A 60948-nucleotide genomic window follows, 5' to 3' on the forward strand; every position below is an offset into this window, starting at 1 on the left:
AAGACAGAGGTCAAGTTCTGTATGAGCATGGGAAAGGGCTTGGTATGTAGCAGGTGAGGGTGAGTTCTTCATCCGGGACTCCAAAACTAATACCTTGCTCTCTAATTCAGCTACCCTTGCACATCTGTCTTTTTTCTTATGAGAGGTCTCTTGAATACAGAAGCCTCTTAGCACTGCCTTATGAGCTTCTCATAGGGAAATTGGTGAGGAAGCTGATTGTTGATTCAAAGAAAAATAATCATCGAGGTGATTTTTCAGTCTTTGAGCGATTTCAGGGTAAGAGACCAATAAATCATTTAGAGTTCAGTTGAATGAGCGGGGTCGTGGGTGAAGCATAGAGCATGCAAATTGGATTGCAGAGTGATCCGACCAGGGAGTAGATTGAATAGAAATATTTGACACATTTGGAATAAAGGGTGGATGAACAAAAATGTGGTCAATTCTGATGTACACTAAATGGCGTGGGGAGAAATAAGTATAGTCTCTGTCTGAGGGGTGTAGGTCCCTCCATAGGTCCACCCAATGATGTTGGGAGGAGCTTGTTAAGGGCAGCTGAGTCCGCAGAAGGATATGATGTCAAGGGAGTAGGGGATTGAGGGCTTGTAGACTTATCAAGGCTAGCTTTAAGTATGCAAATGGAGTCACCACATAATAGCGTATTCCCTTGGGCATGTTCGGAGACTAGATCCAATAATCGTAGTAGCGGAAGGCCTTAGTGCGTTTGTGCGGAGAATTAAGGCCCCGCACATTGTGTGACATGATTGTTAGTGGCACGATAAAAAAATGTTAGACATGCCTCTGATAGCTCCTAATTGTGGTTTGAGAAGATATTGTATTTTTATTCTCACACTCTTTCAACCTCAAATCAGGTCATTTAAAAGTGTTTCTATAAATTTAAAAATTATGTCATTTATTAATACCAAGCAGACACTTTGTACGCATAGAACTAGAAACTGGTATGCACCTATTCACACTAGTTTGGATGTGCCAGTCGTTTTTCTGTCATTTCTATGTTAGCTTACTGACTGAGCACTCCTAACTTCACCATGTGGTTTTTAATTACCGTATTTTCCGGCGTATAAGACGACTTTTTAACCCCTGAAAATCTTCTTAAAAGTCGGGGGTCGTCTTATACGCCGGGTATCGTCTTGTATGCCGGGTGTATATGGTGGGGGGGGGGGGGGGAGTGGTCCTGATGACGACGAGGGGGCGTCTCACAGGAAAGTGCATGGAGTATCCCCCATTACCTCATCGTAGCGCTGCAGCGTGGGGTCTCTGTGCTGGGAGCGGCGGCTGCTGCTCCTCTTTGTGCCGCGTGGGTGCTGTGCTGTGGGGCGGCAGCTCCTCTTCTGCAGTGTGGGGCCTCTGTGCTGTGGGGCGGCGGCGGCGTATTTTCATGCAGTCAGTTGGGGCTCCTCCGGCATCTCCTTAAAGCCCGGAGGCCCCGCTGGCAGCTCCATTGCTATGATGCGGTGGCCTCCGGGAAAATGGCCGCTGCTCAGATTCAGATCTCGTCTCCCGAGATTTCGGGACGAGATCTGAATCTGAGCATGCGCCGCCCCCAGCGGCCATTTTCCCGGAGGCCACCGCATCGCAGCAATGGAGCTGCCTCCGGGAAAATGGCCGCTGCTCAGATTCAGATCTCGTCTCCCGAGATCTCGGGACGAGATCTGAATCTGAGCATGCGCCGCCCCTAGCGGCCATTTTCCCGGAGGCCACCGCATCGTAGCAATGGAGCTGCCGGCGGGGCCTCCGGGCTTTAAGAAGATGCCGGAGGAGCCCCGACTGACCGCATGAAAATACGCTGCCGCCGCCCCACAGCACAGAGGCCCCACACTGCAGAAGAGGAGCCGCCACCCCACAGCACCCACGCGGCACAAAGAGGTGCCGCCGCTCCCAGCAGAGACCCCACGCTTCAGCGCTACGATGAGGTAATGGGGGATAGTCCACTCACACTTTCCTGTGAGACGCCCCCTCGTCATCATCGGGACCACTCCCACCCAAAAGGCACATTAGTCACCGGCCCTATAAGACGACATACGGCGTATAAGAAGACCCCCGACTTTTAAGAAGATTTTATATTTTAACTGGAAAAGTTGGGGGGTCGTCTTATACGCCCAGTCGTCTTATACGCCGGAAAATACGGTACATCTAATCACACTTGGTTCCGGCCAACCCATATATGTAGGCTTTACTGAGAGAGGTGTCCACATTCACCCATGCATACAGAAATTAGCCTTTGGTAAGTGTTCACATTTGGGCAGGGAGGTCAGGCACCCATCAGAATAATGAGACCACCTTGACGATGGTTGATGGGCTCACACTATTTGGCCAAATTCTGTGCAAAGGGTCTCAAATATTTTTCCTAATGTTCAAAAAGCAATTTTGCTATTCATATTTCATGTATTTCATATTCGACATGCTTTGGCACGATAGAGTGCAACCTTTTTTTGTAGTTGAAGGTGTGTCAGAGGCCTATTATACGGTTTCTACTCCGTAGAAATTGATGCCACTTTAGCGGTGTATGACAATTACTTTTTTCAAATGTGGAGACTCCAAGTTGGGTCTCCATCTGGTGGGTTGCCTGTGGTAGAAGATATGTCAGAGGCCTATTATCCTGTTTCTACTCCGTGGAAAATGATGCCACTTTTGTGCTGTGTGACAATTATTTTTTGAAATGTGGAGACTCCAAGTTGGGTCTTCATCTGGTGGGTTGCCTGTTGTATAAGGAGTGTCAGCGTCCTATAATATTTCAACTCTGTGGAAATTGACGCTACTTTTGTGGTGTGTGACCATTATTTTTTGAAATATGAAGACTCCAAGTTGGGTCTCCATCTGGTGGGTTGTCTGTAGTGGAAGGTGTGTCAGAGGCCTATTATACTGTTCCTACTCTGTGGAAATTGATGCCACTTTAGTGGTGTGTGACAGCTATTTTTTTAAATCTGGAGACTCCAATTTGGTTCTTCTTCTGCTGGTTTACCTGTGGTGGAAGGTGTTTCAGAGGCCCATTATAATATTTCTTTGGAAACTGATGCCACATTAGTGGTGTATGACAATAATTTTTTGAAATGTGGAGACTCCAATTTCGGTCTCCTAGTGGATTGCCTGTGGTGGAAGGTGTTTCAGAGGCCCATTATAATATTTATTTTCTTTGGAAATTGATGCCATTTTAGTGGTGTATGACATTTTTTGAATTGTGGAGACTCCAAGGCTCCATCTGGTGGGTTTCCTATAGTAGAAGGTGTGTCAGAGGCCTATTATTCTATTTCTATTCTGACGAAATTGATGCCACATTAGTGGTGTGTGACAATTATTTTTTGAAATGTGGAGACTACAAGTTGGGTCTCCATCTGGTGGGTTTCCTATAGTAGAAAGTGTGTCAGAGGTCTATTATACTATTTCTATTCTGGGAAAATTGATGCCACTTTAGTGGTGTCTGACATTTATTTTTTGAAATGAGGAGACTCCAAGTTTGGTCTCCATCTGGTGGGTTGCTTGTAGTAGAAGGTGTGTCAGGAGTATTTCTACTCTGTGGAAAGTGATACCAGTATTGTTGTGTGTGACTATAAATTTTTTTGGTTTTAAATCTGGAGACTGTAATTTTTTCTCCATCTGGTGGGTTGTAGTGTAAGGTGTTTCAGAGTTCTATTACACTGTTTCTACTCTGGGTAAATTGATGCCACTTTAGTGGTGTGTGACTATAATTTTATGAAATGTGGAGACTCCAATTTGCGTCTCCTTCTGGTGGGTTGTCTATAGTGGAAGGTATTTCAGAGGCCTATTATAATATTCCTACTATATGGAAATTGATGCCACTTTTGTGGTGTGTGACAATAATTTTTTGAACTATGGCAACTTCAAGTTGAGTCTCCATCTGGTGGGTTGCCTATAGTAGAAAGTGTCAGATGCCTACTGTACTGTTTCTATGCCGTTGAAATTAATGCCACTTTAGTGTTATGTGACAATTCTTTTTTGAAATGTGGAGACAAAAAGTTGGGTCTCAATCTGGTGGGTTTTCTATAGTAGAAAGTGTGTCAGAGGCCTATTATATTGTTTCTATTCTGGGGAAATTGATGCCACTTTAGTGGTGTGTGACAATAATTTTTTGAAATGTAGAGACTCCAATTTTGGTCTCCTTCTGGTGGGTTTCCTATAGTAGTAGTTGTGTCAGAGGCCTATTATACTGTTTTAACTCTGGGGAACTTGATGCCACTCTAGTGGTGTGTGATAATTAATTTTTGAACTGTGGAAACTCCAAGTTTTAATTTCAATGACACCAGTCAGGTTTAGAGGTGGTGCACAACGCAATATATAAACCATGTGTAACCCTCCTTCATTATCTACAAATGAATATACATTTTATCAGACTGTGTAATCTTAAGGTTTAGGAGCTATACATTAATGTTCCCCCTAATATCACTAATACACGGTCTCTCTGTATATCTTTTAGGAGAAAGTGCAATTTGTGTGGATTTTTCTATTCAGGATTCAATCCTCGAGTATATGTGGTCCGTGTTGAAGGGGGCAAAATAATAAAAAATAACATAATTAGGGTTAAGTGCAATTAATATCTATGCACTCCTGACCCCCTGGGATTGATCCTGGTGGTCTTAGTGTGGAAATTCTATACAAGGTAGAATACTGGGTTTTCCCACCCGACAGCTCGGTGTTGAGTTGTATTATACTCTATTAGTGTCCCTTGCCTTAGCAATCCTCTATGGTGATGTACAGACTGCTATGAATAATGGTGGACCAGTTTAATTATTTAGCGGGATTATATAAGTACTAGATTGTGGCCCGATTCTAATGCATCGGGTATTCTAGAATATGCATGTCCCCGTAGTATATGGACAATGATGATTCCAGAATTCACGGCAGACTGTGCCCGTCGCTGATTGGTCGAGGCAACCTTTATGACATCATCGTCGCCATGGCAACCATTATGACATCTACGTCGATACTGTGCACGTCGCTGATTGGTCGAGGCGAATTCACGGCAGACTGTGCCCCTCACTGATTGGTCGAGGCAACCTTTATGACATCATCGTCGCCATGCTGTGCCCGTCTCTGATTGGTCGAGGCCTGGCGGCCTCGACCAATCAGAGACGCGGGATTTCCAGGACAGACAGACAGACGGAAAAACCCTTAGACAATTATATATATAGATTGTTATTCGTTCCACCTGTCCGTGGCCTATTATACTGTTTCTATTCTAGGGGATTTGATGCCACTTTAGTGCTGTGGGACAATTCTTTTTTTAAATGTGGAGATGCCATGTTGGGTCTCCATCTGGTGGGCTGCCTGTAGCAGTGGGGATCCCAGACAGGCAGGCCTGCACTCACTTTTCCTCAACCTGTTACTAGCCTGACGTTTTTCTAACACTGTAGTACTGTAGGAAGCTGATGTTTGTGGCACGCGAGTGTGAGGCATCAGGGCTGTTAGCTCCTAACTAGTAATGAGGCCACAAAGATGGAGTCTAGGAGGATCCTGGAGCCACCACGACTCCAGTCCCGGCAGTGCTGAGCCGCCTATAGCGCAGGCTTCGGCGAGTCTCACTCCAACCAACGCCGCCATTCCAGTCCTGGCACTAGTAGTGAGCCGTCTAGTGGAGCTGCGGGAGGCGCCTCACAAGAGCCACGGCAATCATTCTAGACGCAGCCGTACTGACAGGTCGTGTACAAGAGCAGGAAGTCAGAGATGAGTCACCTGACTGTCCTGCATCACGTGGCTTGTACGTCATCACAACTAACTCGCAGACTACTCCTAGCTAGACCCGACAGTAGGAGGTGGGTTATCGACTTGCATTTTCTTACCACTAGGTGGAGCGTCAGCTGTAGAGTGAGCAGAGCGGCGCTGTACTGAGGGACTGCATGTGCAGGATACAGATAGCATTGAGGGGGATGGGCAGAGAAGAGAGGTGGGTATATGGGGGTGCAGGGACAGTGCAGGTAGGAGTAGTATTGGCACAGTGCAGGATACAGATAGCATTGAGGGGGATGGGCAGAGAAGAGAGGTGGGTATATGGGGGTGCAGGTAGGAGTAGTATTGGCACAGTGCTGGGTGGGCAGAAAAGAGAGGTGGGTATATGGGGGGGTGCAGTAACAGTGCAGGTAGGAGTAGTATTGGCACAGTGCAGGATGGGCAGAGAAGAGAGGTGGGTATAAGGGGGTGCGGTGACAGTGCAGGTAGGAGTAGTATTGGCACAGTGCAGGATGGGCAGAGAAGAGAGGTGGGTATAAGGGGGTGCGGTGACAGTGCAGGTAGGAGTAGTATTGGCACAGTGCAGGATGGGCAGAGAAGAGAGGTGGGTATATGGGGGTGCAGGGACAGTGCAGGTAGGAGTAGTATTGGCACAGTGCAGGATGGGCAGAGAAGAGAGGTGGGTATAAGGGGGTGCGGTGACAGTGCAGGTAGGAATAGTATTGGCACAGTGCAGGATGGGCAGAGAAGAGAGGTGGGTATATGGGGGTGCAGTGACAGTGCAGGTAGGAGTAGTATTGGCACAGTGCAGGATGGGCAGAGAAGAGAGGTGGGTATATGGGGGTGCAGTAACAGTGCAGGTAGGAGTAGTATTGGCACAGTGCAGGATGGGCAGAGAAGAGAGGTGGGTATATGGGGGTGCAGTGACAGTGCAGGTAGGAGTAGTATTGGCACAGTGCAGGATGGGCAGAGAAGAGAGGTGGGTATATGGGGGGTGCAGTGACAGTGCAGGTAGGAATAGTATTGGCACAGTGCAGGATGGACAGAGAAGAGAGGTGGGTATATGGGGGTGCAGTGACAGTGCAGGTAGGAGTAGTATTGGCACAGTGCTGGGTGGGCAGAGAAGAGAGGTGGGTATATGGGGGTGCAGTAACAGTGCAGGTAGGAGTAGTATTGGCACAGTAAAGGATGGGCAGAGAAGAGAGGGGTATATGGGGGTGCAGTAACAGTGCAGGTAGGAGTAGTATTGGCACAGTGCAGGATGGGCAGAGAAGAGAGGTGGGTATATGGGGGGGGGTGCAGTAACAGTGCAGGTAGGAGTAGTATTGGCACAGTGCAGGATGGGCAGAGAAGAGAGGTTGGTATATGGGGGGGTGCAGTAACAGTGCAGGTAGGAGTAGTATTGGCACAGTGCAGGATGGGCAGAGAAGAGAGGTGGGTATATGGGGGTGCAGTGACAGTGCAGGTAGGAGTAGTATTGGCACAGTGCAGGATGGGCAGAGAAGAGAGGTGGGTATAAGGGGGTGCAGTGACAGTGCAGGTAGGAGTAGTATTGGCACAGTGCAGGATGGGCAGAGAAGAGAGGTGGGTATATGGGGGTGCAGTGACAGTGCAGGTAGGAATAGTATTGGTACAGTGCAGGATGGGCAGAGAAGAGAGGTGGGTATAAGGGGGTGCAGTGACAGTGCAGGTAGGAGTAGTATTGGCACAGTGCAGGATGGGCAGAGAAGAGAGGTGGGTATATGGGGGTGCAGTGACAGTGCAGGTAGGAATAGTATTGGTACAGTGCAGGATGGGCAGAGAAGAGAGGTGGGTATAAGGGGGTGCAGTGACAGTGCAGGTAGGAGTAGTATTGGCACAGTGCAGGATGGGCAGAGAAGAGAGGTGGGTATAAGGGGGTGCGGTGACAGTGCAGGTAGGAGTAGTATTGGCACAGTGCAGGATGGGCAGAGAAGAGAGGTGGGTATATGGGGGTGCGGTGACAGTGCAGGTAGGAGTAGTATTGGCACAGTGCAGGATGGGCAGAGAAGAGAGGTGGGTATATGGGGGGGTGCGGTGACAGTGCAGGTAGGAGTAGTATTGGCACAGTGCAGGATGGGCAGAGAAGAGAGGTGGGTATATGGGGGTGCAGTGACAGTGCAGGTAGGAGTAGTATTGGCACAGTGCAGGATGGGCAGAGAAGAGAGGTGGGTATAAGGGGGTGCAGTGACAGTGCAGGTAGGAGTAGTATTGGCACAGTGCAGGATGGGCAGAGAAGAGAGGTGGGTATATGGGGGTGCAGGGACAGTGCAGGTAGGAGTAGTATTGGCACAGTGCAGGATGGGCAGAGAAGAGAGGTGGGTATATGGGGGTGCAGTGACAGTGCAGGTAGGAGTAGTATTGGCACAGTGCAGGATGGGCAGAGAAGAGAGGTGGGTATATGGGGGTGCAGTGACAGTGCAGGTAGGAGTAGTATTGGCACAGTGCAGGATGGGCAGAGAAGAGAGGTGGGTATATGGGGGTGCAGTGACAGTGCAGGTAGGAATAGTATTGGTACAGTGCAGGATGGGCAGAGAAGAGAGGTGGGTATAAGGGGGTGCAGTGACAGTGCAGGTAGGAGTAGTATTGGCACAGTGCAGGATGGGCAGAGAAGAGAGGTGGGTATAAGGGGGTGCGGTGACAGTGCAGGTAGGAGTAGTATTGGCACAGTGCAGGATGGGCAGAGAAGAGAGGTGGGTATATGGGGGTGCGGTGACAGTGCAGGTAGGAGTAGTATTGGCACAGTGCAGGATGGGCAGAGAAGAGAGGTTGGTATATGGGGGTGCAGTGACAGTGCAGGTAGGAGTAGTATTGGCACAGTGCAGGATGGGCAGAGAAGAGAGGTGGGTATAAGGGGGTGCAGTGACAGTGCAGGTAGGAGTAGTATTGGCACAGTGCAGGATGGGCAGAGAAGAGAGGTTGGTATATGGGGGGGTGCAGTAACAGTGCAGGTAGGAGTAGTATTGGCACAGTGCAGGATGGGCAGAGAAGAGAGGTGGGTATATGGGGGTGCAGTAACAGTGCAGGTAGGAGTAGTATTGGCACAGTGCAGGATGGGCAGAGAAGAGAGGTGGGTATATGGGGGTGCAGTGACAGTGCAGGTAGGAGTAGTATTGGCACAGTGCAGGATGGGCAGAGAAGAGAGGTGGGTATAAGGGGGTGCAGTGACAGTGCAGGTAGGAGTAGTATTGGCACAGTGCAGGATGGGCAGAGAAGAGAGGTGGGTATATGGGGGTGCAGTGACAGTGCAGGTAGGAATAGTATTGGTACAGTGCAGGATGGGCAGAGAAGAGAGGTGGGTATAAGGGGGTGCAGTGACAGTGCAGGTAGGAGTAGTATTGGCACAGTGCAGGATGGGCAGAGAAGAGAGGTGGGTATAAGGGGGTGCGGTGACAGTGCAGGTAGGAGTAGTATTGGCACAGTGCAGGATGGGCAGAGAAGAGAGGTGGGTATATGGGGGTGCGGTGACAGTGCAGGTAGGAGTAGTATTGGCACAGTGCAGGATGGGCAGAGAAGAGAGGTGGGTATATGGGGGGGTGCGGTGACAGTGCAGGTAGGAGTAGTATTGGCACAGTGCAGGATGGGCAGAGAAGAGAGGTGGCTATATGGGGGTGCAGTGACAGTGCAGGTAGGAGTAGTATTGGCACAGTGCAGGATGGGCAGAGAAGAGAGGTGGGTATAAGGGGGTGCAGTGACAGTGCAGGTAGGAGTAGTATTGGCACAGTGCAGGATGGGCAGAGAAGAGAGGTGGGTATATGGGGGTGCAGGGACAGTGCAGGTAGGAGTAGTATTGGCACAGTGCAGGATGGGCAGAGAAGAGAGGTGGGTATATGGGGGTGCAGTGACAGTGCAGGTAGGAGTAGTATTGGCACAGTGCAGGATGGGCAGAGAAGAGAGGTGGGTATATGGGGGTGCAGTGACAGTGCAGGTAGGAGTAGTGTTGGCACAGTGCAGGATGGGCAGAGAAGAGAGGTGGGTATATGGGGGTGCAGTGACAGTGCAGGTAGGAATAGTATTGGCACAGTGCAGGATGGGCAGAGAAGAGAGGTGGGTATATGGGGGTGCAGTGACAGTGCAGGTAGGAGTAGTGTTGGCACAGTGCAGGATGGGCAGAGAAGAGAGGTGGGTATATGGGGGTGCAGTGACAGTGCAGGTAGGAGTAGTATTGGCACAGTGCAGGATGGGCAGAGAAGAGAGGTGGGTATAAGGGGGTGCAGTGACAGTGCAGGTAGGAGTAGTATTGGCACAGTGCAGGATGGGCAGAGAAGAGAGGTGGGTATAAGGGGGTGCGGTGACAGTGCAGGTAGGAGTAGTATTGGCACAGTGCAGGATGGGCAGAGAAGAGAGGTGGGTATATGGGGGTGCGGTGACAGTGCAGGTAGGAGTAGTATTGGCACAGTGCAGGATGGGCAGAGAAGAGAGGTTGGTATATGGGGGTGCAGTGACAGTGCAGGTAGGAGTAGTATTGGCACAGTGCAGGATGGGCAGAGAAGAGAGGTGGGTATAAGGGGGTGCAGTGACAGTGCAGGTAGGAGTAGTATTGGCACAGTGCAGGATGGGCAGAGAAGAGAGGTGGGTATATGGGGGTGCAGGGACAGTGCAGGTAGGAGTAGTATTGGCACAGTGCAGGATGGGCAGAGAAGAGAGGTGGGTATATGGGGGTGCAGTGACAGTGCAGGTAGGAGTAGTATTGGCACAGTGCAGGATGGGCAGAGAAGAGAGGTGGGTATAAGGGGGTGCAGTGACAGTGCAGGTAGGAGTAGTATTGGCACAGTGCAGGATGGGCAGAGAAGAGAGGTGGGTATATGGGGGTGCAGGGACAGTGCAGGTAGGAGTAGTATTGGCACAGTGCAGGATGGGCAGAGAAGAGAGGTGGGTATAAGGGGGTGCAGTGACAGTGCAGGTAGGAGTAGTATTGGCACAGTGCAGGATGGGCAGAGAAGAGAGGTGGGTATATGGGGGGTGCAGTGACAGTGCAGGTAGGAATAGTATTGGCACAGTGCAGGATGGGCAGAGAAGAGAGGTGGGTATATGGGGGTGCAGTGACAGTGCAGGTAGGAGTAGTATTGGCACAGTGCAGGATGGGCAGAGAAGAGAGGTGGGTATATGGGGGTGCAGGGACAGTGCAGGTAGGAGTAGTATTGGCACAGTGCCGGATGGGCAGAGAAGAGAGGTCGGTATATGGGGGTGCAGTGACAGTGCAGGTAGGAGTAGTATTGGCACAGTGCAGGATGGGCAGAGAAGAGAGGTGGCTATATGGGGGGGTGCAGTAACAGTGCAGGTAGGAGTAGTATTGGCACAGTGCAGGATGGGCAGAGAAGAGAGGTTGGTATATGGGGGGGTGCAGTAACAGTGCAGGTAGGAGTAGTATTGGCACAGTGCAGGATGGGCAGAGAAGAGAGGTGGGTATATGGGGGTGCAGGGACAGTGCAGGTAGGAGTAGTATTGGCACAGTGCAGGATGGGCAGAGAAGAGAGGTGGGTATATGGGGGGTGCAGTGACAGTGCAGGTAGGAATATTATTGGCACAGTGCAGGATGGGCAGAGAAGAGAGGTGGGTATATGGGGTGCAGGGACAGTGCAGGTAGGAGTAGTATTGGCACAGTGCAGGATGGGCAGAGAAGAGAGGTGGGTATATGGGGGTGCAGTAACAGTGCAGGTAGGAGTAGTATTGGCACAGTGCAGGATGGGCAGAGAAGAGAGGGGTATATGGGGGTGCAGGGACAGTGCAGGTAGGAGTAGTATTGGCACAGTGCAGGATGGGCAGAGAAGAGAGGTGGGTATATGGGGGGTGCAGTGACAGTGCAGGTAGGAGTAGTATTGGCACAGTGCAGGATGGGCAGAGAAGAGAGGTGGGTATAAGGGGGTGCAGTGACAGTGCAGGTAGGAGTAGTATTGGCACAGTGCAGGATGGGCAGAGAAGAGAGGTGGGTATATGGGGGGGTGCAGTGACAGTGCAGGTAGGAATAGTATTGGCACAGTGCAGGATGGGCAGAGAAGAGAGGTGGGTATATGGGGGTGCAGTGACAGTGCAGGTAGGAGTAGTATTGGCACAGTGCAGGATGGGCAGAGAAGAGAGGTGGGTATAAGGGGGTGCAGTGACAGTGCAGGTAGGAGTAGTATTGGCACAGTGCAGGATGGGCAGAGAAGAGAGGTGGGTATATGGGGGGTGCAGTGACAGTGCAGGTAGGAATAGTATTGGCACAGTGCAGGATGGGCAGAAAAAAGAGGTGGGTATATGGGGGTGCAGTGACAGTGCAGGTAGGAGTAGTATTGGCACAGTGCAGGATGGGCAGAGAAGAGAGTTGGGTATATGGGGGTGCAGGGACAGTGCAGGTAGGAGTAGTATTGGCACAGTGCAGGATGGGCAGAGAAGAGAGTTGGGTATATGGGGGTGCAGTGACAGTGCAGGTAGGAGTAGTATTGGCACAGTGCAGGATGGGCAGAGAAGAGAGGTGGCTATATGGGGGGGTGCAGGTAGGAGTAGTATTGGCACAGTGCAGGATGGGCAGAGAAGAGAGGGGTATATGGGGGTGCAGTAACAGTGCAGGTAGGAGTAGTATTGGCACAGTGCAGGATGGGCAGAGAAGAGAGGTGGGTATATGGGGGTGCAGTAACAGTGCAGGTAGGAGTAGTATTGGCACAGTGCAGGATGGGCAGAGAAGAGAGGTGGGTATAAGGGGGGGTGCAGTAACAGTGCAGGTAGGAGTAGTATTGGCACAGTGCAGGATGGGCAGAGAAGAGAGGTGGGTATATGGGGGTGCAGTAACAGTGCAGGTAGGAGTAGTATTGGCACAGTGCAGGATGGGCAGAGAAGAGAGGTGGGTATAAGGGGGTGCAGTGACAGTGCAGGTAGGAGTAGTATTGGCACAGTGCAGGATGGAGTATTACATTACTGGTAGGTGATTTGGTACATGGTGATTGGTTGACTCAGCGCTGGTTACCATACTAATACCACTGTGCACGATAGCCTGTACCTTTCGTCAGCAGTGTATATCGGTAATAAGACTGTACAACCTGCACCTCTGATGGAAGGATCCCATGTGTGGCAATGAAAACACTGGCATACACCAATCTTCCAGTCACTTTCTAAAGTAGGAAACAACCAAGTGTTTGCTGTAGAGGTGACGTGCTTGCTGAGATGGCATGCAGCCTGACAGACTAAAGGGGTTTTCCAGAATTAAGAAATAATAACCTGAAATTTACTCACTTTCTCCAGGTCCCCAGCGCTGCCTGTCCCCCACTGCTCCTGATGTTTTTAGACAGGCTGCAGCGATGACCACAGCACACGTGACCTCTGCAGACAGCCAGGGTCTAGTAATAGTAGTGGCAATGCACATGGCACAAGACGTGGAGCGGAGTGATTAGCTGCAGCGCTGTTGATGTGATGTCACCACTGCTGTTTGTGTAAGCAATCAGCAAGCAGTGGTGGAGACACAGTACTAAACCTGGGGGAGGAGAATAACACATAACTTTATTGGTTTTAATATGGAAACAAGGATTTTGTGTACAAAGTTGAAAGCAGAAAAGCCCTTTAAAGATTATGATATTGCAGGGTACCAGGTTTTGGGTCGCAGGACATTGACCTTACCTTGGAAAAATACTGAACCCAACAAACTGATCTGTAACAGAGGGATCCTCCTATTGGTGTCTGGCCTCCACTAGGCAGGACAGTGTGCCGGTCTACATGGAACGGGCCATCAATTTGTGTTTTTGTCTTCAGTTACAGAACGCCTGTATAGTTGTGTGTGGTCTGTCGGTGGTACAGTATTGGACATTGTCATGCTGCACCGTTACTGCTCAGTGTGAATGTGACACTACCTGTAACTACCAGAGACAGTTGTCCCAGAACTCACAGATGGTGGAATCCAATCTATGATGTCCTAATGTACTAGAAAGGGCACATGGAAGCAGGCCTCACTTGTTACAGTGTGTGTATATATCCATGTACATTGGCTCCTATTTTTTATGGTAATCTATGATGTTTTTGCGACTTCAATTATGAATTCTATCTGATGTAATTTCTGGAAATAAATTAATCAATCCCCACGCTTTCCATCTACATTAGGTGACCATGGTCAGACTGTCCCTCCGGACTCTCCAGCACGTCTGAGAATGGACAAGGACAAGGGTTATGTGGCTGAGCGGATACTAAATCTTACCTTGCAGATCCTCTACCTGTTGACTGGAGAGGTGAGGGGTTCTTAGATAGACTTTCTAAAATGACAATTTGGATTTCAAGTTCCAAAAGGGATTTACCATAATAATAAAAATGTATCTTATCTAAAAGATCTTGGAGAAATAATACAGTTCTCAAATACAATTCAATACCAGAAATTCCCCCTTGTCCTACATTGGGCATACCTATGTTCATGGGGACTGGTCTTCTAATTTGCTTCAAAACACGTAGTCCGTCCACCAGCTGCTTCTTCTGCTGTGGCCGAGCATGTCCAATAATATCTGTAGTATTCCTTCACATGGCCGGAGGTCTCACAGCAGGTCAGTGACCGGTATAACTATATGAGGCAGGCACACAGCGATGCTTTATGCAGCTGTCTGCCTGTAGGATGGCTATGAGCGTGCAGTGATCTCTACGCAGTGTAACTGAAAACGCAAGTTCTTGGCTATAGTGCACACAGACGTCTGCATAGAACACTGTGTCTGCATCATATGAAAGCTCTGACTGGCACATAGTCATCAGCACTGGTTACACCGATGTGTCAGAGCTTTCATATGATGCAGACACGGCATTGTTCTACACCGCTGTCTGCCTACAATATGGAATAAATAACTGCAATCAATCGCTTCCTATAATCATCAACAAGCTTCTTACACCTCACTATTGGAATTTTGGACCACTCTTCTCCCAACATCAATTTTAAGATCTCTCCACAGGTGTTCAATGGTATTTAGCTCCGGACTCATTCCCGGTCACTTCAGACCTATCCAGCACTTTGTTTCCATCCTTTTCTGGGTGCTTCTTTTTTTTTTTTTAATCAAATAATTTTTATCTGAGAAAATGAAGAGAATGATATTACATACATAAGTATGCACAAATATATAAACAATATTGCTTTTCTTTCTCTTATAAGGATACTAAAAAAAAAAAGAATCTCCCCCAAAAAAGCAAACCTCGTAATGATTCATTTGGCCTCTTTTCATGTATACGCTCTGCTCCACAAGAGCCACAAAGTTAACTCTGCTCACAAATTCCTTTCTAGTAGGAGGATTTTCATCTAGCTAGTGCAATGTAATAGTCTTCCTTGCAACATACAGTATAACGTTTTGGCTATTGCTAGCCTGCCCCATTCATCCGTCGCCACCTCTTCCACATATCCTAAAATACATGTTAGTGAATTCCGAGAGATATTTATTTCCGTCACTCTCTCTATTAAATTTAAGACCACTATCCAGAATGCTTGCAGTCGTGGACAGGACCACAACATATGAAGAATATCAGCCTCATCCATCACACACCTCGGGCATCTGGAATCCATTCTTAGACCAGCCTTTCTCATCCACACTAGAGTCCTGTATACTCTATGTATGGTGAATAACTGTGACACCCTCCCAGATTCACTTATAGATATTCTAGGGACATATTGTAGAATCGACTCCCATTGGGCATCCGATATATCTCCCAAATCCTCTGTCCATCTACCTTTGGCCATCAGTGGATGTCTATCCAAAAACATGTCTAACAATCCCCTGTAGATTAGCAATATAAAACCTTTGGTACTCCTCTGTGGACCAATTATATTCAGCATACTATCCCTCTGTATCAGTATCGGTGACCTTCTCCACTGTCTATTAAATGCATGCCGCAGCTGCAGATACTGATAGAACATAGTATGTTCCAGAGGGAATTCTTTCCCAAGTCCCTCAAATGTTTTGAACGTCTCACCATCCAGCAGCTGCGACACTTACCATATACCTATTCTCCACTGTCCAAAATTTCTTAAATTTAACATTTCGGTCAGCCGAGGATCATGCCAGATGGATGTGTATCTCGTGTATTCTTTTATTCCCCTCCACTGCCTAATTTTTTCCAGTTTCTCAAGTAAAGCCAGTGTTGGAAAACTTGTAGGACTCTGCCGAAATCTACCCGCCTCCAAAGCAGCCAACAGTGGGCCTTTCCCCACCATATGAGAAATAACCTTCCCCACTGAGCTAGTGAAATCGTGGTCCCCCATCCCACCATATGCTGACATGGAGACCCAATGTAGTCCAACCAAGGGTTGGGAATAGCCAGACCCCCCACCATCCTCTGGACGTTGCAACAATTCTAACTTCATACACGCTCGGTCTCCCTTCCATATCAAGTCACGAAAGATGGCATTCATTCTGTAGAATCTATTCTGAGGTAGCCAGACTGGTGCATTGTATAGCACGTACAAGAGCTGGGGCATGAGTATCATCTTTATTAAGTTAGCACGCCCAACCATTGTCAAGTTCAGCTTCCTCCATGCCGTGATCTTTTGTTTAAATTTGCCCAGTAATGGAGTCAGATTGAGCCTCTCATAGTCTTCAAGATTGTTTGACACCCTAATGCCTAGGTAGGTAATCTCTTTGACCATCTGAATTTGAGATGGCTGGTCTCCCACAGCCGAGGTCCTATGATCCAGCGGCAGCAGCACAGATTTGTCCCAATTAATACAGATCTCGGATATAACGGCATACTCGTCAAGGACCGTCATCATTGCCCCAAGGAGCCCCCTGCATCTCCCAAAAATAGCAACATATCGTCAGCATAGAGTGGCACTTTCCTCGTGTTCCACATTTAAATCCTACAATATTTTGCTCCCGTCTTATCACCGCCGCCAGTGGTTCAATTGCTATAGCAAACAAAAGAGGGGACAAAGGACACCCCTGCCACGTACCTCTAAACAAGGAAAATTCCTCAGACAACCGACCATTAACTACTGCACTCTGGCCCTGGGAGCAGTATACAATAGCTGAACCCACTTGATAAACACCTCCCCAAAGCCCATATGACGCAGCGTGGCCCACAAATATCTTCATTCTACGCTATCAAATGCATCCAATGACAAGATAGCTCTATACCCTACATTGTCCGCTTTCGCCTGCATGTTGATAAAGTCTCCTCAAATTCGTTGCTGTGGATTTATTAGGGAGGAATCCCACCTGATCCTGATGTATTATAGATGTTATGACTTTACTAAGATGATAAGCCATCATTTTAGCCAGCAGTTTTACATCTGTCATTAGTAATGAGATCGGACGATACGAGGCCGATGCAGTGGGATCTTTGCCCTTTTTGGGGAGCACAACAATAATTGCTTCCCGCATGGACCGTGCTTTATACCTACACCTGCCTTAATACACTTCCAACAAGACGGGCAGCAGAAGTTCTCTATATATTTTACAGGAAAGATATATATCTTGGTACCGTGTTAGCCAGTGGATAGAAAAATATTTAGAATTGAGAATCCTCAGTAGTTGATACCTTTTAATGGCTAACTACAAAGATGGTAACAAATTACAAGCTTTCGAGACTACTCAGGTCTCTTCATCAGGCATAGACTAAGAGAAATTCTGGAGAATCACATATGTATGCACAACATATCACAGAAAAAAAACAGAAAAAAACATGGATAAGACAGGTGACATGAAGCAGAATTACCACGAGTGATACACAGTTATGTCCATAAATATTGGATCAGTTCTTAGATAAGGAGTGTTTTATTGTCATCTGATTGGGGTCTGGTTCTGTTGTGATGACCCCACATGGTCTGAGGGGCAAATTCCTTGTTCCTTAGTTGATGTAAAAAGACATAAATCCATGCAACACATTCATTCCTGCACTGAGTGTCAAAGGTCATCATCAGTTTATATTCCCATATTCTTCTGTCTCTTTGAGATTTGAAGTTACCTTTTAATACAAGTAATTTCATCTCCATAATGTTATGATCCAGGAGACCGAAATGTATTGCCATAGGTAGATCCATTCTTTTTTCTCTTATTGTATGACGTTGAGAGTTCATTCTTGTTCTCAGTTTCTGCCCTGTCTCCCCCACATACAGACCCCCAGTTGGACATTTAGTACAAATAATTAAGTACACCACATTAGAAGTGACGCAGCTGAAAGTACCTGGTATCTTGTAGTTCTGATGTGAATTGGGGATCTTTATCTTGTCCATAGTCATTATAAATGGACAGGTTTTACATTTTTTCTGATTGCAAGGAAAGGTACCTGCAGCTGTTGGAAAGGACAGGGAGCTTTTGACAATGATGCTTCTTATATTTGGGGGCTGCCTAAAACACAGTAGTGGGGGGGCTGTAAAAATGGATTGTAAGCGGGAATCCTTTTGTAGTAAAGGTTGTAATTTCCGCGCAGCTCCACTTAGCACCTCCAGATTTGGATTGCAGTTGACCACTAGAGGCACCCGGTTGTTTCCTTCTTTAGCTTTCTAATGTAGCAGGTGATTCCTTGATATTCTGGTGGCTCTTGTAATCTGTTTTTCAATTGTTCTTGGATGGTAGCCCTGATTCAGGTACCTTTCCTTGCAATCAGAAAGTTCAGGTACCTTTCCTTGCAATATCATACCTCCGCAATGTGCATATATCTCCTCCATCTCCGGTCTGAATCCGAGACTCCCCTGTGCTCCTGGCAAAACGCTGTAGTTTGCTCACAGCATCCATCTGCCTGCTCTCTCCCTTAGCCGGCCCCTCCTCCGCATCCATCCTGCTGGCGGCATGGGAGCCATCTTGGGCCTTCTTGTCGGGGTCTCCGGTGTTCTTTCTGGAGCCTCTTTTGCCGGTCATGGATGGTATATGTTCTGGGCGATCCTGTAAAGTCACTACACCTTGATCCTCACGGTAGGGAGGTGGAGCGCCTCCAGTCGCAGGGCCGCGGGGTACTCGGTACCGGGCTTCTCTGTCTCAGTTCTGGGGTTGTCACGGTGGCTAGACCCGGTCCGTGACCCTGCTAAGGGGCGTCCAATGAAAGGTGTAGGTGGTGGTGCGTGGTGCAGGTCGCGGTGAATAACGAGGACACAGGGTTGCAGTCTCTTTACCTCTTTACTGAAGGCTTCAAGATCCTCAATCCAGAGTACGGTTAACAGGGCTGGCTGAGACCGGCCGGTCCGATGGCACCTCCAGAATTCCCTTTGCAGGTGGAAATCTGTGCCTACCTTCTAGCGCCTGTGTGTTGTAGTACTTCCCTGCTGAGCACCACGGGATAGTCCTCACAACTGTTGTGTCTGTTTCTGATGTTCTTTCCCACAACTTATATCTGTTCTGATGTTCTTCTCCGTCCCCCAGATGATATGGCTAGGACGCACCCGTATGACGGGTAGGCCTGGAGTTCTTCCGGGACCCTAGTGACACCCCTCTCCCACAGTTGCCCCCTATGTCTGCTTAGGTGATTTAGGTGAGACAGCCAACCTATAATTAACTGTCCTGCCGTTGGTTTGAAGTAATGCTTGGAGCCCAATACTTCCTCGGCGTTCTGGCCACCGGCTACGCGCCTCAGTAGGATGTTGCCTCGTTCTTACAGCACGACTCCTACTGGTGTTATCTCCTTTTTGCTATGATCTCGTTTCTCACTCTTCACAATAAACCTCGCTTGTCCTTTCTTGAGATACCGCCGCGATGTAGTGCAGGCGCGGTTCCTTAACGTTCTGTCTTGTTCGCTAGGCCTCTGTCAGGATCCCACCCCTGACAGGGACCCCCCTGAATCTTCCCCTGCAACACCCTCTGCCGCAGGATGTTGCGTGGTTCCAACCCAGTCAGCTTCTGTCTAACTTTCTATCCAATCACCAGTTTTACCAGATTGTGAGGAGTGGCCTAATACATAGTGCCCTTTGCTCCCCCTGGAGGCCAGACTATGAAGTGTATTGGTGTCTGTGATACCTGGTCAGGTGAACTCCTTAAGTGCCATCAGACGTACCATCACTCCCCTTAGCGGCGGAGCATCAGTACTGCAACGACCAGGACTCTGGGGCGCTGCAGAGGCACAAAGGTCATTGCCCTGTTGGAAGTCCCATGTCCTAGGATTCAAACACAGCTTTCTTATACTGACCACTACATTGCAACCCAAAATCCGTTGGTAATCTTCAGATTTCATAATGCCTTGCACACAGTCAAGGCACCGAGTCCATAGGCAGAAAACCAACCAAAATATCTTTGAGCTTTAACTATATTTGACTGTAGGTGCCGTGTTCTTTTCTTTGTAGGCATCATTACGGTTTCGGTCAACAGTACAATTATGTGCTTTACCAAAAAGCTCTATCTTGGTCTTATCTGTCCACAAGATGCTTTCCCAGAAGGATTTTGGCTTACATGTGTACATTTTGGCAAACCGCAGTCTAGCATTTTTATGTCTCTGTCAGTAGTGGTGTCCTCCTGTGTCTTCTGCCATAGTGTTTCATTTAATTCATATGTTGACGGACAGTTTGCGCTGACACTGATGCACCCTGAGCCTGCAGGACAGCTTGAATTTATTTGAAACTTGATTGGGGCCGCTTATCCACCATCCAGACTATTCTCTGCCATCCACATCCAGGGAAATTAACTACAATGCCATGGCTTGTAAACTTCTTGATTATGTTGCGCACCGTGTACCAAGGAGCATCAAGATCTCTGGAACTCTAACCTTGAGATTGTTGACATTTTTCAACAATTTTGGATCTTTTTTTTTTTTTTTCAATAATGTTTTTATTAAACTTTTTTAACAATACAAATATAAAATTTAGACAAAAAAGGGGGGGGGGGGTCAAGGAAAAACTGAAACAAGATATCATTTGCACATTGTCGTATCAATCAGTCAATGTTACGTCACATCTCGAGCAATACGGTGTGAGTAAATAAAATAATTTGCATAAACATGACAAATAAGCAAAATGACTAATTTTGAAAGGTCTGTTCTTGGGGGGGGGGGGGGGGGAGGAGAACACCTGGGGGAAATGGGAGTAGGGGGAGGGGGGGAGGGGGAAGGGGGGAGAGCACACGGCTTCCACCTCTACATCCTCAGGTTTGCATGCCCCAATCCGCGAATCATCCTCACAGAGGCGGACGACCTGCTATTGTCTGTTCCAAGAACCAAGTAGTCATCTTAAAATAATCTCTGATTCCTTGCTTAGTGTGAGCCGGAAGAATCGCTATAAATGGTTCCCATGTGTCAAAGAATGTCTGAGTCCGTCTCTCTTTCTGAAGAGAAGCATCTATCCAGTCCATTCTAAACAGAAAAGCAAGTTTCTCTAGGAAAAGTCGCAATGTGGGCACTTTAGGCGCCAACCAGTTTTGTAGAATTGTTTTACGAGCTGCAGCTGAGATAATAAAAAGGAATTTTTTACCATGGTATGGAATATGGACGTCGTTATCTGTAACATGACCAAAGAGAGCCCAGGCTGAAGTAAGTGTGATGTTATATGAGGTGTGCGTCAACACAAAGGTATGTATACGCTGCCAGAACAATTGAATTTGTGGACAAGCCCAGAAGCAGTGAAAGTGATCCGCTTCAGGTTCCCCACATCTAGAGCAGGCCGGACTCGCCAGATTCCCCATCAGATAGCTACGTTTTGGTGAAACATAGGTCTTGTGTAGGATCTGTAATGCCATTTCCCAATAAGAGACAGAAGGTATATATTTAAGTGCTTTCTGTAATGCCCGCAAGATAAGAGATGGCGCAAAGGAGACATCATCCACCTGCCATTTTGTAATTCCTACCCCCACGGTATCATACTGTAGCAAAGGACGAAGGAATGTATAGTACTCCGAGACCAGGCCCCTATTCTGAGTGCATGTATTCAATTTGTTCAGTAATTTGTCCTGCCAGTCATTGTCATTGAAAGTGTGTATGACACTATGTGCGTAGCTTTGCAGCTGCATGTAGTGGAAAGGGTGTGCGCGTATATAATCAAACAAAGTGCATGCCTGAGCAAATGAAATGACGGTCTTTGTCTGTATGTCAACTATGTCTCCAATGGACCGCAAACCCTCTCTCTGCCATCTAGAGAAGATGGGGTGTGCCTTTCCATCATGGAAACCAGGATTATTGGAAAATGATTGTGCAAGTGAAACACCACTGGATAAATGCAGCCTCCTACGCACCACCACCCACGTTCTCCACATTGACATGAATAAGGGGTTATTTTTGTGGTCTGATGTTAGCGAGGGATAAGGGGAATGTAATAAGCTTACCAGGGACCCATTACCTATCAGAGGTGATTCTACGGCATTGGATGAATAAGTGGATGTACCGTTCAGCCAGTCTCTAAGGATCCGCATATTGGCTGCCAGATTATATAATTTAACATCTGGGAAATTGATTCCCCCATTAGTCTTAGGCTGTTGAAGGATGTACAGTCCAATTCTAGGTCTCCTTCCCTGCCATATGAAATTGCGGAATAGTCGATTGATGCTGCGTTCATCTACGGGTCTTAGATAGAACGGTAAGACATTAAACAGGTATAGCAGCCGCGGGAAGGAGATCATTTTTATTAGGTTTGCCCGACCTATAAAAGAGAGGGTGAATTTGCTCCACGCATTTAAGTCGTCCTGTAATGATTTGATAAATGCCTGCAGGTTAGTCCGCTGCAGTTCTGTTGGAGATCTAGTAATTTGAACACCCAAGTATGTAATAGATTGGGTTTTCCACTGGATAGGGTAACCTTGAGTCCACGTAGGTTTTGCAGGTCCCGTGAGCATCAGAGCTTCAGATTTTGTCACATTTATTGAGAAACCTATTATTGCTCCCTTTTGCTCTACTATTGAAAGCAAAGGGCCCAAATTGACCCGAGGTCTTGACATAAAGATTAAAAGGTCATCTGCGAAAGCCATCGTTTTAATTTCAGTATTCCCAAATTGTAATCCCTGAAGACTTGGCCACTTCTGCAAGTACCTTAATAGTGGGTCCAGTGCCAGATTAAAAAGTATCGGTGAGATTGGGCATCCCTGTCTTGCTCCCCTTTCCAAAGTGATTGGAGGAGATAGTAAATTATTTATGGATAGTTTAGTGGTTGCGTTATGTTGTATGATGTGGAGAAATCTAAGAAAAATATCGCCAAAGCCTCTGTGCCTTAAAACCGTGCTCAGAAAGCTCCATGATATTGAGTCAAATGCCTTCTCAGCATCAAGGCTGAGTAGCAGTGAGGGAGGACAGTTTTGTTGTTTAGCAAGAACTGTTGCGGCCACAGCCGTCCTAACTCCCAGGGCAGAGTGGCGGCCCCTTGTAAAACCCAGTTGTGAGGGTATGAGTAAACCTGGTAAAAACTCTTGCAAGCGATCCGCCAGGATTTTAGTGAGTATTTTGTAGTCTACATTTAGTAGGGATATCGGGCGATATGAGCCTACCTCAAGAGGGTCTTTATTTGGTTTGGGTAGAAGAATTGTATGGGCTTCATGAAAACCTTCCACCTGTTCCCCCTGTGTGTATATGGTATTAAGTAAGTCCACCATCATGGGGATGATATTTGGCTGCAGCATCTTGTAATACTCAGCAGTTAGACCATCAGGTCCTGGTGACTTGTTATTGTGTAGGGACTTGATCGTCGACTGCACCTCCTCAATAGTTATTGGAGCTGACAACTGTTCCCTTTGGTCTCCCGTTATTTTTGGTAGTGCAGTCGAGGATATAAGATCCCACGTGTCCTGCGAGCTATATGGTCGTTCTCTGTATAGTTCAGTATAGTACTTTAGGAAGGCCTGTTGTTTGTCTCCTTCTGATGTGACCACTTGATGGTTCTCTGGGTGTCTCACTTGTATAATTGTGCGTCTAGAGTGGAACGGCCTAGTCAGGCGTGCCAGTAAGCTGCCCGTCTTTCCGCCCCATCTATAATAATGGTTCTTTGTGAAATCTATACTTCTTGTAGCTTGGGCAATAGTGAAAGTATCAATGAGTCGTTTGGCTTCTAGGTAATTTTGTTTTTTAAGTGTGTCTGTGGGATCAGTCAGAAAGGCCTGGTGGGTAGTCAATAGGTCCGTATGCAAAAGTTGGTATTTTGCCCTTTTTTCCCTCTTTTGATGTATCAGGTAGGAAGTAATATGGCCTCTCATCACTGCCTTAGAGGTGCGCCACAATAAGGACGTGTCTGAGGAGGATGACATGTTATCGTCTAGGAAGTTGTTCCAGTGTGTCTGAAGGAATCCCCTAAAATCCTCTGAATTAAACAAATATGATGGAAATCTCCAATGCCTCAAGGGATATCTTGGCGGGTTCAGAAAGAGCCGTAATGTAATTGGCGCATGATCCGACACCTCAATGGTTTCTATTGTTGTGTTTTCCACCTTTTCAAACAGGGTATCAGTAAGTAGAAAATAATCTATTCTTGAATGCACATCATGCACCCGTGAATAGAACGTATAGTCTTTCTCCGTGGTGTGGAGCACGCGCCAAGGATCGCACAAACCAGTGTGCTGCATCATTTTTACAATAATTTGAGCAGTCTGATTGTCATGGGGCGAGTTGGAAGACCTGTCCAGATGTGGGGAAAGAGCAGCATTAAAATCTCCACCCAGAATAAGGTTGTCAATACGTTTGGATAATAAAAACTGATATAAATTAGAGAAAAAAGTGCTGTTAGGGCTGTTTGGAGCATAGATATTGAGCAGTGTATAAACAGTGTCTCCAATCTGGAGCAGGAGATATAGAAATCTTCCCTCTGCGTCAGAGTGTTCCTCCAGCAGCGTGTAAGACAATGAAGTCCCCAGTAAAATGGCCACGCCCCTTGATTTAGTGGTATGTGTGGCCGTGTAGCACTTTTGAATCCAAGGAGCTCGTAGAGAATTATCTTCTCCCTGCTTCCAGTGGGTTTCCTGAAGGAAAACAACATCGGGCTTAAATCTATTCAAATGGGTTAGAACACGCTTGCGTTTCACTGGGGAGTTCAATCCCGCCACGTTCCAAGAAATAAATGTATGTGGTTGTGCATGTACTGATGTAATTTGTGTGGATGCGGTACTCATCCTACTCCAGCTCTGGGCATCTCGAATATTGGAAACATTTGCTTCTGGGTCTTTCGGGTCCTGTCCCAGCGAGCAGGTCCCTCAAGGTAGGCCGGATAGGGTAAGAAGCCGTGCGCCCTCAGGGGGAAGGGGGTAGGTTGAAGCTGGTGGGAAAAAAGCAACAGATTAACTTTCCCAGGATGGGAGACATAAACCTGTAAACATATAAACATTAACATGGATAATTGACAGGCAAAGTAACGTTCTGCCATAACACAAATGAGAGGATCAGTATCATCCTAATTGACTCTCCTAGTCAGCATCATTTTGAGGAAGGAAGTGCGCTTTTGCTGCATCCGGGTCTGTATATACGGTTGTTCGGCCATTCTCTGTCACCTTGAGTTTGGCCGGAAATAGCAGCTGGAACCTGATGTTCTTCTCTACCAGTTGACTGCAGATTGGGGTAAACAACTTTCTCCTAGCAGATACTGTTGGTGAGAAGTCCTGAAATATTAGGACCCGAAAGTCTCTGATGACAAGTGAACGCCTCTGTCTATATGCTTTAAGGATGGCCTCTTTAGCCGTGTAGTATAGAAATTTAGCGATCGCTGGTCTTGGTCTCCTTTTCTCATCAGGGATCTGGTCTCCCAATCGGTGTGCTCTTTCGATCAAAGGAGGATTCTGTGGGAAGGATAAGTCCAGGGCCTTAGGCAGGTCTCTGGTTAACAAAGTGATGAGATCCTCTCCCTTGATCGATTCGGGTATGCCCACAAACCGTAGGTTGCTCCTTCGGCTCCGGTTCTCTAAGTCGTCGACCTTGTCCTTCAAGTAGTCAATGGTGGTTTGTTGGTGTGTAAGGATTGAGCGGATATCGGAGGTGGAGGTCTCGCAGTCCACCACACGGTTCTCCAGTTCCCCCATTTTTTGTGTTAGGGTGGTAACTTGCGTGAGCACTGAATTAATAGAGGTTTGCAGTTGGTTAAATTTTGAGTCAAACATTGGCATGAGGATCTTAGAGACCTTTATTGCTACTGCCTCCACCTGGGAATCATCAAAGTCCCACTGGGTAGCTGAGTCATCAGACTTATTCGGAGACGGTGAGCCTTTCCCGGCTTGTATTGTTGGTGCCGAAGGGGTCTTATTTATATTTTTATCTTTATTTGTTCCCGTTGTTCTTTTGGGAGGATTTTTGTTGGCCATATTTGTTTCAGGTGTGATGAGATATTTTTTCATCAGGATGTCTGTAAAAATGGATGCAGCAGAAATATTAACTAGGGAGTCATGCAGTAATGAAGGTTACATTTTTTTTTTTTCTTTTCTTTTTTGTTTTAGAATTATTTTGCAGTTATTTTAAATGGTGGAGTGTTGGCTCCCTCTGGTGGTCAATTTTGGAAGTGCAGCCTGTATGAACGGCTTGTAAAGTTCAGACTCCTGGCGAGGATTTTGTGAAAGAAAACCTAGGGAGATAGTGATCTTCCCCCAAGTACCTCGCAAACACTGGAGCAGCTGCAGTCTCCCAGGAGCAGCTCCCTCCTTACTGGGCTGAGCGGTGTGCTGATGGAGCACGGAGGTATGTCGGCGGGGAGGGGGGGGGGCCGAGGAATGCAGTCTCTCGGGTGCCGCTGGTTACTACTGCCTGTGTGTGGTCTCTTTTGCCGGCAGAAGCACACACTGTTTGGAGGCTTCTGCGCTGCGGGGCTCCGCTCCTACCTGGCTCCTGTCTTCCGTAGGAGTCCCCTGACAGCGGGGTGGAAAACTCCCACACCTAGACCCCCAAAATGGCGGGTGGGAGAGCACGTGCGGCGGCCGGGTGATTAATTTCAGGCTCGTGTAGCCCTGGATTCCGGGAGAAGAAGGCAGGTGGTGGTGCCTGGCCCCTGCAGTGAGCCTCCGGTCACTTGTCTGGCACAAATACGGCGTCTGTGAGCACAGCAGAGTGCGCTTTAGGTCCCGCAGGCAGGGAGCTGATTAAGATGCGGCCATCTATGTGTCCCGCCTCCCGGAAGTCCCACAATTTTGGATCTTGAGTCCTCAGACAGTTCTCTTCTCGTCTTTCTGTTCTTCATGCTTAGTGTGGCACACACAGACACACAATGCAAAGATTGAATCACCTTCTCTTCTTTCTATCTGGTTTCAGGTGTGATTTTCATGTTGCACACTCCTGTTACTTGCCAAAAGTGATTTTGAATAAGCATCACACGCTTGAAGTAAAGTTGTTTACCCAGATTTTTGGAAAGGTGCCAACATTTTTTGTCTGGTCCATTTTTGGCGTTTTCTGTAAAATTACGTCCAATTAACCTATTTTTCCTCTTTTGTGTCATTCCAATACACACAAAGGAAATAAACATCTTTATAAAAAAACGTGTAATTGCAATGATTTTCTTGGAGAAATACTTAATTTTCTGGTTCAGTTTCAAGAGTGCCAACATTTTCGGTCATGACTGTAGATATGCTTTATGTATGGAAAGGGTTCTTTTCTGGTACTTGCTGTGGGTAAGGAAAGGAAAGTATTCAGACTCCTTTAAATTTTTCACTGTTTGTTTCATTGCAGCCATTTGGTAAATTCAAAAAAGTTCATTTTTTTTCTCTTTAATGTACACTCTGCACCCCATCTTGACTAAAAAAAACCCAGAAATGTAGTAATTTTTGCAAATTTATTAAAAAAGAAAAACTGAAATATCACATGGTCATAAGTATTCAGACCCTTTGCTCAGTATTGAATAGAAGCACCCTTTTGAGCTAGTACAGCCATAAGGCTGGGTTCACACTGCGTTAGCAGCAGCCCGTTCAGCACATACGCTAACGGGCTGCTGTTAACGCAAGTGCCGACGTTACATCGCGCTAGTGCAGATAGAGCATCTGCTAGCTCTATCTGCGCTAGCAGTGACGGACCCGGAAACGCTGCAGGCCGCATCTCAGGGTCCGTCACTCAATGACGGCACATCCCTAGCGCACGCCCATTGTGCAGTCAATGGCAGCCTTAACGGACTACGTTACACCGCGTTTATGCCGCGGTGTAACGTAGTCCGTCTAACGGACACCATTAACGCAATGTGAACCCAGCCTTAGTCTTCTTGGGAATGATGCAACAAGTTTTTCACACCTGGATTTGGGGATCCTCTGCCATTCTTCCTTGCAGATCCTCTCCAGTTCCGTCAGGTTGGATGGTGAACGTTGATGGACAGCCATTTTCAAGTCTCTCCAGAGATGCTCAATTGGGTTTAGGTCAGGGCTCTGGCTGGGCCAGTCACGAATGGTCACAGAGTTGTTCTGAAGCTACTTCTTTGTTATTTTAGCTGTGTGCTTAGGGTCATTGTCTTCTTGAAAGGTGAACCTTCGGCCAAGTCTGAGATCCCGAGCACTCTGGAAGAGGTTTTCAGCCAGGGTATCTCTGAAGGAATCATGAATGCGGCCAAGTACAATGACAACCGGTGGTCCTGTCCCTGCAGCTGAAAAACACTCCCATAGCATGATGCTGCCACCATGTTTCACTGTTGGAATTGTATTGGGCAGGTGATGAGCAGTGCCTGGTTTTCTCCACACATACCGCTTAGAATTATCACCAAAAAGGTCTATCTTCGTCTCATCAGACCGAAGAATCTTATTTCTCATAGTCTGGAAGTCCTTCATGTGTTTTTTAGCAAACTCTATGCAGGCTTTCATATGTCTTGCACTGAGGAGAGGCTTCCGTCGGGCCACTCTTCCATAAAGGCCTGACTGGTGGAAGGCTGTAGTGATAGTTGACTTTGTGGAACTTTCTCTCATCTCCGTACTGCATCTCTGGAGCTCAGCCACAGTTATCTTAGGGTTATTCTTTACCTCTCTCACCAAGGCTCTTCTCCCACGATTGCTCAGTTTGGCTGGATGGCCAGGTCTAGTAAGACTTCTGGTGGTCCCAAACTTCTTCCATTTAAGGATTATGGAGGCCACTGTGCTCTTAGAAACCTTGAGTACTGCAGAAATTCTGTTGTAGCCTTGGCCAGATCTGTGCCTTGCCACAATTCTGTCTCTGAGCTCCTTGGCCAGTTCCTTTGACCTCATGATTTTCATTTGGTCTGACATGCACTGTGAGCTGTGAGGTCTTATATAGACAGGCGTGTACCTTTCGAAATCAAGTCCTACCAGTTTATTTAAACACAGCTGGACTCCAATGAAGGAGTAGAACCATCTCAAGGAGGATCACAAGGAAATAGACAGCATGTGACTTAAATATGAGTGTCTGAGCAAAGGGTCTGAATACTTATGACCATGTGATATTTCAGTTTTTCTTTTTAACCCCTTTCTTCCATCTGACGTACTATCCCGTCGAGGTGACCTGTGTTATGATCTGGTGGCCTAAGAGCAGCATGGGATGTACTCTGGAGAAGGTGGAACCTGTACTGACCGCAGACCCTGAACCTAACACCGCAACTAGAAGTAGCCGTGGAATGTACCTAGCGCTCCCTAGACATCTCGACACAGCCGGAGGACTAATTACCCCTAGAGATAGAAAAGGGAAAACTATCTTGCCTCAGAGAAAATCCCCAAAGAACAGGCAGCCCCCCACAAATATTGACTGTGAGAGGAGAGGGAAAAAACATACACAGACTGAAATGAGAATTTAGCAAAGGAGGCCACTTCTAGCTAAATAGAAGGGACAGGACAGAGTACTATGCGGTCAGTATTAAAACACTAGAACACTAGAAAATATCCACCACAGAAAATACAAAAACTCCACAGCTAACTAAAGACATGGAGGGTATATCTGCATCTCCAGAGATACCAGCTTGGCTAAACAAATCCTTATACAGACCAAGCTGGACAAGACAAAACATGGAAAATAACTGAACAATAAGACCACAGCATGTGGACTGCAAAATCAAGGCCAGAACTTATCTTTGTTGAAAAGAACTGCAAAGCAGAAGAGACCAGGCAGGGATGTGAATCCTCCAGGAACAATGGACAACTGGCACTGACTAAAGGGTGAAGCAAGACTAAATAGCCCTGTCCAAATTGCAAAAAGTGAAAACACCTGATAAATGCTGTGATTCAGAGACAGCAGCGCTACCACTTACAACCACCGGAGGGAGCCCAAGAGCAGAATTCACAACAGTACCCCCCCCTTGAGGAGGGGTCACCGAACCCTCACCAGAGCCCCCACGCCGATCCAGACGAGCCAAATGAAAGGCACGAACCAAATCATCAGCATGAACATCGGAGGCAACAACCCAAGAATTGTCCTCCTGGCCATAAGCCTTCCATTTAACTAGATACTGAAGCCTCCGCCTCGAAAAACGAGAATCCAAAATCTTCTCAACCACATACTCCAACTCCCCATCAATCAACACCGGGGCAGGAGGATCAACAGAGGGAACAACGGGCACCACATATTTCCGCAACAAAGATCTATGAAAAACATTATGGATGGAAAAAGAGGCTGGAAGGGCCAAACGAAAAGACACTGGATTGATAATCTCAGAAATCCTATAAGGGCCAATAAACCGAGGCTTAAACTTAGGGGAAGAAACCTTCATAGGGACATGACGGGAAGACAACCAGACCAAATCCCCAACCCGAAGCCGGGAACAAACACAGCGACGACGGTTAGCAAAACGCTGAGCCCCTTCCTGAGACAACACCAAATTGTCAACAACATGAGCCCAAATTTGCTGCAACCTGCCAACCACAGAGTCCACCCCAGGACAATCAGAAGGCTCAACCTGCCCTGAAGAAAAACGAGGATGAAAACCAGAGTTACAAAAGAAGGGTGAAACCAAGGTAGCAGAACTAGCCCGATTATTAAGGGCAAACTCGGCCAATGGCAAGAAAGCCACCCAATCATCCTGATCAGCAGACACAAAGCATCTCAAATAAGTTTCCAAAGTCTGATTAGTTCGCTCGGTTTGGCCATTTGTCTGAGGATGAAATGCGGAAGAAAAAGACAAATCAATGCCCAGCCTAGCACAAAAGGCCCGCCAAAACCTAGAAACAAACTGGGAACCTCTATCGGACACAATGTTCTCCGGAATGCCATGCAAACGAACCACATGCTGAAAAAAAAACGGAACCAAATCAGAAGAGGAAGGCAACTTAGGCAAAGGTACCAAATGAACCATCTTAGAAAACCGGTCACAAACCACCCAGATAACTGACATCCTCTGGGAAACCGGAAGATCCGAAATAAAATCCATAGAAATATGCGTCCAAGACCTCTCAGGGACCGGCAAAGGCAAAAGCAACCCACTAGCGCGGGAACAGTAAGGCTTGGCCCGCGCACAAGTCCCACAGGACTGCACAAAAGAACGCACATCCCGTGACAAAGAAGGCCACCAAAAGGACCTACCAACCAAATCTCTGGTACCAAAAATCCCAGGATGACCGGCCAACACAGAACAATGAACCTCCGAAATCACTTTACTAGTCCATCTGTCAGGAACAAACAATTTCCCCACTGGACAGCGGTCAGGTTTATCAGCTTGAAATTTCTGAAGAACCCGTCGTAAATCAGGGGAGATGGCAGAAATAATCACCCCTTCCTTCAGAATACCGACCGGCTCAAGGACCCCAGGAGAATCAGGCAAAAAGCTGCTAGAGAGGGCATCAGCCTTAACATTCTTAGAACCCGGAAGATACGAGACCACAAAATCAAAACGGGAGAAAAACAGGGACCATCGGGCCTGTCTAGGATTCAGCCGTTTGGCAGACTCGAGATAAATCAGATTCTTATGATCGGTCAAGACCACAATACGGTGCTTGGCCCCCTCAAGCCAATGTCGCCACTCCTCAAATGCCCACTTCATAGCCAACAACTCACGATTGCCGACATCATAATTGCGTTCCGCAGGCGAAAACTTTCGAGAAAAGAAGGCACACGGTCTCATCAAGGAACCATCAGAATTCCTCTGAGACAAAACGGCCCCTGCCCCAATCTCAGAAGCGTCAACCTCAACCTGAAAAGGAAGAGAAACATCCGGCTGACGCAACACAGGGGCAGAAGTAAATCGGCGTTTAAGCTCCTGAAAGGCAGAAACATCCGCAGAGGATCAATTCGTAACATCAGCGCCTTTCTTCGTCAAATCGGTCAGGGGTTTAACCACACTGGAGAAGTTGGCAATGAAACGGCGATAAAAATTAGCAAAGCCCAAAAATTTCTGAAGGCTCTTCACGGATGTGGGCTGGATCCAATCATGAATGGCCTGAGCCTTAACCGGATCCATTTCTATAGATGAGGGAGAAAAAATGAAGCCCAAAAAAGAAATCTTCTGTACTCCAAAGAGGCACTTAGACCCCTTCACAAACAAGGCATTATCACGAAGGATCTGAAATACCATCCTGACTTGTTTCACATGAGACTCCCAATCATCTGAAAAAATCAAAATATCATCCAAATATACAATCATGAATTTATCAAGATAATTCCGAAATATATCATGCATGAAGGACTGAAACACAGATGGAGCATTAGAGAGTCCGAATGGCATCACAAGGTATTCAAAATGGCCTTCGGGCATATTAAACGCAGTTTTCCATTCGTCACCCTGTTTAATACGAACAAGATTATATGCCCCTCGAAGGTCAATCTTAGTAAACCAACTAGCCCCCTTAATCCTAGCAAACATCAGAAAGCAAAGGCAAAGGGTATTGGAATTTGACCGTGATCTTATTCAAGAGGCGATAATCAATACAGGGTCTCAAGGAGCCATCTTTTTTGGCAACAAAAAAAAAACCTGCTCCCAATGGTGAAGAAGATGGCCGAATATGCCCCTTCTCCAAGGACTCCTTAACATAGCTCCGCATGGCGGTATGTTCTGGCACAGACTGGTTGAAAAGTCGGCCCTTAGGGAACTTACAGCCTGGAATAAAGTCAATAGCACAATCACAGTCCCTATGCGGTGGAAGGGAACTGGACTTGGGCTCATTGAATACATCCTGGAAATCTGACAAAAACTCAGGAATTTCAGAAGAGGGGGAGGAGGCAATTGACATTAAAGGAACGTCACCATGAACCCCCTGACAACCCCAACTAGTCACAGACATAGATTTCCAATCTAATGCCGGATTATGCACCTGCAACCATGGGAAACCCAGCACAATAGCATCATGCAAATTATGCAACACCAGAAAACGACAATCTTCCTGATGGGCTGGCGCCATGCACATGGTCAGCTGTGTCCAAAACTGAGGTTTATTTTTAGCCAACGGTGTAGCATCAATGCCCCTCAAAGGAATAGGACTCTGCAAAGGCTGCAAGGGGAAACCACAACGTCTGGCAAATTCTAAGTCCATTAAGTTTAGAGCGGCGCCTGAATCCACAAATGCCATGACAGAAAATGACGATAATGAGCAGATCAGGGTCACAAATAACAGAAATTTAGGTTGTACAGTACTGATGGTAACAGAACTAGCGATTCTCTTGGTACACTTAGGACAATCAGAAATAACATGAGCAGAATCGCCGCAGTAAAAACACAACCTATTCTGACGTCTGAATCCTTGTCGTTCAGCTCTAGACACAATCCTATCACACTGCATAGGCTCAGGACTGTGCTCGGAAGACAATGCCATAGTGTGCACAACTCTGCGCTCGCGCAAGCGCCGATCAATCTGAATGGCCAGAGACATAGAATCACTCAGACCAGCAGGCGTGGGGAACCCCACCATAACATCTTTAACGGATTCAGAAAGACCCTTTCTGAAGATTGCCGCCAAGGCATCCTCATTCCATTTAGTCAGTACAGACCATTTTCTAAACTTCTGGCAATATGATTCTGCCGCTTCTTGACCCTGAGACAGGGCCAACAAGGTCTTCTCAGCATGATCCACTGAATTAGGTTCGTCATACAATAACCCAAGCGCCTGAAAAAAGGTGTCTACATTAAGCAACGCTGGATTCCCAGGTTCCAGGGCAAATGCCCAATCCTGGGGGTCACCACGCAGCAGAGATATAATAATTTTAACCTGCTGGATGGGATCACCAGAGGAACGGGGTTTCAGAGAAAAAAACAGTTTACAGTTATTTTTAAAGCTCAGAAATTTGGACCTATCCCCAAAAAACAAATCAGGAGTTGGAATTCTAGGCTCTAAAACTGGAGTCTGAACGATATAATCGGAAATACCCTGTACTCTAGCAGCAAGTTGATCCACACGAGAAGCCAATCCCTGAACATCCATACCAGCGCCGAACTCCTGAGCCACCCAGAGGCAAAGAGGGAAGAGAAAAAAAAAACACAACAGACTACAGAAAAAAAAATGGCTCAGCACTTTCCTTCCCTTCTTCTGAGATGCGGTTAACTCATTGTTGGCCAGTTGTACTGTTATGATCTGGTGGCCTAAGAGCAGCATGGGACGTACTCTGGAGAAAGTGGAACCTGTACTGACCGCAGACCCTGAACCTAACACCGCAACTAGAAGTAGCCGTGGAATGTACCTAGCGCTCCCTAGACATTTCGACACAGCCGGAGGACTAATTACCCCTAGAGATAGAAAAGGGAAAACTATCTTGCCTCAGAGAAAATCCCCAAAGAACAGGCAGCCCCCCACAAATATTGACTGTGAGAGGAGAGGGAAAAAACATACACAGACTAAAATGAGAATTTAGCAAAGGAGGCCACTTCTAGCTAAATAGAAAGGACAGAGTACTATGCGGTCAGTATTAAAACACTAGAAAATATCCACCACAGAAAATACAAAAACTCCACAGCTAATTAAAGACATGGACGGTATATCTGCATCTCCAGAGATACCAGCTTGGCTAAACAAATCCTTATACAGACCAAGCTGGACAAGACAAAACATGGAAAATAACTGAACAATAAGACCACAGCATGTGGACTGCAAAATCAAGGCCAGAACTTATCTTTGTTGAAAAGAACTGCAAAGCAGAAGAGACCAAGCAGGGATGTGAATCCTCCAGGAACAATGGACAACTGGCACTGACTAAAGGGTGAAGCAAGACTAAATAGCCCTGTCCAAATTGCAAAAAGTGAAAACACCTGATAAATGCTGTGATTCAGAGACAGCAGCGCTACCACTTACAACCACCGGAGGGAGCCCAAGAGCAGAATTCACAACAGACCTGGGACTTAATGCCCAGGGAAAGGATAGTACGTCAGATGCGATCAGCCGCTCTCCCGGGGGAGCGCGGCCGATTGCGTCCGGGTGTCAGCTGATTATCAAGGACCGCTCCCGGCACATTAACCCCCGGTTAAAACATGATCGCAGCGTTCCGGTGGCATAGGGAAGCATCGCGCAGGGAGGGGGCTCCCTGCGTGCTTCCCTGAGACCCTCGGAACAACGCGATGTGATCGTGTTGTTATGAGCGTCTCCTCCGTCCTCCTCCCTGCTTGCCCCGGATCCAAGATGGCTGCGGGGGTCCTTCTGGGTCCTGCAGGGAGGTGGCTTGCAAGAGCCTGCTGAGAGCAGGCGCCTGCAAGCCTCCTGCACTGCCTGTCAGCTGATCTGACACTGCTTTGCAAAGTGTCAGATCAGCGATCTGACACTATCGATCTGACACTATACAATGATGTTCCACCCAGGGACAAAGTAAAAAAAATATATATATTAACATGTATAAAAAAAATAAATACATAAATTCCCAAATAAAGAAAAAAAAAATATTCCAATAAATACATTTCTTTATGTAAATAAAAAAACAATACAATAAAGGTACACATATTTAGTATCGCCGCATCTGAAACAACCCGACCTATAAAACTGTCCCACTAGTTAACTCCTTCAGTGAACACCGTTAAAAAAAAAAATAAATAAAAAACGAGGCAAAAAACAATGCTTTATCATCATACCGCCGAACAAACAGTGGAATAACACGCGACCAAAAATACAGATATAAATAAACATGGTACCGCTGAAAAGGTAATCTTGGCCTGCAAAAAACGTGCCGCCATACAGCGTCATCAGCGGAAAACTAAAAAAGTTATAGCCCTCAGCATAAAGCGATGCAAAAATAATAATTTTTTCTATAAAATAGTTTTTATTGTATAAAAGCGCCAAAACATTAAAAATTATATAAATGAGGTATCGCTGTAATTGTACTGACCTGAAGAATAAAACTGCTTTATCAATTTCACCAAACGTGGAAAAGTATAAACGCCCCCCCAAAAGAAATTCATGAATTGATGGTTTTTGTTCATTCTGCCTAACAATAATCGGAATAAAAAGCGATCAAAAAATGTCATGTGCCCATAAATGGTATCAAGAAAAACGTCAACTCGTCCCGCAAAAAACAAGACCTCACCTGATTCTGTGGACCAAAATATGAAAAAATTATAGCTAGCAAAATGTGGTAAGGCAAAAAATATTTTTTGCAATAAAAAGGGTCTTTTAGTGTGTGACAGCTGCCAAACATAAAACCCTGCTATAAACAGTAAATCAAACCCCCCTTTATCACCACCTTAGTTAGGGAAAAATAATAAAATAAAAAAAATGTATTTATTTCTATTTTCCCGTTAGGGTTAGGGCTAAAGTTAGGGTTGGGGCTAAAGTTAGGGTTAGGGCTAAAGTTAGGGTTTGGATTACATTTACTGTTGGCATTAGGGTTAGGGGTGTGGTTAGAGTTAGGGGTGTGGTTAGGGTTGGGATTAGGGTTAGGAGTGTGGTTAGGGTTGGGATCAGGGTTAGAGGTCTGTTGGGGTTAGGGTTGGAGTTAGAGTTGTGGGGTTTCCACTGTTTAGGCACATCAGGGGCTCTCCAAATGCGACATGGTGTCCGAGCTCAATTCCAGCCAATTCTGCGTTTAAAAAGTAAAACAGTGCTCCTTCCCTTCCGAGCGCTCCCGTGCGCCCAAACAGGGGTTTACCCCAACATATCGGGTATCAGCGTACCCAGGACAAATTGCATAACAAGTTTTGGTGTCCAATTTTTCCTGCTACCCCTGGGAAAATACAAAACTGGTGGTTAAAAAATCATTTTTATGGAAAAAAAAAGTTTTTTTATTTTCACAGCTACACAGAGTTATAACCTCATAAAGGGACAGTGGTCAGAATTGTAAAAATTGGCCCTTTCATTAACATGCAAACCACCCTTGGGGGTTAAGGGGTTAATTAAATTAGCAAACATTTCTGTTTTTTTTCCAGTCAAGATGGGGTGAAGATTGTACATTAATGTGAAAAAATTGAACTTTTTTTGAATTTACCAAATGGCTGCAATGAAACAAAGAGTGAAAAATTTAAAGGGGTTTGAATACTTTCCGTACCCACGGTAATTCTACTGAGAAGTGTATTATTTCCCCAAAGTCTTTTACATAGGATACCTTTTTTTAATTGTGGTTAAACCTATACGTATTGTTCTGCTTTTAAGACAAGTCACCATCCATAACATAAAATTTATTTTTATTTATCTAGATCATGTAAATGGTTGTTCACCAGCTTTAGAGATAGTTTCCAACATATGTGTAAGCATGGTTTGCTTCTTAAATAGGATTATACCCCTCTAAAGACACCTGAAGAGAAGGGGTCAGCCACAGTGACTTTACCTCATTCATTGGTACATGAGCAGAAGATCCTCAATCTCACCAATAGGATCATTGAGCTGCTGACTGGAGAGGTGAGTGCTGCTGAGAATACTGGGACACTATAGGATAACACAAGGGTTAATGTGTCTGGATGATGACTTTATCATTGTATCTCAGGTTCCTGTAAGGTGTCAGGACGTCACTGTCTATTTCTCCATGGAGGAGTGGGACTACATAGAAGGACACAAGGATCTGTATGAGGACATTATGGAGACCCACCAGACTCTTATTTTACTGGGTATGAGACATAACTAGGTAAATATGTTCACTTAACATATAAAATGTAGTCATCAAGTGTGTCTTCTACAGAAGAGTCTTGTAAGAAAACTGCGCCACAGAGATGCTCTAGCCCTTTTCATGATGAGGAGGATGCCAGAAAGGAAAATGAGAAGACCTTATTATATTTTAAGGTGATGAAACATATTACAGTACTGCAAAGGATGATCCTCATTATCTGGACTGTATGCTCATTGGAGAATCTAACATCATTTGTAGTGTATTTTAAGGGGATCTGTCAACAGGTTTTTACAACCGCATCTGAGAGCAAAATAACGTAGATATAGAGACCCTGATTCCAGCATTGTCTCTCTTACTGGGCTTCTTGCTGCAGCTTTGAAAAAATTCACTTTTCTCTGCTGGAGATCTACCAGTTCTTCTGAGTTCACACCACTGACTGACAGCTTTCTGTGCACACCGTGCATAGGCAGAAAGCTGCCAATTAGTGGTGGGGGTAAAGTTATACCAAGCTCATGCATAAGGAGGACAACATGGCACCAGGTTTACTAGTCCTTTAGTGATAATCTGCTGATAAAACAGTGATTTTATCAAATCTTATACTGATAGGGAATTTAGAATGTGAGCCCCATTGAGGACAGCAATGATAATGTGTGAAAACTGTAAAGCGCTGCGGAATATGTTAGCGCTATATAAAAATAAAGATTATTATTATTATAAATCTTTAGCAAGCAGCTCAGTAAGTGACTCATCACTGGAATCTGGATCTCTGCCCCTACATTATTCTACTCACAGCTTAGGTAGCCAAAACCTGGTGACTGATTCCTTTTAAAATGTTGTAGTGATAATGTATAGACTCCATAATGGGTTTATTATTTCAATGTTTAGGAAGGTGATCTGAATATTGTGTTGATGGATATTGATCCAGAGAATGAAGATGAATTATTAGATATGAAGATTAAGGATGAGGAAATACCTATTGGAATCAGCCTAAGTGAGTAATTGTCATTCAGGGTAAGAGATGTAACAGATTGCCATGCATTCTCTAGTTTCTGTTATAATACATGATAAAGTTAGGAAACCTCCATCTCTGGCCTCATATACTACCAAAATATCCATCTCTGGTCTGAAATAATACCGAAAACATAAGAACCTATTGTACTGACCACAATAATTTTTCCTTAAATTTGAAGGTGGAGGTGGGTGCAACATTAAAGATGGTACGGTTCCACCCTGTGAAATGGAAGATGAAGGTGCAACACAAGATTCTACAAACTCTATTCTAGCAAATATAAGATCACCATTGACCAATGCATCTTCTGATTCATGCAAACATAAAGAATATGTTCCTGAGGTTGTTACATTTAAAGTAGGATACAGGAATGACTACAGGCATACTTGTTCTGAATGTGGAAAATGTTTTACCAAAAAAGACAAATTTATTATTCACATGAGAGTCCACACTGGGGAGAAGCCATATTCCTGCCCCGAATGTGGAAAACGCTTTACACAAAAAGCCAACCTAATGGCCCACCAAAAGACTCACACTGGCGAAAGGCCTTTTTCCTGCACAGAGTGCGGCAAAGACTTTACGTGTAAATCAACCCTTGTTAAACACTGGAGAATCCACACGGGTGAGAAGCCTTTCTCATGTTCTGATTGTGGAAAATGCTTTACCTACAAATCCCATCTTTTAGAACATGAAAGAATTCACACAGGTGAAAAGCCATTTACCTGCACCGAGTGTGGCAAATCCTTTAGACACAAGTCCCATGTCATTGGCCATCAGCGGGTCCACACGGGTGAGAAGCCCTTCATTTGCTCAAAGTGTGGTAAATGTTTTACACAAGAATCAAGTTTGGTGTATCATCAAAGGATCCACACTGGGGAGAAACCATTTAGCTGCCCAGAATGTGGAAAGTGCTTCACTTATAAGTCTACGCTTGTGAAACACCTCGTGATCCATTCAGGAGAAAAGCCATATTCCTGTTTGCACTGTGAGAAACGTTTTACCCAGAAGTCAATACTAAACGAGCATCAGAAAAACCACACAGGAGAACGTCCATATGTGTGTTCTGTATGTGGAAGAGCATTTACCCGAAAGTCAAATATGTTGAAACATCAGATCACTCACACAGGGGAGAAACCGTACACATGTGCTGAGTGTGGGAATAGCTTCACGCAGAAGGCAAGCCTTGTTAAACACAAGAAACTTCACTCGACACAGGACTCAAAATAAGGAACTTTAACCTAGAAAATATTTTTATTTTATTTTATATATGAGGGAGTAGATACAAAGGTGCTAAAGAGTGAACTGTTTTGGCATCATCGATACATACTCAGAGTATATATTTATTTTTTAGTATTTTTACCTTACATTTGACAGGGGGCATAGCTGTGGACCTGGCATTGGGGACTCATTGTAGCTAACTTTCAGAGAAATAATCCCAGTATTCAGACTGTGAATTTGGTAGGACTAAGAATTTTATGATGTTATTTTGTTCTATGTAAATTTACAGATAATTATTTCTTAGTGTAGCTTTCACTTTGGACATTTTTTTTACATTTAATTAAATGGGTTGTCCAGGAATTGAAGAAATTACGCTAAGTACCATCTATATGCTGATGACACTCAGATCTACCTGAGATCTGGCCCAGATGGCACCTCTCTGCTCTCCAGAATCCCAGAGTGTCTATCAGCCATATCCTCCTTCTTCTCCTCTCGCTTCCTCAAGCTCAATGTGGACAAATCTGAACTCATTATCTTTCCTCCATCACGCATATCTTCTCTACCTGATCTATCTATCAAAATAAATGAAATCACACTTTCCCCTGTCCCCAAAATCCACTGCCTCCGAGTAACCCTTGACTCTGCCCTGTCCTTCAAACCGCACATCCAAGCTCTCGCCACCTCCTGTCACCTCCAGCTCAAAAATATTTCTTTATCGCCTCTCATTGGTGGACACAGGAACCATGTGTGTATGCTGCTGCCACTAGGAGGCTGACATTATGCACAAAAAAGTTAGCTCCTCCTCTGCAGTGTACGCCCCACCGACTGGCATTATGCACTTCAGTTTAGCTTAGCTTAGTGTTAGTAGGAGGTGGACATGGGTCTTCCAGTAGACCCTTATCTACCTCAATGTGCGTCATTTTCTTACAGGTTTTCCGGAGGGATACAGGGTGAACAGTCACACCTGTAATCCCACACTATGGACTATGAGTACGGCGTGCACTGCCACCCCGTATCCTCATAAGATCCAACAGCAGGACCATGATCCTAGCACACAAGCGTGCTTAGAAGTTCGGTCCTTGCTCCGTCCCCCACCCACTCGCCCACCAGAGCCTGTCGGTTGGAGGAGACGAGGACGACCACCATCAGCTCCATGGACGTCTGACACCTTTCTCTAAGGTTAGTAACGCAGTAGCCGGCGGGTCACAGGAGCCTCCGTCTGCGCCCTCCATTCTAAGCCGCAAAAGGTCCAGACAGGAACTCCGGTCTGAGTCCTCTTCTCGTTCCATCTCGCCCCACGGTCCTTCTCTGCAGTCGGCTTCCTCCCGCTCCTCCTCCCCTGAGTCAGGCGAGGCGTTCTCTGATGCGCCCTTGGAGGATATTTCAGAGCAGGATTCTAACCAAATCGCTACCATGAGGGATATGGTGATAAATCAGACCTGTGGCATTAAGGATACCTCTACGGAACCTGCAGATCAGGCGGTTTCGTTTAGATGGGCTAAACCACCTTCCAAGTTCTTCGCTCCTCATCCTGAATTCGAGGAGATCATGACCAGAGAAAGAGAGAATCCGACCAGACGTTTTCAGAAGGGAAAGCGTCTTGGCGTTTTATATCCCTTATCTCCAGAACTTACTGCCAATTGGACTGATTCTCCCTCAGTGGATCCTCCAGTTTCCAGGCTGTCCACCAACACGGTCCTTCCACTGTCCGGCGGAGCATCTATGAAGGATTCTAACGATAGTCATAGAATCCTTTGCGAAGACAGCCTTTGAAGCGGCTGTAGCTACGCTATGCCCAGCCTTTGCTTCCACTTGGGTTTCAAAATCCATATCCAAATGGGCCAAACAACTCCGTCGGGGCATCCTGGACGGGGCTCCACCCGGACAGCTGGCGGAGCTTGCTAACCAGATTTCTCACGCGGGTGAATACCTGGTCTCCGCCTCCCTGGATGCCGCGTCTTGTGCGGCTCAGGCGTCCAGCAACTCTGTTGCCATCCACCGGACCGTTTGGCTCAAGGCCTGGCAGGCGAATTTGTCTTCTAAAAAGTCCCTTACCAGCCTGCCCTTTCAAGGTTCATGTCTCTTTGGTTGTAAACTGGACCAAATCATTAAGGACGCTACCGGGGGGCACAAGTTCTCTTCTTTCCCAGTCTAAACCTCGCCATCCTCCTCCTAGATGACAATTTCGGTCCTTTCGGCCCTTTTGTCGTTTCGCTGCATCAAACTCCTTTTCCCAGCAGCAGCAGAGGCCACAGGCACGTCAAGAGAAGAAGACGGTATCTGTTGTGAACTCTGTTTTTGGGCTCCCTCTTGTGGTCACAAGTGGTACTGTGTAGTGCTGTCTTTGGGCTCCCTCTGGTGGCTCTTTGTGTCATTCTGTAGGTCTGAGGCTGGATCAGCTGTCTCGTTATCTGTTAGCAGGTTCCCTATTTAGCTCACCTGGACTATCAGTGGTTGCCTGCTGTCGATGTATTCAGTGCTATTTTGATCGCTCCTGAATTCCTTCGTTATCAGTCTCGCCAAAAGAAGCTAAGTTTCTGTTTGGTTATTTTTTGCTCATCAGTGTTCAATATGTTTCTTGGTTATTTATTTGTCCTTGTCCAGCTTGCTAATATGTGATTTCCTTGCTTGCTGGTAGCTCTAGGGGGCTGAGTTTCTCCCCTCACACCGTTAGTTGGTGTGGGGGTTCTTGAACTCTCAGCGTGGATATTTTGTATAGGGTTTTTTACTGACCGCACAGTTCCCTGCCTGTCTTCTGCTAGCTAGTATTAGTGGGCCTCATTTGCTGAATCTGTTTTCATTTCTATGTTTTGTATTTTCCCCTTACCTCACCGTTATTATTTGTTGGGGGCTTCCTATATCTTTGGGGTCATTTCTCTGAGGCAAGTGAGGTCTTACTTTCTCTATAGGGGTAGCAAGTTTCTCAGGCTGCGTCGAGACGTCCAGGAATTTATGCACGTTCACCGGCTACCTTTAGTGTGTTTGGTTAGGATCAAGTTTTGCGGTCAGTCCAGTTACCACCTCCCTAGAGCTTGTTCATTGTTCAGTAACTTAGCTAGTCCTATCTGTGATCCTCAGCCACTAAGGATCATAACAGTACAGCAGGCCATAAAAGTGTTTAATGCATCGCAGAAGTGGGATAAGAGAAGTCCTGAGTACAATTTATTTATTTTTTTTTTTTTTACTCTCCCTTTGCTGCAGTCTGTCCAGCTTCTCTCATCCCCTTAATCTCTGGGTGGCTTTGAGTTCAGCTGCAGACATGGATATTCAGAGTCTGACTTCTAGTGTGGATCATCTTGCTGCAAGGGTGCAAAGCATTCAGGATTTTGTTGTTCGCAGTCCTATGTCTGAGCCAAAAGTACCTATTCCTGAGTTGTTTTCTGGAAATAGATCTAGGTTTCTGAATTTTAAGAATAATTGTAAATTATTTCTTTCTTTGAGACCTCGTTCCTCTGGTGATTCCGCTCAGCAAGTTAGAATTGTTATCTCCCTGTTACGTGGCGACCCTCAAGATTGGGCTTTCTCCCTGGCGCCGGGAGATCCTGCATTGCTGAATGTGGATGCGTTTTTTCTGGCGCTTGGTTTGCTTTATGAGGAACCTAATCTTGAGAACCAGGCAGAAAAGGCCTTGCTGGCTCTCTCTCAGGGCCAGGATGAAGCTGAGGTGTATTGTCAAAAATTTCAGAAATGGTCGGTGCTTACTCAATGGAACGAGTGTGCCCTGGCTGCAAATTTCAGAGAAGGTCTTTCTGAAGCCATTAAGAATGTTATGGTGAGGTTCCCCACGCCAGCAAGTCTGAATGACTCAATGGCTTTGGCCATTCAGATTGATCGGCGTTTGCAGGAGCGCAAATCTGCGCACCATCTGGTGGTGTTTTCTGAACAGAGACCTGAGTCTATGCAATGTGACCGAATTCTGACCAAAATTGAGCGGCAAAATCATAGACGTCAAAATGGGTTGTGCTTTTACTGTGGTGATTCAACTCATGTTATCTCAGCATGCTCTAAGCGCTTAAAAAAAATCGCTAAAACTGTCACCGTTGGTACTATACAGCCTAAATTCATTTTGTCTGTTACTTTAATTTGTTCTCTGTCATCCTACTCGGTTATGGCTTTTGTGGATTCAGGTGCTGCCCTGAACCTGATGGATTTGTCTTTTGCCAGGCGCTGTGGTTTTGTCCTGGAGCCTTTAGAATTCCCTATTCCACTGAGGGGAATTGATGCTACACCATTGGCTGAGAATAAGCCTCAGTATTGGACTCAAGTGACCATGTGCATGACTCCTGTACATCAGGAGGTGATTCGCTTTCTTGTGCTGCATAATTTGCATGATGTTGTCGTTTTGGGTCTGCCATGGTTGCAGGCCCATAATCCAGTTCTGGATTGGAAAGCTATGTCTGTTTCAAGTTGGGGTTGCCAGGGGATTCATGGCGATGCTCCTTTGGTGTCAATTGCTTCTTCCACTCCTTCTGAGGTCCCTGAGTTTTTGTCAGACTACCAGGATGTATTTGATGAGCCCAGATCCGGTGCCCTACCTCCTCATAGGGATTGTGATTGTGCTATAAATTTGATTCCTGGTAGTAAGTTCCCTAAGGGACGACTTTTTAATTTGTCTGTACCAGAACATGCCGCGATGCGGAGCTATATAAAGGAGTCTTTAGAGAAGGGACATATTCGCCCGTCCTCCTCCCCTCTGGGTGCAGGATTCTTTTTTGTGGCCAAGAAGGATGGTTCTCTGAGACCTTGTATTGATTATCGTCTTCTAAATAAAATCACGGTGAAATTTCAGTATCCTTTGCCATTATTATCTGATCTGTTTGCTCGGATTAAGGGGTCCAGTTGGTTCACCAAGATAGATCTTCGTGGTGCGTATAACCTTGTGCGTATTAAGCAGGGGGATGAATGGAAAACAGCATTTAATACGCCCGAAGGCCATTTTGAGTACTTGGTGATGCCTTTTGGACTCTCTAATGCTCCTTCTGTGTTCCAGTCCTTCATGCATGACATCTTCCGAGAATATCTGGATAAATTTATGATTGTGTATCTGGATGACATTTTGGTCTTTTCTGAGGACTGGGAGTCCCATGTGAAGCAGGTCAGGATGGTATTTCAGGTCCTACGTGCTAATGCCTTATTTGTGAAGGGCTCAAAATGTCTCTTCGGAGTACAGAAGGTTTCCTTTTTGGGTTTTATTTTTTCTCCTTCTACTATTGAGATGGACCCAGTCAAGGTCCAGGCTATTCATGACTGGACTCAGCCTACATCTGTTAAGAGTCTTCAGAAGTTCTTGGGTTTTGCTAATTTTTACCGTCGCTTCATTGCTAATTTTTCTGGCGTGGTTAAACCCTTGACGGATTTGACCAAGAAGGGTTCTGATGTGACTAATTGGTCTCCTGCGGCCGTGGAGGCCTTTCGGGAGCTGAAGCGCCGGTTTTCTTCGGCTCCAGTTTTGTGTCAGCCTGATGTCTCTCTTCCTTTTCAGGTCGAGGTTGATGCTTCTGAGATTGGAGCAGGGGCTTTTTTGTCGCAGAGAAGCTCTGATTGCTCTGTGATGAAGCCTTGTGCTTTCTTTTCAAGAAAGTTTTCGCCTGCCGAGCGGAATTATGATGTTGGTAATCGGGAGTTGTTGACTATGAAGTGGGCATTTGAGGAGTGGCGACATTGGCTCGAGGGAGCTAAGCATCGTGTGGTGGTCTTGACTGATCACAAAAATCTGATTTATCTCGAGTCTGCCAAGCGGCTGAATCCTAGACAGGCTCGTTGGTCGTTGTTTTTCTCCCGTTTCGATTTCGTGGTCTCGTACCTGCCTGGTTCGAAGAACGTGAAGGCTGATGCGCTTTCTAGGAGTTTTGTGCCTGACTCTCCGGGAGTTTCAGAGCCGGCTGGTATCCTCAGAGAGGGAGTGATTTTGTCTGCCATTTCCCCAGATTTGCGACGAGTGCTGCAGAAATTTCAGGCTGATAGACCTGACCGAATGCCCACCAGAGAGACTGTTTGTCCCAGATAGATGGACCAGCAAAGTTATTTCCGAGGTTCATTCTTCGGTGTTGGCAGGCCATCCTGGGATTTTTGGTACCAGAGATTTGGTGGCTAGGTCCTTCTGGTGGCCTTCCTTGTCGCGGGATGTGCGTTCCTTTGTGCAGTCCTGTGGGATTTGTGCTCGGGCTAAGCCTTGCTGTTCTCGTGCTAGCGGTTTGCTTTTGCCTTTGCCTGTCCCGAAGAGGCCTTGGACGCACATTTCCATGGATTTTATTTCGGATCTTCCAGTCTCTCAGAGAACGTCTGTCATCTGGGTGGTGTGTGATCGTTTTTCCAAAATGGTCCATTTGGTGCCCTTGCCTAAGTTGCCTTCCTCCTCCGATTTGGTTCCTCTATTTTTTCAGAATGTGGTCCGCTTGCACGGCATCCCTGAAAATATTGGGTCTGACAGAGGATCCCAGTTCGTGTCCAGATTTTGGCGGATGTTTTCTGCTAAGATGGGCATTGATTTGTCTTTTTCGTCGGCCTTCCATCCTCAGACGAATGGCCAAACCGAGCGAACTAATCAGACCTTGGAAACTTATTTAAGATGTTTTGTTTCTGCTGATCAGGATGATTGGGTGACTTTTTTGCCATTGGCCGAGTTTGCCCTTAATAATCGGGCTAGTTCTGCTACTTTGGTTTCGCCTTTTTTCTGCAATAATGGTTTTCATCCTCGTTTTTCCTCGGGTCAGGTTGAGCCTTCTGACTGTCCTGGGGTGGATTCTGTGGTGGATAGGTTGCAGCAGATTTGGAACCATGTGGTGGACAATTTGAAGTTGTCACAGGAGAAGGCTCAACGCTTTGCCAACCGCCGTCGCGGTGTGGGTCCCCGACTTCATGCTGGGGATTTGGTATGGCTGTCTTCTCGGTATGTTCCTATGAAGGTCTCCTCTCCTAAATTCAAGCCTCGCTTCATCGGTCCTTATAAGATTTTGGAAATTCTTAACCCGGTGTCATTTCGTCTGGACCTCCCAGCGTCGTTTGCCATTCATAACGTGTTCCATAGGTCTTTGTTGCGGAGGTATGTGGTGCCTGTGGTTCCTTCTGTTGAGCCCCCTGCCCCGGTGCTGGTTGAGGGCGAATTGGAGTACGTGGTGGAGAAGATCTTGGATTCTCGTATTTCTAGACGGAGGCTTCAGTATTTGGTTAAGTGGAAGGGCTATGGTCAGGAGCATAATTCCTGGGTTGTCGCCTCTGATGTTCATGCGGCCGATTTGGTTCATGCCTTCCATGTGGCTCATCCTGATCGCCCTGGGGGTTTTGATGAGGGTTCGGTGACCCCTCCTCAAGGGGGGGGGGTACTGTTGTGAACTCTGTTTTTGGGCTCCCTCTTGTGGTCACAAGTGGTACTGTGTAGTGCTGTCTTTGGGCTCCCTCTGGTGGCTCTTTGTGTCATTCTGCAGGTCTGAGGCTGGATCAGCTGTCTCGTTATCTGTTAGCTGGTTCCCTATTTAGCTCACCTGGACTATCAGTGGTTGCCTGCTGTCGATGTATTCAGTGCTATTTTGATCGCTCCTGAATTCCTTCATTATCAGTCTCGCCAAGAGAAGCTAAGTTTCTGTTTGGTTATTTTTTGCTCATCAGTGTTCAATATGTTTCTTGGTTATTTATTTGTCCTTGTCCAGCTTGCTAATATGTGATTTCCTTGCTTGCTGGTAGCTCTAGGGGGCTGAGTTTCTCCCCTCACACCGTTAGTTGGTGTGGGGGTTCTTGAACTCTCAGCGTGGATATTTTGTATAGGGTTTTTTACTGACCGCACAGTTCCCTGCCTGTCTTCTGCTATCTAGTATTAGTGGGCCTCATTTGCTGAATCTGTTTTCATTTCTAAGTTTTGTATTTTCCTCTTACCTCACTGTTATTATTTGTTGGGGGCTTCCTATATCTTTGGGGTCATTTCTCTGAGGCAAGTGAGGTCTTAATTTCTCTATAGGGGTAGCAAGTTTCTCAGGCTGCGTCGAGACGTCCAGGAATTTAGGCACGTTCACCGGCTACCTTTACTGTGTTTGGTTAGGATCAGGTTTTGCGGTCAGTCCAGTTACCACCTCCCTAGAGCTTGTTCATTGTTCAGTAACTTAGCTAGTCCTATCTGTGATCCTCAGCCACTAAGGATCATAACAGGTATCCTTTAGACCCACTCCTTCCTGGCATTCCTGCTACTCCCAGGGTAGATCTTCCAGATCTAGGACTGGAAGATCCACCTCAGCATGACTCGCGGCAAGACCCCAGCCCACTTCCCAGGCTGGGCGGCCGTCTCCTCTTCTTCAGGGACGTCTGGATCTCCTCAGTAGAGAACGCATGGGTCAGGGAAGTTGTATCCTCGGGATACAAAATAGAGTTAGTTTCACGACCCCGGGATTGTTTCTTCGAATCCTGCCCTCCAAGAGACCCCGCTCTAGTTCCGGGTTTCTTCGCAGCCATCGCTTCTCTCCTCAAATCCGGAGTAATCGTTCCCGTCCCAGAAAAAGAACGGTTCACAGGTTTCTATTCCAATATTTTCGTGGTACCGAAAAAAGACGGCAAGGTTCATCCCATTCTGGATCTCAAATTGCTGAACAAGAGGGTTCGCCTGAGACACTTCAGGATGGAATCCCTTCGTTCGGTAATTGCTTCCATGGAGGCTCAAGAATTTCTGTGTTCCATAGATATTCAGGACGCCTTCCTCCATGTCCCGATATTCCCAAGATATCACCGATTCCTGCGCTTTGCGGTGCTCCAGGACCATTTTCAGTTCGTCGCCCTGCCGTTCGGACTTGCAACCGCTCCCAGGGTTTTCACGAAGATCATGGCGGCGCTGATAGCCATCTTGAGGGACAGAGGCCTGGTTCTGTTTCCATACCTTGACGACATCCTCATCAAGGCTCCGTCCTTTTCTCAGGCTTACGAAAGTCTGTCCATCGTCCTCGACACCCTAGCCCGCTTCGGTTGGCAACTCTGCCGATCAATGTCCTCGAGATTCGGGCCATCTTTCTGTCCCTTCGTCACTGGGAAAGGATTCTCAGGGGCCTACCAATCCGAATCCAGATGGACAATGCCACGGCTGTGGCTTATGTCAACCATCAGGAGGGGACTCGGAGCTCCTTGGCCCTGGCCGAGGTATCCAAGATCCTCCTCTGGGCAGAGGCAACGGTTCCGGTGATATCAGCAGTGCATATCCTCGGCGTGGACAATAGGGCCGCCGACTTCTCAGCCATGAGGGTCTCGCGGCAGGGGAATGGTCCTTGCATCAGGAGGTCTTCCATCAGATTTGTCTTCGATGGGGGACTCCGGACGTGGACCTCACGGCGTCCCGAATAAACAGGAAGGTTCCTCGGTACGTCTCCAGGTCTTGCGATCCTCTTGCAGTGGGTGTCGACACTGGCCATTCCTTGGTCGCAGTTCGTGCTGCCCTATCTGTTCCCACCCCTTCCTTCCCAAGCTGTTGAAAAAGACCAAAGCGGAAGGGGTGCCGGTCATTCTGATCGCCCAGGATTGGCCCAGGAGAGCTTGGTTTGCGGACATCGTCAACCTTCTCACGGACGCCCCCTGGTGCCTTCCAGACAGGCCCAATCTGCTGTCTCAGGGTCCGATCTGCCACCCGAATTCTCGGTCGCTCAGTTTAATGGCGTGGCTGTTGAGACCACAGTTCTAAGAGCGTCCGGCCTTTTGGACCAGGTGATTCACACCATTATCCAGGCTTGGAAGCCTTCGTCTTCCAGGATCTACTATCGTACCTGGAAGGCTTACTTCCGTTGGAGTGAGTCCAACCGCGTCTCGCCTATGTCCTTTTCCCTGCCTTCCATCTTGGCCTTCCTTCAGGCAGTACTGGATTTGGGTCTTGCTCTTAGTTCCCTAAAGGGCCAGATTTCTGCGCTCTCTGTCCTTTTTCAGAAGACGTTGTCTTCTCGGCCACAGGTTAAGACCTTCCTTCAAGGAGTAGCCCATGCTGTTCCTCTGTACAGGGCCCCTGTGGATTCTTGGGATTTAAATCTGGTGCTGGACGTTTTGAGGGGTTCCCCCTTTTGAGCCTCTCAGGGAGGTTTCCCTGTCGGTTCTATCTTGGAAGGTGGCCTTTCTTGTGGCCATCACTTCTATCCGCCGCGTTTCCGAGTTGGCGGCCCTTTCTTGCTGACCTCCTTTCTTGGTTATCCACCAGGACAAGGTGGTCCTTAGGCCTCCGCCTTCCTTCCTAAGGTGGTTTCCACCTTCCACCTCAACAAGGACATTGTTCTACCTTCCTTTTGTCCAGCTCCGACTCATCCTCTGGAGCGATCGTTGAACAAGCTGGACCTCGTCAGGGCAGTGAGGATCTACCTGGCTAGAATGTCCGCTTTCCGGAAGACGGATTCTCTTTTCATCATTCCTGATGGCACGCGTAGAGGCCTGCCGGCTTCCAACGCAACTATTGCTCGCTGGATCAGAACGACAATTTTGGAGGCTTACCTGGTCAAGAACAGAGTGCCCCCTCCTGGGATAAAGGCTCACTCTACCCGGGCAGTCGGCGCTTCCTGGGTGGTACCCCACAAGGCTTCCACCCTACAGCTTTGCAAAGCGGCAACCTGGTCTTCCATCCACACGTTCGCCAAATTTTACAAGGTCCATACGCTGAGGATCTTGCAGGGGGCAGTGGTGAGTCCTCTGACCTGATGGAAGTCTGTTTTTCCTGCCCCAGGGACTGCTTTGGGATATCCCATGGTTCCTGTGTCCCCCAATGAGAGGCGATAGAGAAAACAGGATTTTTGGTTGCTTACCGTAAAATCTGTTTCTCGGAGCCTCCAATGGGGGACACAGCACCCTCCCAATGTTTCCCAGTTTCTGTTGTTCTATGTTCTATGACTGTTCTCACGTTTACAGTTCTCATGTTTGTGGTTATGTTTCAATCTTGTTGTTTTTCTCCTACTGCTTTCTCACTAACTGAAGTGCATAATGCCTGTCGGTGGGGTGTACACTGCAGAGGAGGAGCTAACTTTTTTTGTGCATAGTGTCAGCCTCCTAGTGCCAGCAGCATACACCCATGGTCCCTGTGTCCCCCAATGGAGGCTCCGAGAAACAGATTTTACGGTAAGCAACCAAAAATCCTGTTTTCCAGAATCCGTCCTTTCCTCAACCCACACTCAACCAAAATGCTCGTGCATGCCCTAATCATCTCCCGCCTCGACTACTGCAACATCCTCCTCTGTGGCCTACCTTCTAACACTCACGCACCCCTCCAGTCCGTCCTTAACTCCGCTGCCCGACTAATTAATCTCCCTCCTCGCTTCACTCCTGCTTCCCCTCTTTGCAATTTCCTTCACTGGCTCCCAATTTCCCAGCGTATCCAGTTTAAATTACTAACACTGACCTACAAAGCCATCCATAACCTTTCTCCTCCATATATTTCCATACTAATCTCTCAATATCTAACCTCACGTAATCTCCGGTCCTTCCAAGACCTCCTCCTCTCCTCCACGCTTATTCGCTCCTCACCCAATCGCCTCCAAGACTTCTCCCGAATATCACCCATCCTCTGGAATTCTGTGCCCCAACACGTCCGGTTATCCACTACTTTTGGATCCTTCAAAATAAACCTGAAAACCCACCTCTTCAAAGAAGCTTACAGCTTCTTAAAGACCACACGGCCACCTCAACGCCATTGGAGCTACTGCAACCCTCGACCTACTGTCTCCTTCCCCATAATCCGGTAGAATGTAATCCTGCAAGGGCAGGGTCCTCTTCCCTCTTTACCAGTCTGCCATTGTTAGTTTTGTTTACTGTAAGCGATATTTGTATTTTGATGTAACCCCTTCTCATGTACAGCACCATGGAATTAATGGTGCTATATAAATAATAATAATAAAGTGAAGTTGCCCAATAAATCCAGCTCTGCTTCAGTCTTGCTCACCAGTCTTTTTACTTTCCTGCATTGATGAAATATCATACATCCATGTGTCCCCTGCAGCCAGTCACAGCCAGCAGCAATGCAAGAATGCACTGTGCAACATCGTTAAGGACCAGTGATTGTCTGCAGCAGTCATAGATATACCACACATCACCTCTATCGGTAAACAAACTTTGGCAGGAGATAACCGAGCAGCAGCACTGAAGATTTATCAGGCAACTGATGTTTTTTTTACTTATTTTATTGCATTTCTTCCCAATTACTTTTTCTTTTTTTTTTTAAATCATTGACAACTCATTTAAGTAACAAAGCCTGGTCAATGCTCATCTCCGAAACTGAGATCAGAAACCAGTTAGGTTTTCTCACTTGGTCTATTGAAGTCAAGTAAAACATGAAAATGCTGGACTTTGTATTTACTAATGTAAAAACAAGTCTTTTGTACAGCCCTGCCCTTTATATGCAGTGTAGCCATCCAAAGTGGTCACTCATTTCAACACAAGAGAGAAAAAAGGTGTCACCGGCTCACCCTTGAAGAAATATCCAGGTGTACTCTGGTGATGTGGAAGCACAGAATCTCGTTCACTGCTTGGCGTCCTGGTAAATATGCAGAGAGAACATGATCCAGTTTCCAGACCAAATATCTTTACAAAGTATGTAATTTAATGAAAAAATATTGTAAATCCCTGGCACCCTGTATGTGTGAGTGAGAATGTTAGAACAGCAAACGCATTTTGAACGCACACTGCGCTCTTAAACTTGGTCTGAAGAAACTACTAGCGTGCGTGGATCCCTAAATACCCACCCATTGGTGAACTGACCAGGGCAAAAGGAAACTGATGTAGTCCTCTCATTTCAAAAGGAGTTGAACCATACACAATATAGATTAGGGTTAATCCCTCCTTGTCTCTAAAGGTACCGTCACACTCAGCAACTTTGCAACGAGAACGACAGCGATCCGTGACGTTGCAGCGTCCTGGATAGCGATCTCGTTGTGTTTGACACGCAGCAGCGATCTGGATCCTGCTGTGATATCGCTGGTCGGAGCTAGAAGTCCAGAACTTTATTTCGTCGTCAGGTCGGCGTGTATCGTCATGTTTGACAGCAAAAGCAATGATGCCAGCAATGTTTTACATGGAGCTAACGACCTGTGAGAATGATAAATGAGTCGCCGTTACGTCACAGGATCGCTCCTGCATCGTTCTGGAGCTGCTGTGTTTGACATCTCTACAGCGACCTAAACAGCGACGCTGCAGCGATCGGCTCGTTGTCTATATCGCTGCAGCGTCGCTGAGTGTGACGGTACCTTTAATCAGGCTGCTAACATTGTAGATTGGATCAAATTAACAAAACATCTATCACTAGAAAATCCAAATATGTTAACCCTACTTCTAAAAGTCCACTTTAGTCCTTACCTGTAATACACATTTTATAGCCATCTGTAATTAATCACAATCTATGTACTGTATATTGAGAGATGATGAGGTTATAGACTAAATATTAGAAAAGGGCATTAGGATTGTCTCTCGTAAAGCACCTACCCTAGGGAGTTTTCTATTGCCCGGTTGGTACAGTTCACACAGAACATCTAATTGCGTGATTGGTTATCCGTTAGTGGCTTTTATAAGTGCGCCAATCTCCATGTAAAACATGATTACATTCTAATAAACTGCACATTTTTTCTAATATTGACAACAGCAAAATATTTACCATAAGACGTTTTCTTAATTGTAATTCTGATCATGTGGATTACATTATTGAATGTCGCGAATATAACCTGAAATACACTGGTTCCAACTACTAGGAAACTGAAATCTAGAATAAGAGAACATCTACACAGTATCATTCATCCATCAAAACATTTTATCATATGTCACAATAGGAACACTTCCAATTTTGTCACTTATGGCATTGAGTTCACTCCCAAACATGCTCGTGGTGGTGATCAATGAACAATCAAGTCCTGACAGGGTTAAATCTTAGCCTGTGACAGTATTAAGTTGATTACTTTCCTTGTATATTTTTTCATTTCTTGATTGTTTTTTCTTTTTATATTTATTGATTTTACCGTTATATGTACCGTTATATATAACATCATAACGTTTTGTTTATTCATTGTATGTAATACTTGTCATTCATGTATTGTTTAAGAACCATGTGGGTATTTAGGAATTCTCCCACACTAGTGGTTTCTTCAGACCAAGTGTAAGAACGCAGTGTGCGTGCAAAATGCGTTTGGTGTTCTAACATGATTCCCCATTCACACTCACATTTACTGTAGTTTGTTCCAGTGCGTTGTGCATTTTAACTATTTTTTTAATAAAGGGCATATTTATTTAACAATTTGTGGACAGGAAACTGGATTGTTTTCTCGCTGCACACTCATTTCAACACACCTACATCTCTTGGTTGCAATGTGCTCTCGGAGATGCGTATTATATGTTATACACACGTTTAATATACACAGTTCACACATTTGTATATATATGGTACATACACACATGTATACACAGAGCAGATACATACACATATATATTTATTTACATACACAGAGCACATACATACACACACGTATATACACAGAGTACACACACAAACAAACAATTATATACACAGAGCCTACACACAAATGTATGCAGAATTGTGCCGCCTACAGTTCAGTATGTGACTTAGGTATAAGGATAAGTTCACACGGGGCGTTTTTGCTGCATTTTTTTGGTGCTTTTTTATGCTAGTTTTCAGCTGCTTTTTACAGTACAAGCAAAGCCTATGAGATTTCAGAAATCTCATGCACACACATTGGGTTTTTGTGTGATCAGTATTTTGTGCTTTGCTGCGTTTTTTTGACATAGGGCATGTCGCTTCTTTCAGCGTTTTTGCAGCGTTTTCCACCCATTGACTTGAATGGGTGGTGAAAAATCGCTGCAAATACGCAGGTTGACTTTTCTTGTAGCGCATTTGCTGCAGAAAAGTCAATTACAGCCGGATGTGACGTCACACTCGGCTCTGCTACATCTAGATGGCAGGTTGCATGATGCATCCATGCAGCCTGTCATCCAGCAGAGCGGAGCCGAACCCCATTCACTTGAATGGGGGTCCGACTTTACAGTGTTTGACATGCTGTCATATGCATGACAGTGCGGCAAACACCGCTTTTGATTGGTGGGGAAACCATCCCTTCTGGTCAGAGAGCCACGGTTCTCATGCTGTCAGAAGACAGCAGGAGCGCTCAGCTGTGATCGGAGGTATAAACTCACCTCCGGTCACTGGTGTCAGCTGATAGGACTACTGATCCCATCATCTGCTAATGCTAATTACAATTTATTGGAGGTGTGTGGATTTTTTCTGCGCTGCCACAACAATATAATTTCAAGACTTGATGAGGTAGTAATGGTGGTTTATTCAACGCGTTTCAGGATCTCAATGACCCCTTCTTCAGGAAATGCCACACAAGAACACCTCCTGTATAGATCACACCACTTTATACGTGCTGTTGGTAAAACTATAAAATTATCGTTTGCTTGTTTATATATAGAATGATATTCTACCTTAAAGGGAACCTGTCACCCCCCCAGGGCGTTTTTAAGTAAAAGAGCCACCTTCAGCAGCACTAAGGCTGCATTCTGTGAAGGTGGCTCTTATGTTTCAGATCCCTAGTAACACTGAAATATTAACTTTTATACATTGCGCCCCATACCTGTATTGAGTCCCCGAAGTATGGCGTCTCCCCCTGTTCAGCCGCCAGTCATCCCCCTCTTGCGTTGCTGTTCATGCCCGGCGCCTGCCCCCATCTCCCTCCTCTTTCCTCCCTCGGCAGCATCTGATGAGCTGACCTGCCAGTGAACTGCGTGTGGTGAGCTCAGCTCATCAGACGCTGCTGAGGGAGGAAAGAGAAAGAGCAGGAGGGAGATGGGGGCAGGCACCGGGCATGTATCAGCAACACAGGAGGCGGCGCACAGACGCAAGAGAAGGATGAAAGACGTCTGGGACGCGGCTGGAACGGGGAGACACCACACCTCTGGGACTCAATACAGGTATGGGGCACAATTTATAAAAGTGAATATTTCAGTGTTACTAGGGATCAGAAACACAAGAGCCACCTTCACAGAATGCAGCCCTAGCCCTAGTGCTGCTGAAGGTGGCTCTTTTACTTAAAAACGCCCTGGGGGGGGTGACAGGTTCCCTTTAAGGTAGAATATCATTGCACAGAAGGTAAGCGATCAAATTAACCCTTAGCACCCTAACAGGGATAAGGGAGAAATATCGCTAAACATAGCTACCAAAGTAGCTCAAGGAGGGAAGTCCTAATGTCCGCCAAAATGGGTAGAAAGTCCACATGGAGGGGGTGTGGGAAGACCCCACGAGTATCGCTGATCTAGGCAAGCTTCGTCAGGGGAAGTCTACCCCAGAGACAAACTTACAAGATATACTGTATATACAATGATTGTTGATTGATTCAAGCATTTACTGGTGTGTTGTAGTCATAACATTGGTCAATGTCGGTCGGGAGGCAGGTCCGGTGGTCATGGCATCTGTAAACAAAGCTGAGAGCGTCTGGAGTCCAAAAAAAAAGCGCATGCGCAAAATGAAATCCCAATGGTGGAAGAGAACAATGTGCAGGTCTGAGCAAGAAACAAGTATCGTATTTTTCGGACTTTAAGACGCATCCCAAATTTTCAGAAGAGTAATAGGGAAAAAAATTAATGCATCAAATGAGGGTCCGTCTTACAGTCCAAATTATTCAGCTTACCTGGAGGGTAGGGTTTGATAGGGAGCACTGGTGTCTTTCATGTTCTATGATTATTATATATGGTGGGATTGCTGATTTTTACTGATATCATTTCATTGAACCTCTCTGTATTGGGTCCTCAGAGATAATTTGGTATATTTATGAGGCTATTCTTAGCATGCATTATCATGACAAACATTTAACTAATTGTTTCGCTGAAGTGCACTGTTGGCGTTATTATTATGTACTGGTGGAGCTCCACATATAAAGCTGTCCCATGTGAAACTATTTGGGGGGGTGTTTTTGATTACCATGTCGGTTTTGTGGTTTTAAATGTTTTTATCTATGTGTATGTCCCAGATTCAAATAAAGATTTACATGGTTTTTCTATATCAGGGGTGCACGCCAATATTGTGTTTGGTCTTTTTTTCTTCCTTTTTTGAACTATAATGGTAGCTACATTAATAGTATATTGCTATAATAGTTGTAACAAAGCTATCCAATGAATAAAAGGCAAGGTGAAATAATAAAAGGTATATTAGCAGTAAACAGGTGGCCACGAGAATATGCTTGGCGTCCCCTCACCCAAGACGTGCGTTTTGCTGCGAGTTTCTTCCGGTGGCGCCGGACTATATATTTTATTGATTCCTAGATCAGTTACGTGTTCCCAGGTTGTGCTACGTTAGTGATGTACTACTATCATTAAGCATTACATTTCAGAGCATATTTATCTTCCTACTTCATAGGGGAGTTATCATCCATGTATTTACTCCCTTTGCCAATTTCTGTACTTTGACTTACCTCACCTATTGCTTGGTGTCCCTTTACGGCATTTTTCTTTATATTCCTTATTTTCATTAAATTACCATATATTGAATAAAAATTAATTTTAACTATACCTGCTTAGGATCTCTTCCTAATCCCCCCGCATGCACCATAAGTGTGTGTGGGGGGTTTTGCTGTTGCAGCAAAATCCTGGTGACAGATTCTCGTTAAAGGGAACCTGTCACCACGTTTTTGGAAGATGGGATAAAAATAGCGTTAAATAGGGGCAGAGGTGGGCGTTACATTAGTGTGTTTGTTATGCGTTTATTACCCACCTAAGTTGCCGAAATACCTTTGCAAAGTCTCCGTTTTCGCCTGTCAATCAGGCTAGTCTGGTCAGATGGGGGTTGTCTTCCCCCAGATTTTGCGTAGTTTTCCGTTGGTGGCGTAGTGGTGTGCGCATGCCCAAGGTCCCGAATCCTCTGCCAGGGGATTTCAAAGAGCGCGGTGTCCGTTATTGCATTGGTGATCGGTGGGCGCGGCCATCTTCCTTTGGCCGCGCGTGCGCAGAAGCGGCGCTCTGCTGGCCGCGGCATCAGGAAAATGGCCGCGGGATGCCGCGCGTGCGCAAATGGATATCGCGGCGGCCATTTTCCTGAAGCCGCGGCCAGCAGAGCGCCGCGGCAAGCAGAGCACCGCTTCTGCGCACGCGCGGCCAAAGGAAGATGGCCGCGCCCACCGATCACCAATGCAATAACGGACACCGCGCTCTTTGAAATCCCCTGGCAGAGGATTCGGGACCTTGGGCATGCGCACACCACTACGCCACCAACGGAAAACTAAACAAGATCTGGGGGAAGACACCACGCCCATCTGACCAGACCAGCCTGATTGACAGGCGAAAACGGAGACTTTGCAAAGGTATTTCGGCAACTTAGGTGGGTAATAAACGCATAACAAACACTCTAATGTAACGCCCACCTCTGCCCCTATTTAACGCTATTTTTATCCCATCTTCCAAAAACGTGGTGACAGGTTCCCTTTAAAGAAAGAGGAGTCTTTCAACAACTTTAACCATGCTAGATAGGTGAGGTGTATTCATGGTGAACATTTCGGCACTGTTTTTCCCTGCAGTAAGGGCTCCACGATAGCTCCCCGGTTTAGTGACGGCTTTAACTGGCATCTAGTGGGCTGCAAGAGCAGTCACTCAGGAGCAGAAGGTAGGGTTCTGAAGAGCTTTAGGGACCATCTTTAGAACATGTGTAATCACACCATGCACCAATATAAAGCTTTTTCTCATTCTTACTACTGTTAGAATAGTACAGTAAGGTTTTCACACCAAACAGCACTGTTGTCAGCAGTTCAGTAGGGTAAAAACGGTAATTAGTTCTTACCGGTAATTGTATTTCCAGGAATCCACCTGACAGCACCATTGGAGGACGTCCTTCTTACCCTCAGTGGGACATGAACAACAAGCGGTTAAAAGGACCCTCCCCACTCCACCCACCAGTGATTTTCTAAGTACCACATCTGGATGGATGCAAAAAGAGTTTATTAACAATTATACACCAATGTTACATCACATTAGTCAGTAATATAAGCTTGCAGTGGGAGGGAACTAGTAGTGCTGTCAGGTGGATTCCTGGAAATACAATTACCGGTAAGAACTAATTACCATTTTCCAGTCCACCACCTGACAGCACCATTGGAGAAATACCAAAGGATGTTTAACTAGGGTGGGACTACTGCATGTAATACTTTTCTACCAAAGGCTAACTGGTCTGATACGACATCTAATTTATAGTGTCTAGCAAAGGTAGAAAGACTAGTCCAAGTCGCCGCCCTACAGATTTGCTCAGCTGAGACTCCCCCCTTCTCTGCCCATGATGTAGAGATAGCTCGTGTTGAATGGGCCCTAAGAGTATCCGGGGGATCTTTCCCCTGGTCTGTATATGCTAGGCTAATCACGTTTTTAATCCACCTAGCAATGGTTGATTTTGCTGCTTTACATCCCCTATTTGGACCACCGTACTGTATAAATAAGTTAGTGTCCTGTCTCCAACTTTCCGTCGCCCCAGGTATTTTAGAACAGTCTCCCTAACGTCAAGGTTATGGTAGACCCCTTCTTTTGCGTTTCTAGGGTGTTGGCAGAATGAAGGAAGGATTATCTCCTGATTTATATTGGTAGAGGATACTACTTTGGGGAGGAAAGCTGGGTTAAGTTTAAAGACTATTCTGTCGTCAAAGATCTGAAGATATGGGTTCTGGATGGAAAGAGCCTGCATCTCCCCCAGCCTTTTAGCTGACGTGATGGCAATTAGGAAGGCAGTCTTAAAGGAGAGATTGGCTATGTTCATATCTTCTGACAACAAGTACAGGGTTTTACACAAGGTGTTAAGAACCAGGTTTAGGTCCCAAGGAGGAGTTGATTTCCTCATTCTCTGCGTGGCCCTGGAAAATCTTGCTATCCAGGGATGGGAGGCTAGCGATGTATCAAAAAAGACACTAAGTGCTGCAATCTGTACTTTTAGAGTACTAGGCCGAAGGCCCTTGTCAAATCCGAGTTGCAGGAAATTCTGGGAATGTCTGGTTTCGAAGTATCCACAGGACCCCCTCCCAAAAAGGAACAATACCGCTTCCAGATTTTGTTGTAAATCGCCGAAGTCACGGCTTTCTGCTTGCCTGGAGTGTGGTAATGACATCTTCTGACAGGCCTCTGGATCTTAAGGTTTGCCATTCAGGATCCAAGCAGATAGGTGAAGAGAGTCTGGGTTCTTGTGGAACACTGGACCCTGAAGTAGAAGGTCCTGCCTGTTCGGTAATAAGACTGGTTTCTCTGTTGACATTCTGGATAGCAGAGAAAACCAGCTCCTTTTTGGCCAAAAAGGAACCACCAGGATTACGGTTGCTCCTTCGTCTTGTATCTTCCTGAGTGTCTTCGGTATCAGAGGAAGAGGCGGAAATGCGTACAGGAGACCTTCTCCCCAGTACTGAGATAAGGCGTCTACTGCGGTGGCTCCGTCGAAAGAATTGAGCGAAAAAAATGCTCTGGTCTTTGTGTTTGACCTGGTGGCAAAGAGGTCCACCTGAGGAGTTCCCCACTTCTGGCAGACTGCTGAATACTTCTGGGTTTAGGTCCCATTCTCCGGGATGTAGAGACGTTCTGCTCAGGAAATCTGCTACCTGATTCTTGGCGCCTTCCAGGTGAACTGCCGAGATGGATTTGACAGATTTTTCTGCCCACCTGAAAATCTGGTCTGCTAAGTGTTGCAGTGGTGGATGCTTCGGACCTCCTTGGTGTCTCAGGAACGCCACTGCTATGACATTGTCGGACAGTATCCTTACGTGTTTGTTCCAGATCAGTGACTGGGCCTGGTACAGCACCTTCCAGATTGCATACAGCTCCCTGAAATTTGACGATCTTGCGGCAATCTGAGGAGTCCATTCGCCCTGATAGTATGTTCTTCCTATATGACCGCCCCATCCGTATTGACTGGCGTCTGTGGTAACCGTAACGCAGGGATCGAGTATCCAAGGAACTCCCTCTCTCAGGTTTTCCGGTGTGGTCCACCAGGTTAGGGATCTCTTTACTGCCGGAGACACCATAATCTTCCTGTCTAGGGAACTCTGTTTCCTGTTCCAAGATCCCAAGACTTCTCTCTGTAACTCCCGCGAGTGGAATTGGCTCCATTTCACACAGGGTATACATGCTGTCATAAATCCCAGTATCCTCATTGCCTCTCTTATGGAGGGGGTACTTCTTCTAAATTGATGTACGTGCCTGATTAAGGCCTCCTGTCTGTCTTCTGGTAAAAAAAGATGTTCTTAGTTTGGAATCTAATATTACCCCCAGAAATTTTATTCTTGAATCTGGGACCAGGCAGGATTTCTTCCAGTTCACAATCCACCCCAGATCCTGCAGGATGGACAGAGTGAAGTTGCAGTCTATTCTGAGGCGCTTCTCTGATCTCGCCATTATCAGAAAGT

The 60948-nt window shown here is 46.3% G+C and overlaps 1 protein-coding gene across 2 annotated transcripts; it reads left to right on the forward strand.

Annotated features, from left to right (window-relative positions):
- Positions 1-5196: 5196 nt before the first annotated feature.
- Positions 5197-39964, forward strand: LOC143767169 (uncharacterized). Of its 2 annotated transcripts, none has more exons than XM_077255248.1 (7): positions 5197-5786; positions 13786-13910; positions 37038-37163; positions 37249-37369; positions 37441-37541; positions 38254-38359; positions 38559-39964. In XM_077255248.1, exons 2-7 carry the CDS (start codon positions 13833-13835, stop codon positions 39602-39604), a joined length of 1578 nt encoding a protein of 525 aa, XP_077111363.1. In that variant the 5' UTR covers positions 5197-5786; positions 13786-13832; the 3' UTR covers positions 39605-39964. The 2 variants fall into 2 exon arrangements, with proteins under 2 accessions (XP_077111363.1, XP_077111364.1); XM_077255249.1 differs by having other exon boundaries at positions 37444-37541.
- Positions 39965-60948: the final 20984 nt, after the last annotated feature.

The sequence above is a fragment of the Ranitomeya variabilis genome, chromosome 4 (assembly GCF_051348905.1).
Source record: "Ranitomeya variabilis isolate aRanVar5 chromosome 4, aRanVar5.hap1, whole genome shotgun sequence".
Classification (NCBI taxonomy): domain Eukaryota; kingdom Metazoa; phylum Chordata; class Amphibia; order Anura; family Dendrobatidae; genus Ranitomeya; species Ranitomeya variabilis.

Coding starts and splice junctions, on each gene's coding strand:
- LOC143767169 (XM_077255248.1), top strand. CDS start 13,833: ATGGACAAGGACAAGGGTTATGTGGCTGAGCGGATACTAAATCTTACC. Junction 37,542..38,253: donor AGACCTTATTATATTTTAAG/GTGATGAAACAT, acceptor TTCAATGTTTAG/GAAGGTGATCTGAATATTGT. Junction 38,360..38,558: donor ACCTATTGGAATCAGCCTAA/GTGAGTAATTGT, acceptor TTAAATTTGAAG/GTGGAGGTGGGTGCAACATT.